We start from the raw sequence: 68,345 nt of genomic DNA, 5'->3' as shown, positions 1-68,345 counted from the left end.
CAGATGAATGAATAACGGATGTAAAATCAGACTGTAATTCTGTCTCTGCTGTTACTTCTACTGAAGGAGAAACATGAGGTCATTTTTATCTTCATGCATCATTTTAGCAAGAACACCAAGTGCACCTGCATCTGTTTATTCTCCTTAAAGATGCCTGTGCTCAGACATGTGTCGCTGTCAACGTGAGTTGTTTATCTCTCATATAATCATGCAGCACTTTGGTTTAGACTTTATACACATATTACAGCATTATCAGTGGGGATCTCTTTATTATTAAAATGTCTAGCGGTGCCCTCTAAACTCTTCTGTCACATCATGTGAAACGCCGTGAATACTCCTCATTAGAAGTACTAATGCACCGCTCGCTCTCTCTCTCTCTCTCTCTCTCTCTCTCTGTCTCTGTCTCTGTCTCTCAACCTCTCTCTCTCTGTCTCTCTCTTTCTCTCTCTCTCTCGCTCACCAGTCAGAGTGGATATGCTGCAGCCTTTGTGGTGCTGTTGTTGTGCTAAAAGCTCACTGACAGGCATTAATTCAATCCAAGGGACCAGTGCCCACTTCACACCTGTTGGCTTGTGATGCGCTGCCTTAATTATGTCTAGATCTGATGTAAGTGATGTAAAAATCTAATTTGTGCCATAATTTAATACTTCCGTGTTTTCTAAGCTCTGAATGCCCTTCCTTGCGGCTTCCTTTGTTTTTGCAGAGTACTCATCTGTTTTCATTTGCTCGTATAAGTGCTTTGTTTATTCAGGTTCTGCCCCAAAACACTTGACAGGTTAGATGAAGAGTTGCACATGACAGGTACTTGTTGTCCTTCATCTTTTAGCCAGAAACAGAACAGGGATGATTAAACTAACAAAAACATTGCGTGTTCAAAGCTATCACGCTTTTGTATAGAATATTAGTGTAGCTTAGCTGTTTGTATCCCAGCAACCAAAACTTTACTGTAACTACGACTGAATTGATTGCATTAACGCCAACTTACTAGACGTTAAACGTGATTTAGTTATTTATTTTCAACTGAATGATGAAAGCGTCGCTTTCAGGTCCGCGGTAGAGTTTCCAGGAAATAAATCATTCCCATAAAACACAAATGCACATGTCATGTTCCCTGTATCAAGACATTTCAGAAACACGCGGCTTCGTTCGCATTCATCATCTCCAGCGGAACCTGGGGCGCTTTGTCGTGGCTCTGGGTTTCTGCTGGCTCTTGCACCAGCCTTCTTCTCACACCCCTTTTAGCAAATTAGACCGTTTAATTAGGAAAAGCTCATTTGTATCAAGTCATTTACATGGAGCACTCAGCCTTTGCCAGGATATTCTAATTGATTATAGTGGCCTGAGGTAGTGTTGCTATGTATCAATGTGCTTGTGTGTGCATGAGTATACATGTAAATAAGTAAACGACTTTGTGGTAATGATACGAGAAAAAACGCTGTATCGGTGCGATGATTGCTACGATCATGTACTACAACACTACATCTGATATGCATATTCAAAGGACTCTCTTCATACATTCAGCCAAATATTTTCAGTACATATAATAGGAGCTGCTCCCGCTGTGATTAATTTTTCCTTTAGTTTTTTTTTGAAGTTAAGGAAAACGTTTTGTTTCTTTCTTTGCTCTGAAGCACCTCTTACTCATTACACTCACTCACCTACACATGCACCACCCACCATTCGGAAACAAAGTTTCTTGATTTCATAGTTCTTTCTGATAAAGCTCCATTTAGGAATAAAAGCTTTACTACAGTCTTTCCAAAGCTTTCTGTTGAGTCGAGCCACATTACGGAAAAGGGGCGAGCCTACTTCCCCATTGAGACTCACAAATGACCCTTTGATGAGGCTGTTCTTTGACCCTTTTTACAAGGCTGAATGAACAAGAGAGAGCCAAATGTGCGGGGGTTTGATGGATACAGGGTGAAGAATAGAGGAAAAGAGATGACAGATTATTAGAATTCATCCAGCGGTGCAATGAACGGCCTTTCAGCGGTGAGTTCCTCTTTCTTTTCAACAGCTGCACAACAAAGAGACATTAAATTACAACCAAATGGTTGCCATGGCGCCCGGTGTGAGTAAATGTTTCAAATCTCTCTTCTCTTTCTTTGCATCTCTAAGGCTTTTTATAGGCGCGTCCCAATAATTATAGCCAGAGAGGGGGAGAGCAGTTCAAAGGTGGCGGCGCCGGTGCTTTTCCTGCAGATGAGCAGCGACGGGGTTGGAGACGTGGCCACAGCTGCAATATTCTGCACAGGTAAAAAAATACCCCTTTTTTTAAATTACGAACTGTGCCACCTTTTAATACATCATCACAAGCTGCTATTTGCTAAGTGAAACTCTTTTCTACAAACATTCTACCTTGTTGCTCTTTACTTTTTTCATTTAGGACATTTTTTCCAGCTTGACAGGTACTGTATGTTAGTAAAGTGTGAGTATATGAATCTTGTGCTGGACAGATGGACAGTCACTCTTGGACACAGAAGCAAACAGAAAATACACAGATGTACAAATATGGCCTGGGCAAATTTGATCTTTCACAGATGCTTTGTGTGTCAGTCACATGGACTAATGTTAGGATTGTGTTTGAAGGAAGTATGAAAGTAAAATTTGACCTTGGAACCTTTTAATATGTCAGTTTGTGTGTTATGCTTCTTTTTTTCAGCGGACGCTTTGCACTCTTACCTCCACTGCTCTGCACATTTACTTTAACTTTCTGAACCCCTGCTGTGAATTAAATTTAGCCTATGACAGAACCAACAGGCCCCTTTTCTGTTGTGCACTTTTGATCAGATTATTCGGACCAGAGACGGATGGAACAAAGCGCTACTTCCCGTCTCTGATGTGCCTTTGTCTCTTGTTGTCTCAAAATGCCAGAGCCACTGTGTCGACAAATCCAGTTTCTCTTCCTCTGTGATCCAACCCAGATACATCTGTAGAGAGATCAGTGAGACGAGGACTGTGGGTAGAGAGAGAGAGGTGTTTGAGGTTCCTTCCTCAGTTGGTAATGAAATGAACGAAGATGAAGGGAGAGTGGACAGAGATAAGGGAGCTGTTGTTGAGGGTTTATAAAGACAGATGTGAGGAAATACTGGGTTCAAACAGTCAAACATTGGTAATGAAAGCATGTTGACTTCTGATGCAAGTACAAAGTTTATTAGCCTTAATATCAAAGGCGTCACAAGTTCCCAGTTAAATACATCTTCACTAATTGAATTCCGCTTAAGTGAAGCAAACTTCTAAAGTAATAAAAATGTAACCCAGAAAGAAATTACAAATCCCAATTTCAGAAAAGAACTTTAACTTTGTACTTTATTCTTCAATGCAGCATAAACTGCAAATCAGTGATATGTCAATTTGCTTAAGACTTTATTATCTAACAGACGTAGCATAAAAGACTGTCACAGTCTTTACTGACCTACTTAATTATATTTTCTTTTTAGGATCAAATGTAGCCTTTAGTTGCCTTCAGCCCATTTAAAGAAGGTGGGAAAGATCAGCTGACTTGTAAATTTAGGGGGATCATTACCAGCTGTTATATGGTTCACTACCAGGGACCATATAACAGCAGAGGAAAATGACTGTAAAGCTGTATAAGCACTAGATGCGGGAGCAACACCTTAGCATGACGTTTATCACCACAGTCACGTCACAGGTTGCAAGCAAAAAAGTCAGGCCTCCTCAAATCATTTTTAAAATTCCCAACTTCCCAGAAATTACAGCTGTAATCTGGCGCTCATTAGCAGGAGCTACCGCTATACAGCACAGCTAGCTAGAGGTACAGGAAACGCATCAACAGTGAAACGCTAATTGATCGAAGACAAAGCAGGTGTTAGAATATTTCATAAATTTGCTATTAATAAGGGCTCCTATTGATTTTTAATACACTTGTGTCAAGGGAGGTTCATTGGGTTAATTTGTCTTTTGGGCGGAGTAAATCCTCTGCTCTGATCGTAACCACTGCTCCCAGTATCAATCATCCGTCAAGTGGTCAGACCGGACTTATTGAACTATTAGCCGTCCTCTATAATCAGGCTGCTGGTTGCAGAGCACCTGGTGAAAAGCATTTCCAATATCTCCTGCTGAAACAGCGGCGGCGTGACTCGCACGCCCCGGCTGCCGCCGGTGATTAGACGAGTGGGGAGACGAGAGGAGCAAACTGAGCAGAAAATCAGGACTTAGTTTTGCGCCTCTCCCCTCCCACTCCGGCTCGGCTGCCCTTTGGTGCGCAGTGGAGCGGACAACCCGGGCTCACGGCTGGGAAGAAGAGAGTGGAGAAAGTCAATACCTCCGACTGCAGTGGGACGCCTCACAGACGTGGAACAGCATAAAAGGGTGGCGAGAAACCTGCCACTGCACCACATACAGGTACATCAGCCCATCCATCAGTCACTATGCCTTCACATTAATATGCTCTGAGGCATCAAAATAAGATCCTGAGGCGTGTGTGTGATTATTTCTTGCCTGTTCTGATTGCCTGCAGTTGATTCTATAGCCGTCTATAGCAAGTCTTCCATGAGTTGAGGTTTCTTTGTCTTTAAGAGGGAAGGATGGGAAGAGTGTCTAAAGAAAAATCCATAAGGCCCACCTCTGTTTCTGATCCCCAGTCTCAGCTAAAGCTTTTTATTTTTTTCCTATTTGGACAAGGGCAGGCTTGCGGCGCCTCCTGAGCCTTGACGGCACCCTGCTCATACATGCAACAGGTGGGCCTTTCTTCACACCCCTTCCCTCTCATCTTCCTCTGACAGCAGCACAGGCCATTGTCATTTCACTGTCATCCCGCAGTCGGCTGTGTATGAAGGTCAGTACCTTGAAGCAGGGCAGGAGAGGAAGAAGCCAATCAGAGCAGAGCGATGAGACTACTAAAGTGTGATTGACTGGCTTGGTTTGGGGGGGGGGGGTCGAGGAGGGGACGGAGGCACCAAATGGAATATGCATACTCAATGAGGAATCATAGATGAAAAGGGCCTTGTTGCTATGGCAACGCACCTGCCGTGGTGCAGTGTACGGCGTAGCTTCATTGATATGAGGGCTACGGGGTTTTAGGCCATGGGGGTCTGAGCGAGCATGGGGGAAGATCTCATGTGTGTGTGTGTGGTAATCACATACTTACACACAGCAAACAACCTGCCCCACGCTGACTTCAAATCCATCTGTGCAAACACAACCTTCGTCAATTCGACACAAAACAAACTCATAAAAGATTTTGAGTTATGCCGGTTTTTATCCCCCTCTCGCTTTGTTCAGCCCATCTGCCTCCATTCTGCCTGGCAGTAGAATATTTGTCTTGTTTATTGCTACAATGTCACAAATCTCATTATAAGGTGCAGTACATTTACGAAAACCTCATAAAACCATCGCACATGCTTATAGAGTCTCATAAGTTTATCAGTCTGCTCCGTAGACTGACCTAGGGGCTGAGGAGATCCTTGTCTCGTAGTCTTGACTCTGCTAAATAATTGGCGAGATTATCAAAATTGAGTTGTCATTTCCTTGATGCTCCAGGGGTCACAGCCTTTTAGCTGATAAAAAAACGAGACTGATAGCATTGATCTGGGATTTATAATCCGACGTATCGTACTGTAAATCTTGCATGGTTTCCAGCTGACATTACAGTGATATTTGTTAGATTTTGACCAGTCCGTTTCAATTTCCCAGCCCCGTTAATGCTCACTGACAATAAAAATCCTCTACAGTAGAAACGTGTCACATTGACTGGTTTGTGTACGATGTGGGAAACAGATTCTAAATGTCTTTTGCATCAGTGGAACATTAATTACTTTTATTGTACTATTACAGTTTTGTGTCTCGCGACTCAAAAGTGTCCATCTGTAGAAGAACAAGTGATAACAAAGAAACAGGTCATTGCTAAATAGATGAATGAGAGGGGTTTTTGAATACCACGAGGCATTAGAGTTTCAGAAAATACATGACTTTTATTCCTTCGAGGCCATATGGAGAAAAGGCCTCGTTCTCCTCCTCCTCCACCGCGACTCTCCTCCTCTCTCCCGCTCTCATTTATTTCAATTTGTCATGCTTTACTTTTCCCTTAAGAGAGCACGCTTTCTGGTGAGCGGCCCCATATAGGCCGCGAAATTGTGTCTGCGCCTTGGCTGTAATGAAACATTTAGATGCAGGGGAGAGTGATGGTTGCACATTAATACAAGTGGTGGTGTTGCCAATGTAAGCCCCGGCTCCGGCAGGCGGTTGGGCCTCCACCCCCCGAACGGAACGTCTCGTCTTTCAAGTCGGGCTTCTGTTTTTTTTTTTTTTTTGTTTGTTTCTCCTAAGGAGGGGTCAAGGGCTTTGCAGTGATGCATGAAGATGGGGAAGAGATGATGTTGGTTGACATCTAATAACACATTGGACTGAGGGTCCTGGACTTGCATCAATATGTGTTATAGATGTTGATAGTAATTGCTGACAGTGGGACGCAAAGATGATGAAGATGCTGATGGGAGCTGATTGAAATGATTGATTGAACTGAATATATACATTGGTTAGTTATCACTATTGTTTAGGCTGTTTCTGCATCAAAGCAGCTCTACTTAGATCCACTGTGACACCAACATTGTGGAACATTAAGTACTATATAGGTGTGATGTTTGGATCAGCGGTTACATCGCTGTGTTGACGTGTTAATTAGAAATGTTTAACGTGCCGTTCACATTAAGAGAAATGCAATACACTTTATATTTTGAGCAGTAGCTGTTTTGGCTCGACTTAAATGTGCTGGTCTCAGACGCCTCTGAGCCCGTTTTCCTTCATTTCCTTGATGACCTTAAACCGTTATTGCCACCTTGTAGTTTACCCCCCGAGCGCGCGACAGCAGCAACAACAAAACTAATTCACAGAATTTAAATGCAGATGTTCTTGTCTACGTAGTACGTAGAGCGTTTCCTTTTGATATGATGCCAGGCTTTAATGCCATTCAGCATATCTGAAATAAAGCAAAACCAGAGGAGGATCGAGTGAAGTCTGCTGCTCCTTTTTATTTTGCTGCAGGCCCACGCTCTCTTTATTACAAGAGTAGCTCCAATGAGACTCCCGGATGATGGATATTTTGCCTATGTGTGTTTTTTTTTCAAAGTCTGGCTAAGGGTCTGACATTGTGCACTTGTGTTATTGAGAGATCAAAGGAAGGCGAGCTATTGTAAATTCTCACATCTTTTTTTGCTATTGGAGTCAATAGGCAGACAGAAAATGTGGTGTGTTGATTGTTACTGTGAGCTTGGCAAGAGTTTCCGTCCCTGGGGCAAATCCACTAGTGCTGAGCTCAGAACCACGTACTTCTGAGAGAACAGCACGGACAAGCGATGTGTTAGATGTCATACGGGTTAGTAATAAACAGCATGCAGGCACAACGCGCAATTTGTGATTCCTAGACACGGGAGTGAGTCACAATGAAACAATAGCAAAGAGCAAAAGAGGAAAGAGAGCGAGAGGCAGCGGTTGAATTAGCATTTGATGAAATGCAGCAGGAATGAGCCTGTGTGAATATCTGTGCCGTGGAATGGCCTGGATGATCACTTGATGTGTCAAAAGCACAACCTCGAGCCGCAGCGCTAAGTTATAGGCTTATACCTACATCTGCCTTATAGGTTCCCAGAACCAATTTAAAAATGGCTCATATCTTCCCCAGGAAGTCCATTCATTTGCGCTATGCAAGCAGCAGGACAGACTTACGACACAGCTATCACAGCTAATGTAATTAGTCTATAGTTATAAAAAGAAAGGCGGTAATGAATTGTTTCATTCTGGGGCGAGAGTAATCCGTTTTCCTGCTCAGGACTCCTATTATCTCACTGTAACACGTCCGCTCACAGAGGAGATGTTAGAACCACGCGTTTAACATTTCACGTGCAAGCAGTTACACCATGCGGCGGCCCAATCTCGCACGGACACCTGAACGCACCACGCTAATAACAGTCGCACGGGCAAAGAGCGGCGTGACCCCCCCCCCCCCCCCCCCCCCCCACCGTCGGCCACGTCAGGCGGATTTCCCCCACAGCCGAGGGGCGAGAGCTCCTCAGGCCTCTCACCGAGGGCCCGTATGTGCTCCTCTGTCCGCTGGAGGGTGAAATGAGCCCAGGTAGAGCATACTGAGCAGTGTCTGCTGTAGCGAGACCAGATAGAGGGCTCCTCCACCTTTAGCCCTCCCGCATGTTTTCCAGCTGATAAATTGCATATCTGGTCTGGGAGTGTGGAGCTGGGACGGTCTGTCAGCTTTTTGACTTGAGAGGCACTTAGCTCGCGCCGGTGAGCCGGCTGCCGGCGAATGGGCCGGCGGCGGCTGCCGGCGCCGTCTGCTCGGAATCCGCTCGCAGCCGGAGTTTGCTCGGCTGTCCGTGACTGGCTCAAAATCAATCAATCAATCAATGAGACCCCGGAACCGGGAACCAAACAGTGAGCCGGGCCTATTTATGACAGCGTGGATGCACTGAATGGTGCCGTTCTGTTGAGAACTGCGATCTAAACGTGAATGTGGTTCTTTCAGCAAACGTGGAGGCTACTCCGTACAACACAACAAACTGTAAAGCCTGTTTAATAACCCAATGCATCACTTCTCCCCAAGAGCGAAAACCAACAACTTTCATCACATTGATTTAGATGCAAATGGTGTAACTCACACATGGTGGAAAATGACACTTGTTTCCTATTTTCTTATTTTTCTTCCCTCTGTGCATTGCTTTGCAAATTAAATGGAGTGTTTGTGACAGCTTGATGCTGGCGGAAGCAACAGCAAGCAGAGCTTTGGATTGCAAATGTTCCCTGAGGGGGCCGGCCCTGGTTTGATATACTTAATAAACTTCAAATCCGACAGGCTGGCAGAGGCAGCGCTCCCTATTTCTTCCCCTTCCTGCGGTGAGATATGGGGCCCTCTGGAAATGGGAATGAGGAAAGTTTAGGCACTTTTCTAGAAACGATCAGCAAATAAAGGCATTAGTGAGTTTGTGCGTGTGCATGAGTGTGTGTGTGCGCATCCTTGCGTCTGCTTGTTATGAAAGATTGAACAGTATACGGAAGGTGGGGCCTAGTGCGTGTCTGTGTTCTATTAAATCAAGACAAATCTGCAGGGGTTGGACACAATAATATCTAAACGTGTAATATAATGGAACGCAGCACAACAGCCCTGCACCAATAACAACACACCTGCTGTATCTTGGTAGGTTTATTAGCCTGTTTATCGCAAGCCGCGTTTTGATTTACTCAAATCGAGTGGTGACCACTTGTGCTTCTGTTATTGCACCCGCCCGTTTAAACTAATGTTATAAATAATACGGAAGCGTTTGAGATAAACCAATTACTGCTGTTTATTACGTGGCGGCTCCAATAACGACACACACAGGGGAACGTACTTACAGTATGGAGCGCTGCTCCGTCTTGCCTCACACTGTGCTTCACAGTCTGCCTTTCGTTCACACACAGAGGAGGCACTGCTGCCTTTTACACTGGAACGACTGGGGCTCCAGGTTTGAGCCCAAGGACCGTTTAACGAATGTGGGAGGAGCTTGGAATTGAACCATTTAGTGGATTGGTGTGTGGGTGATGGTTTTTCTGTTCACTTTGTGCATTAGAGCTTGTATCTAATCTACAGATGAAAAACACTGCACTGGACATAATCATGCTGCACAAAGGACAAAGGTCAAAATGTCAGCAGGAAAGAATGCAATACATTATATAACACCTATAACTTTAAATTAATCAGCAGACAGATGTGATGTGTTAATTATTGAAGCCTAAATATGTTCTTCTTGGAATTCTTGCTTTATTTATTGTCCTAGTTTGGAATAAAAGCTCTGTCTGTTATAACAACCCATTCCTAAAACAAGTGAAAAACGATCAGCGGGAAGTGCTATAGCCTAATCCGGCCGCATCTCTCAGGAGTTCCTTTTAATCCTACCCTGGTAAATTAAAGTGAGAAATTGAATTAGAAGCTTTTCTTGTCCAATAATACAGATTTAGAACAAAGTACCCGATAGAGAGCAAATACAGTCGTCTCCTCCGTTCTGACATATCCTCAGAAGTCTAATCTCTCACGTACACGCGGCGTTTGATGTCCAGTTAACCAGAATGCACACACACGAGTCTCCCATTTAAACCAATTATCCAGACAGGGGAAATGCTTACAGCCTGCTCCAGAGTCTCCTGTCAAAATGCCCATGATCTGCATTTTCAATGACGCCAGCTTCTTCCCAGCTTTAATTAGAAATAAACCGGAGAAGAATCATTCTTGCATTTACACACATACACACACACACACACACACACACACACACACAAATAGTCCATATACACAAATGAGAAAAAAACCTCAATGCATTATTTAGATGATACTATTAATGCAGCATACGTTAGGCATAAACAGCTTGGTTTCCAACAGACATCTTGGACCAAATGTTGACTGAGGCAAAACACTGATGGCTAATTCTGTACCAGAGAAGAAGCTTCCTCATTGTCTTCATAATCATACTTGTGGTTTACCTCACACACCAAAATCACAAATCACCCGGGTGATGACTTGACTGGCAGTGATGATGTGCTACAGGAAATGTGAAAACGCCCTTCAGCGGGCGAATCTGTGTACAGCCTTTGCTTTCATTTGCTATTTTTGAGTGCTTTCCGGCTGAAAGGCTTCAACTCCCCACAATAAAGGTACAGAGGCAGCCTTAACTCATTCTCTTCATCACCCATGACAGATGTCTGCAGATTTCAGCATCAGTTAAGGCTAACGGCACGCTGACAGGCTGCTCCCTCTCCTGCAGGAGCCTTCACTGTAAAACCATGACGCAATAACCGCGGATGACACCATAAACTACTGTATATGATTACAGCCTTCCAGAAACGCATTTTCAAACAAGCGCGTGACCTTTCGGCGCCGCTGCAGCGACGACGCGCGCGTGAGACGTCCGTGCGACGTGAGCCCGGTAATTGTGAACCTCTGCTTCCTTTTCCCCCACTGACTGGTGTGAAGGCGGCGCGCGCCGGGGTTGTCGTTCCCTCTAATAAGCCCCCGTGGGACCCGCGCCGGCGCCAGGCTACGTTTGCGGGGAGCGCTTAACAAGTGTGAACACTCGCGCTTATAGAATAATGACCTAATGCCGCGCCGCGCTCCGTGACAGGTTATTGCCGAACCCGGCTGGGTTACAATAAGATGTCAGACTCAATAAAGGTGCAGTCCGCGGTCCAGCAGAACGTCTCCTCGCTCCGGGAGCTGGACTGTGAAGACTCCCGTTGATGTGCGTGATGTGAGGCTATTGACGAAGATGCTGCTACACAGGTTCCGTCGGCAGCTGAAGCGTCTGAGGCTGCGCCGTTAAACTGCGGGGAAGCTTTGCGGAGTCTTTATATACTGTACGACGCGACCTGCTTTTTATGTCACGCCCTGCGGCGCCAGTGTTACTGTCAAAACATTCTGTGCCACCAGTGCCGTGGATGCGCTGCTGCTCCTCCACCTTCGCAGAGGCGCCGCGTGAGGCTGAACGCACCTGCTCGGAGGTGGAGTTGTAGCTGCAGCTCGCAATCCGCAAAAAAGTGTTGTTTCAATATCTAATAAAGGTGTACTCGAATTCTATCACTCGGGAGAGAAACCGAAACGCCACCTTTTCCTCTTCAGCGAGATTTCTGTCCGACCCCGATTGTTGAGGCCTGGACCCTCTGATCAGCTTGTTGTGGTCTCCAGCCGGAGGATGTCACCAGGGGCTGAAGACGGGAGTGGGTGTAATTAATTTTCTGGGAGCCTCGGTCCCAGAGCTTCGGAGCCTCTTCCGTTGGTTTTCTATCGGGTTCAAGGATCTGGCGCCTCGCAGCTCGTGGTTCTGCTGCAGGGGTGTCCGGCCTTTATCTGCGGCCCGTCTTATCTCCGGCTCGCTCCTTGCAACCTGACTGCAGGAAGATTAGCTCTGCACCTCTTGTCCTCTTGATTTTTTTCCTTCAGTGAGGACGGCCTTAAGCTAAGATCAAGTTGGGATGAACACGTTTTCCTGGAGGTCTTCCTGCGCTGTGGAGACAAGGTGGAGGTCGAAGCTGTTTGATTAAAGCCTTTACAATTTACTTGGAAGAGCCCGTGTGCGTTCTGGTACAGCGCGGTTGCTGTGTGTCCAGTCGTGCTGCAGGTTCGGGTCCATCGTGGGCTCTGAGCTGTCATAAGAATGGGCCTAAAAGCAGGGAGCTGAAGGCTCCGAGGACCTTTTGAGAGAGATCACAAGCTGAGCCAATTAGCTGCTGAAAGGCTGCTGTTGAACTCCGACTCTGCCGGCTGCACTCCGTCTCTGCAGAGAGGTCTCATTTTGTTCATTAAGCCCGTTGTGGTATATTCTCTTCTGTCTACAGTTTACAATTACGCATGCATCACAGCCGGGCCACGGCTACAAATGGTCCAATTACAGCTTTACTTCAAGAATTTGACATTTAGAAGGAAGACTTTCACAGATGTTCCGTCAAACAACTGGTTAGAGGTGCAAACGTAGCCCTCTGTGCTTCCTGTGCACCTAAATTACGTCGTCGGGATACGTGACCATCTGCAGGCCCCCTCCTCACCCTCAGAGGGGCTCCGACAGCTTGGCAGCGGCCGACAGTCAGCCTGCGGTGTTTGCACAAGAGCACAGTCTGAAACCTGTCAAGGCCTCTGTTTGTGCGTAGGCGCTGCACTCTGGTTGCCCCCCCGCTGATCGGTGTGTGAGGAAATAGTAGAACGGTGTCTTCGTGGAGTCGTGGTGCAGTTCACAGATTATTTATTTTCGGTTGCGTCAGCTGAGAAACAGGAAGAAGGAAGCCACCTGACCAAAAATAAGCACCTAAGCTCTGCTTCCTTCACAAAAAAAGAGGAGGATGTGGTGAGATTGGTGTTTGCTCTGTATTTATACGTTCCGCATGTTAATTTGTACTTAGCACACCACTTCCACTGAAAGACTTTCAGGCAGCAGAGTGAAGGGAAGGAGGTGCACACTGGACCAAAGGAGCCGCCGTGGGAACAGAAGGCGCAGTCACCAAACGTCTCACCACGCTGTGTGTCATTCTGCCCACACGTCAAGTGGAGGAATCGGGCGCAGTAACAGTTCAAGCGAAGCAGAGATGTATAAAACGCTAGAATATAGATTTATGGAAAAAATGGTTTCTTCCTTATTCTATGCAGTTATTATATGATTTAGGACTTATATCTGCAATTAATATCTCATGTTTTGTCTTACTTCTGTTTTATGTATCTGACATTTCACCCAGAATGGTCAATGGTTGTGGCCTGATAGACTCTGGACTCCCAAAATCCAAGGCCAGGGACTCGATGTGCACCATTTATAATAAATCACACAAAAGACAACTCTCATCTGCCTCTTTATGGGAAATTTCCACCACACTTGCACCAATATTTATTCCGCATAAAGAGGAAACTTTAGTTCCCTGAACGGTCACACGTCGTATTCCTTTTGCAGCAAAGCCTAAAAATAGCGAAGGAAATCAAACATTTATCCTCTGCTTCTTCCAGGAGCCACCAAACAGCAGCGACGACGTGCCACATGTGGTTCTATTTCCGGCGCTGGAGAAGAGAGACGGCGTTCGGATGATTGACAAGCAACAGCTGGGAAGGAGGATAATACAGGCGTGGAGGACTGTGTCAGAGGAACACAGGTGTCAGTCACAGAGACTAATTAAAACAAAGCCAGCAGTGTTAATGAGGAGCGATGAGCGAACGCGCTCCGGCTCGTTCACGTCAGCGAGCCTTTGACGAAGTCATCAGCAGATTAAGATCGAAGGAAAGTCAAAAAGTAGGAGGTGGAGACGGGTTCAGAGGAGTGTTGTGTGGTGGAAGTTATGTTAGTTGGTCACATTTGCTGCATCGTGCTTATTTTTCTCCCCAATAGTTCATATTCGTGTTCAAAGCCTGGACAATCGCAACAATTATTCCAGACAGAATCCTCTGACGCACGCGCTCTCCGCCGCGTGGCCGCGTGGCGCTGCACCGGGGATTCAGGCGGACTTTGATGTAGCGAGAGGGGAAAACAAACCCTGGGTTTCTCATTTAAATCAAGCAATTAAGGTTGCCTCAATAAGAGAATCGCTCCCGTGTGCAGGCGGGGGCGCGTGCGATCTAAAGGAGCTCCGTCACCAGAGGAGGCGCGACACAGACGGGAAAGGTTACGATGCACCGTGTTTGGTAACGGTTGCAAATTGGAAACCACAGAAGAAGAAGAGGCAAGAATGTACAGCTTTTATTCACAGAAGAACCGTACGCGGTGTTGAAATCTGGACACAATTATTTGAGATCACACAACTAATAATGCTGATCGTGAACGTCATCTAATGATCATGACTTGGTGAAGCCTTTATCAGTGTTGTGTGTTATTGTGGTGGGTTGGTGACTGGCACCACAGTCAGAAGCTTTGTGCTGAAATGCTCTGACTGCACCGGAACCCTGCTAAACAGCTGTTTAAGATGACTGCGGTCTGTGGGTTTAGTTAGCAGTTACGGCAAATGCTGTGAATGCACAAAAATATATCTTAGCCAAGATTTTCACTTCTCCTTGCTGTAGTTACACCTTTGCAATGGATCGGACTGACCCGAAACAGTACAGTTGATAGTGTTAAAGCCAAAATAATGAGGTACTGCCTGACTTTGTTGAGCTGAGGGAAACTCTTCCACACACACACACACACACACACACACACACACACGCTTTTGGTTTTGGTGTGTGGTGTGAGTGAAATAGGGCAAACCAACTGTTGATCGCATGTTTAGCAGACAGACATACAGTATATAAAGTATCTCCTAATACCTGGACCCAAACTCCAGTTTCACTCTTGATCATACATTCCATCCAGCGAGTCGAATCCAGAGCCTGATCCAAAGTCTCCGGAAGTGACCCAGTCCGGAGGCAGTGTGGTGGTCTCCTGCGTTCCCTGTAGTCCACTGTAGCAGGAACATGGGCAGCGGTAGCTCGCGTTCCGTCGACCCTCCTCACTCTGGCAAAAGTCTGCCATAGCGGTGGAGCTCAAAGGAAACGGAGCTGCAGCTTCTTGTGAATGCACTGAAAAACAAACACTGCACATCGAAAAACACGCACTGGGGGAAATAAGAAAATTTGCCGGAACCCAGAGCAGAACTTACGGGCAAAGCGCAGGGAGACGTTAAGAGCCGCTTGCGTGACGCACAGCACCGCTAACGTCAGGACGCCGACTCTGAGCAGCCGTCTCTCTGCCACGGGGCCAGAACACGAGCGGTCCGTCAAACGAAGCCGGCCGTTACAGCAAATGTAGCTTCAGTGATGAGAGGAGGCCGTTCTTACCTGACCGCTCGGCGTCACCGCCGTTCATGTGGGTTCCCTCAGGCTGATGCGGAGCGTTGAGCTCCGCGAGCTCCAGCTCCTGTGTCATGATGACCTTCTAAATGCAAGTTTGGCACCATAGATGATCGTATTCATTATCGCCGCTGTCATCTCCCGTTGTGGCTTTAAACACGCATTTCAAAAAGGAGGAAGTTTTTTTTTTCTCTCATTTGAGGAAACTACTTACCACATATGTGTGTGTGTGTGTGTGTGTGTGTGTGTGTGTGTGTGTGTGTGTGTGTGTGTGTGTGTGTGTGTGTGTGTGTGTGTGTGGCAGAATTGCCACATATGCCACTGTAAAGAGCCAAGTTCTGAAAACTTATTCAATCAATCTAATCTAGATTTTAAAGGTTTGACATAGTGCTAATGGTGGGCGGTGTAATGGGAAAAATTGCGCCTTTGTGCTGTTTCTTATCCAACCCAGTCGTCATGTGCTGGTAAGGTGCAACACTGGACATTATTACACAAACAACTAATCTTTTGTGCCCTGTCGTACATCAAGTTTAACATCCGAGGTTCCATTTGACTGACTAATAGTTTATATTATGTGTTTGTCACTGGCTCCATCCTATCTGATTCCTCACCAGACCCAAAGCTATAAAACCTGGTGCATCTTGTCTTCAAAGCTTGGTGTTCCTTCCTTTGGATAACAACACATGATGATGCAGAAGTTCCACGGCAATAAGGTGGCAGAGAGACATTCCACCAGAGCCAGAGAAAGGGGTTAAAAGGCAGAGACAACGTGAGGATCGTGGGCTCTTTGCATCACCTTCGTGGTGTGTGCACTGATCTCCCCAGCTGGTTTTTGGTTTGTTGATCATGAACATCCATGCTTTTGATTTGCGTTCCCCATTATTGGTATTTTCCTTTATTTTTATAACAAACCACACAAAAGACAACTCTCTCATCTGCTTCTTTATAGGAAACTCCCACCACAACGGCAGTTTGTCTTCATTTTGATCTGTCAATATGTTCAAGTCGGCTCAAAAGTATCAACAGTTGCATCAAACTAAATTTTGGTGTGAGGAGGCTTTATATGTATGGTAGGTATTTAATGAGAGCAAACATGCTGCATATTTCTCTATGTATTAATGGCGTCCTGGAGTTCTGGTCCGGCCCACGTCACAGGCAGCGCTGTATTTGACCACGCAGCAGGGAAACGATCGAACCCAGCCCCGACATGCTTCAGCAGCCGCATCGCCACATGCTTCTGGAGAAGGGAGCTCCGGGCGCGTGGGGATTTCATTTCTATACGTACCTCACCGGGGGGGAAAGTGAGACGGAATCGTCTTGATTGCTAATTGAAAAGCAGCAGGTGTTTACCTGCGCGCGGCGTAGACGCTGTAATTGGCAGGATCCTGAACGACAGCGATTTGCACGCGAGCGAACGTTTTTCAGCTTTTGAGACAGAGATTTAAAGGAGGGGGAGGTCATCATGTGTGAAATAGTGTCCAATTAATGCAACCTTTAGAAACCGGCTCTCGCCTCGTGGAAAAGGAAAATCCAGGAAGTGTAAGAACTGCTCTAAGGACGTGCTCCGGTATCACAACAAGCCTGGACTCGTCATTTACCGATATGGTTCAAATAAATTGGATGATTAAATTTGTCCAGTGTTACAACACAGCGCGGCGCATTGAAATCCAATTTGCGATCTATTACTCGTGCACACATCTTTCCCGTGCATTTTAACGAGATCAGGAAGTCACGTGGAAAATTGACAGCCGTTTGAGCCGGCCGCCGAGCGTTCGCCGACGGGCATCAGCCGGCGCGCGCGGGAGGTGATGAAAGGTGAAAGTGCACGCATGTAAATGAATGTCGGCGGCGCAGCGGAGATGAGAGCGTGAAAATGGGAATTACGGCTCCGGCGCGCACTGTTCATCCTGCATTTATGTATGAACTCTCATCCGTTCAATTTAATTTTCCCCAGAGGTGAAATCCAGTGGATGAAGATATTAATATCTGCCACCTGAGCCACGTTTAGCACCAAACTTCACGCGCTCAAACGAAAGCGTCGGTGGTACAAATGATGCCAATGATGATGATGCTGTGGCGTCACCGCATCCGATCGACCACGGGGGGGCGGGGGGGGGGGGGGGGGGGTACTGGACATGATAGAGTTGTGGAGATCGGGGAAATAAATGGGTGTGATCGACTGCAGAGGCGCTGAGGAGGATTGTGGGGTGCAACAGTGCAATCTAGTGGCCGACGGAGAGACACGAGGAACTTGTGGAAAATGTGCCCTGCTTGAGATGATCTGGAGCTTGATATCGGTAAAAGGTGTATGTCCACAGTATATACTATGTATAACTGCGTCTACCCAGGCAGAACAAACCCCAATTCAGCAGCAGTAGCACAATCATACCTGCACACATTCACTAGAGAACCCTCAGCCGTCCATCTCTCTCTCTCTCTCTCTCTCTCTCCCTCTCTCTCTCTCTCTCTCTCTCTCTCTCTCTCACTTTTCTATATCATGCACCTGTGCACACGCATTCACATTCAATTACATGGATTCAGATGCAGTCGGGCAGGAGGGCAAACACAAACAGGCTGCATGCGTGCAGGTACTCTATGGCAGAAAAGCAATCCGTTACTCAAAACAACACGGACGCCATGGAAACCATAGGGGCAGCAGCGCATGGCGCGTGTGTGTGTGTGTGTGTGTGTGTGTGTGTGTGTGTGTGTGTGTGTGTGTGTGTGTGTGTGTGTGTGTGTGTGTGTGTACTGGTGCGCCCACTAGTTAGTGCTCTGACAAATAGGCTGTGATGGCAGCAAAGCTGTCACCAAAGATGTTTGCTAGCTGGGTGCATTAATACCAGCTCACCTTCTTCTCACCTTCTGCGTGTTGGGAATGTTGCGCTCATATCGATGCTTAACTAGTGCTCGCAGAGCTGCCGGCTGCTGATTCAAGCTACTGCTTTAATCATGAGTTCTAGATTAACTTTCCCACACACATTTATCAGAATTAGAGAACTTTCACACGTGTTTTATTATTCTGAACTTCTGGGGATTGGTGACAACCAGCATTTTTTTAACCCATTACGTCACACGTGGTCTCAGCGAGTAGTGTTGAATCTAACTGCAGAGGCCTTAAATATTGTGCGCAGTCTCTTTTTTATGACGAGCTTGTGCAAATGACCCCAGAAGATTCATCTTATGAACAAAAAATGAGCCAGATGTGGCTTGTTGTTTCTCATTAGCGGAATGACGCTCACTCTTCTTATTTTCTTCTGTTAAAACAAATACTTTGCCTTGAACTGTGCGTGACAGCTGGGGATGAGTATTTAGTTAAGTGGGAGAAAATAAATCAAAACACTTGCCATCTTTTCGCAGTGATTTGTCTAATTCCTGTCTGGTACGTCCGCGGAGGGAGGGAGGATGAGGGGACGTGTGAGTGTGTGTGTGTGTGTGTGTGTGTGTGTGTGTGTGTGTGTGTGTGTGTGTGTGTGTGTGTGTGTGTGTGTGTGTGTGTGTGTGTGTGTGTGTGTGTGTAAGAGCGGTGGAAAAGGGGAGATGGAGAGCAAGTCAGAGAGAAAGTGTGTGTTTAGACCAGCTGCACAGCAAATCTGTTTATTCTGCACAATTTGGCATCAAACACAACAGACTGCTGAGTGCCTGCTACTGCTTGTGGTGCCCCATTAAAATGGAATTTATTGCTGCTTTAAGAGAAAAGCTCGAATTACACATTCTCCCCTCGCTGCTCCATCCTCGCCCTCGCTGTCTTTTCCCCTGGCTGTGGTGATGGTGGTGGTAGGTGGTGTACGGTCGGCCCCCGCCCCCTCCACACACACACGCACACACACACACACACACACACACACACACACACACACACACACACACACACACACACACACACACACACACACACACACACACACACACGTCTAGCGTAGCTGTCAGAGCAGCTCATTACAGAACCAAATGGACAGGTATACTGTAGCAGGGCTGCCCACCTACCTGTCAGCCACCGCTGCCACCTCCAGCTGAGTGAAGGAAAGACCATGGATGTGGTGGCACCTCATCTCTCCACCAGTCACTCAGTCAGTATTTACCATAACCCACACAATCTCACCAACATTAACGGTTTAATCATCGCTCACTGACCCTTCAGAAGCCCCTCCTTCGCTTGAAAGGTGTGTCCTCTCCCAAACTTGTCAATTCCACGCCGTCTGTCACGGGGCTGCATTGAGCAGACAGTTTAGGCTTGCGTCTCTGTTTCATTTGGATCCAGCCTGACGACCTGTTACCCATTCAGTTCATGCTTGTAAGCAGACTTTGAACCCGCGGCCCCTCCATCTCGCTCCATAAATCTCCTCGGCCAATGATAAATTCATATTTAATGACCGTGACCATCGTCTGGGAAGGAGGAGCATTCTTTCATTATCGCCGCTTTCCCCGGCTTCGTGGTCGAGGTAATTGATTTCTCTGTGGTAACAAGGTATCGACCACGCACGGTAGCTGGCTAAGACGGCGCTTCGATTCAAAGGACGGGTGGAGAGGGAGCAGGGGCAGGAGCGAGGGATGAAAATGAGGTAGAGACGGAGCACGAGAGCAAGAGGAGGCCCGAGCAGCTAGACAATTACTTACAGTTTTCAGAAACTCCCAGCTGTGGGTGGGTGTGGATCGGACAATGACTCTGGGCCTGTTTGGCAGGGTTTTAAAAGCAAGACGTGCTTTGGTATATGCTAAGTACACCAAATGGAAAGCATATTGATCACACAATCTGCCACATAACTCACTGAAAACAGAGTCGGAAACAAATCTGGAAGATGGCTCTCAAGCACATGCTTTGCCTGCTAAGGAAGCAGCCTGTCGGGCCTCAGGTTCCTACATGGCGAGCGTTGCCCTTTCCTTCCCCCGGCCTCATGTTATGCGGAGACTCTCTATCTGCATGATGTCTGCTCTAATCCACACAGCCGATTCTGCAGCGGAGCAACGATTAGACACGCGATCAGAGCCACGGAGTCGGCCGGCGGTTATTGAGCCGACACCTGCCAGGCGCTGACATTGACGGCCCTGACCCGGAGCAGGCGGCGCCGCGGACGCCTGCTGCTCGTTGCAAAGGTAAAGCTTGACACGTAAGGGCTTCGGTTTCAGTCGATAGCGGCGATGGCTGAAGCTGCGGAGTCAAGTATCGACGGCTCTCGTCTTCCAGTGATGGAGGCAGTGCTGCTCCTTCCTTTTGGCAGGACTGTTTGCAGTTCGCCGTATAAATAGAGGAATTAAATAGTGCTGTTGCTGTTGTGTGTTTACCAGCTTACATTGTAATTTATTTAAGAGCTCTTAATTGGACTAGTTACTCATTTGGCCCTCGCTGGTCCCACAGCAGAGCCGAGCTCTGTCGGAGCACACTGGGGCACGCCGGAATATGGAGCTACTGAGACGCACTGTACACAGCCAGCTGTTTGATGTCTGCAGCTGCCGAGCGTATGCCGCGCCGTGCAGCATAAGTAAACACAGCATCCCCCTGATGAGAGGACAGAGCGACGCGCCAGAGACCTTATTTCAGGCTAATGAACTATTAATGGTGATTTGAAATTCAAACATTTTTTTTGAGGGGGGGGGGGTCTTTACAGAAACAAAGAACAGCAGAGAAACCAATCTCTGCTCACCAAAGACTAATGTGTTGTCGTTGCTGTGTCCATGTATTGAAAGAAGCTGTATGAAATGAATGTCGATAGGTTCATGACAAGCTTAGCGTTCTCCACCGTAGCCCTTAATGGAATAACTATAAGATGTATAAATGATCCCTGCTTTAATTCATAATAATGTTGGACCTCATTGCCTGCCCACTCAGTCCAATAGATTATGGAAATAGCTGTAATGACTATTGGACCAATGAGCCAAATTGCATTATCATTCAGTGCCACATTGGCTTTGCAATAAGTGCTGCTGTGTTTTTGCTCTTTCACCGAAGATCTTGAATAACAAGGGCCGAAATTCAATTTACACCACGAAAATGAAGACGAAGCATGTTGAAAATGAATTAACGCTATGGACTATGTGAATAGAGCATTAATAATATGCATTTAATAGGGTGACACTAATCATGGTGTTTGAGAAGCCTTTTTTCTCCACTTAGGTTGAGTTTGTGGTAACGAAACCCACAGATTCCATGTAAGAGTCCCTCACTCTGCCTCATCGTCTCATGTGTGAACAACACCCACAACAACAAAAGAACACTTTGAGGTTTTATTTTTAGCCTAATCATGGACTTCAGTGTGATCTTATGTGCGCTGAGAAAATATAATCAGTCCACAGGAGCTAAAGCAGTTACACAGTATTTCTTTACAGAACGCGATAGAATAAATGTTTAGAATGGAATATTAGTATAAGTACAAACCAGAAGGTGTGACTTAACAACCTAACATAATGCACATTTAAGATAGATTTGGCTTTAATAAAATACTGTCCATCAGCAGCAACTACATCACAATAAAAGCTAGAGTTTGACAAAGTGTCAGTGAGCAGCAGGAAAAAAAAATGGCACATTAGAGGTACACTACAGTGCAGACAGATGCTTAAAACAATGACTGTGCATGAAAAAACAGCTTTCACATACAAAAATAAAGAAGCTTCAGGTTTTCTTTGGTAATGGCCACACAGATAGGTCCCAGATATCTGGCTTGATGAAGTAAGGTAGAAAAATAGCTTACAGTATATCTAACTATTGATTAACTATGTGATATGAGGAGTGTCAGTAACAGTGAGTGGTTATGAGCACAATGTACAGTAGATTAGTTCAGCTCACATATCTAGAGTGGTGCAGCAGCGTCCTCTGGTGGTGCATAGTGGCAGGAGGAAAACGCGTTCCTGGGTTCCTTAGATACAGTGCAAAATGCAGCATGACTCCCATTCAGTATCAGTGTTTACCATGCAGTATTGATAAAGTATAAAGTCACGATTGTCTTACAACACAATCAACATAAATACAAAACAAGATGTGTGTTACCACGACAATGACAAAGCAACCAAAGCCAAAAGACAGACACTGGCCAATAATACATTTTCTTTTCTGTGCATCACTGTTGCTGTGGTTACAACCACAGGTTTAAAGGATGACCAAACACCAATCTCAATGCAGCTTATATCACTATGTCAATGCCAAGTGTTAATAGAAAATAATGATCTGGTTTACAATCGGCTGGTTGTCACATCAAACTGAGGAGACCACCGCTTTAGGTTCATAATATTAGTAATCAAAGATATAAAACCAACTTCAACACGAAACATGTGCTAGATTTTTTTTTCTTCAAATTAAAAATTATGGTTAAATATAGTTATGCATCACTAAAAATGCTATAATAAAATTGTGCTAAAATTGCACAGTAGTTTTCCCACAGGATTATGAAAATATGTATTTAGTTACTGCTGCTCTTCTCCTCCATCACTACTTCAGCTGTGGAGAAGCAAAGAAGTTGCCCTGGCGATGAGAGGCGGCTGAAGCTTTGCTCTTGCTCCCAAATCTAGAGAAAGAATGGGGCAGACAGAATTGAGCTTTAGTAAATATAGGCACAAATGAAGATCCATGTTTGAGATATAAACAGAAGTCTTAACATAGAAATGGTGTTTAATGATGCATTACACCATACAGTTGGCTTCTCTACTGACTTACTATAAACATTTGACATTAGGAAACCACCTACCAGAACCTGGTACAGTCTAAATGTGAATGCATTTACATAATGTAAATATAAATCTGATGAAAGGCTTCATAACATGCTTTCAATTTGGCTAATGGCATTATCTTAGATTAGATCTATCGATAATGATAGATTTTGACCGCAACTTTGTTTGGTTTAGAGAGTGAGAGCTTACATGGTGGAGTTGGACAGGCTCTGCATCATACGCTGGGACAGTGAGCTGGAGGAAGGTGTTTTAGCCATCATCTGGTGCTCTGGTGTCGTTACTGGTCCCAGCAGGCTTACTGTAAAATAAAGGTAAGTGCAACATCAGTATCACTTAACTGCTTGTAGCTGGGTTTGTTCAAAATAGAGTAAACTGAGCAGACACTCAAATAGTTTTTTTTACTGTAAAGTTAAAAATGTTGATTTACTAAACTGACCATTCAGTTCTTTACCTTTGCGGTCTGGAGTTACAATGAGGTGACTACTGTCCATGGCTATAATGTCTGGAAAGGCATACTGGCTCCAATGGCTTGCTGGGATACTGAGCAAGCGCTCTATAATCTAAAGGGCAAAACAGTTTATGATATAGTTAAAGCTATTAGGATTAGATAAATAACAATACACTGATCTTAAGTATATAGAAACAAGCATCCCTATAAAAGTGAGAGCAAATCAATAGTACCACACTAGTTCAACACTGAAAAAGGCCTCTGCATCGTTATAAACCTAATCACCCTTGGCTGTCTGTTGGTGTCATGAAGAATTGTCATTGGGTCTGGGTCAGGAACAGCATGACCAACTAGGGTTGGGCCAAAAACCCTGGCCAGGTTGTTCACATCCATCTTGGTATCCACACTCTGAGACACTCTGTGAAAAGAAAGGTGAGGACAGTGAATGTTAAAACATGCTTTGCACCAGTGTTCCTAATAGGTGGAAGGTGACAAAAGCAAAAACAAAAATAACACTCCCAAGATGCCTTAAGAAAAATATACTTCTGCAGATGAATCATCAGGCAGGCTAGAGTGTCTCTGTTGGGTTCAGGCAGCTCAGCGACAGTCTTGTACAACATAGCCAGACTGTTGTCATCATCTTGAATTTCTGAAAAACATGAACCAGTCATTCATTTTAGCTGTATACGGCTTCCACAGAACAAGAGCTCAGAGTGTGTCTTTAAAATGCTGCCAAAAGATTCAGACAGAAGGAAAATTGTCAATCTAGTGAGCCTCAGAAACATACCAGCTGCTTCCATAAAAGCCTTGTTGAGGTGGAAGGTGAGCAGTGGCTCTGGCAGGTTTCTGAGGAAGTCCTTGAGGACACCTGTAATCACATTGATATCTTCCACTTTGTTAAGTGGAGGCAGGGTCTTTCCTCTGACCAATTTCTCCTTAAGTTCTTTCACCATGCGCTCCTGGCCAGAGACCCTGTACAGACCAACCTGGGCCGAGATACAGATGAAAGAAAGAAGGAGTCAGTGCCTGACTTCCATAACATTGTAATAGTATTAAACAACAACAAATTAGAGAATGAATTATTCATGATATTGCAATTGCTTCAGGGAAAGAAAAACATAGATAATCCTAAAGGAGTATAATAACTCACCTCATGTAGGCCCCTTTGCTCGATCTCTTTAATGCAGTAGATAACCAGAGCTGGGATCTTGGGGGAAGTTGCTGGGGCAAAGTCCGCCAGGGTGGCCTATACACAATAACCAAACAGTTACATGTAGTTAGGAATGAAAAAACTGAAAAGGAAAGCTATGGAATAAAAGCATTTAGTGCACCTCTGTGTTCTTCATTGGAGTGCTAAGGACCGTGGGGCTACAGGGCAGAGGACAGCGCTCACGACACTCTGGATGAGCCACAACCCTGCAATCCTGGCAGCGAAGGTACAGCTTGCCAAACTTTGTTCTTCTTCCACATGGCAAACAGAATTCAGACTTGATCACCTTGGGTGGTAAATGAAACACAGTACTTGTGGTAAAGGGAATGTGTTAAAAAAATGGTTTAAACCTATAGAAACCCCCACACTCTTACAGTTTTTGAGACAAAGCGGTGCTTCTTTCCCCCTTTAGGTTTGGGAGTTTGTGGCTGGGCTGAGAAATCTGCAACTGGTGTGCTGGGAGCTTCAATGACAGCCTCAGATTGGTCAGTACTGGTTGTATCAGCCCAAGCTGAAGTGCCTGTAGACACAATCAGATGGTAATATAATCTCAAAATCCATTTTTTAGCACTGATAGTCGAGATAAAACAAGATAAGACTTTAGTTATCCCATGATGAGGAAATTCTTTTGTTTTACAGCAGCAAAGAGACATAGACGACAAAGCAGGAGAGAACAGAATAGACAGCAGTAATGACCGTGAAAAATAAAATGATTAATTTAAATAAAACCTTTAAATAAAATTAAAGTAAACTTTAAGTTTTGAAAACTATTGTACATATCTACAGCATTGCATATAGCATATTAATGGGTGGCAGATGGATGGTACAGTAGATGAGATTATTGTACATCACTCAGTGTAAAACCAGAGATATTGTACATATATTGCACATTGATATGATGATTTTGATGATGTGGATGATATTGTGAATTACACAACACTGAATGAGTACAACATGTAGGTGTTTGTGTGTCACTGCAGTGATATATTGTAAAGTCTTATTGTTGTGGGAGGAATGACCTGCCTGTACTGCCCCCCCACCCAGCACACAACTCCATATAGGACTTCTGAGGCCACCACAGTGTCTTCTTACCACTTCGCTTTCTGCTCCGCGTCCAGTAAGGAACCGTTTCAATGGTGGAGACAGCTTCAACAGCACCACCATTCACAGGCATTGTGATTGTAGTTTTAGCCACGATTGACTCGTTCATCTGAAAATCAGAAATTGGGATATTTAAAACAAAGTATGCGGTTTATCAGAAAAATATAAAATAAATTGTTCCTCGTGATTATTTTTTTTTTTAAGAATTTTACAGGCACAGACTGTTTTAGAAATGACACCTATAGTAAATTCAGCAGCAGAGGTCAGCATTACCCTTTCTGATGTGCGCCCAGTGGAGCGAGGTTTCTTCATGACTTGTGGAGGAACTTCAGAGAGTTTTCTGGAGGAACGCTGTGAAATAACGAATATCAAATTTATAGAATAAAGACCAAGATATTCCGCCTGTGCAGGTTATTGTAAAACATGACTGAGGCCAATTACTGCGCTAGACTGAAGCAATACAAGCAAAGTTAATTTTAGACATTACTCACTCGTTTTTGGCGTTTTCGCAGCCTTACTGTCTTCATTGCAGAATTATCCCAGTCCTAGGAGAGGGTTATTTATTATAACAACCCTTCTTCAAACAAATGAATATATTTAAAGTGAAGTAATTTCAGAAATGGGTTACTATACCAGAGAGTCGTCTGTTTGGTCAAAGCTGATGTCTGACAGCAATGAAGTTGATTCATCGATAGTGGTTAGCCTAAAATAAATTCAAACTCTAAATTACTGAACCATCTTTAGAGACCATTTGAAAAAGAACACAGTCATGGTGAAATATAACACACACACACACACACAAAAATTGTACACATTGTACACAAAAGATAAAACATCATCATCATTATTACTACGGTTACAAATTACTAATGCACCCCAGCATCAGATACAGATGTCTGACCTTCGACTGGAGTTTAAGTTGCCTTTAGCAGCCTGTGCTGTCTGGGAGTGGGCACTAAGGAAAGCCAGGGCAGAACGCTGCTCCTCACTAAGGTGTACACTGTGACCATTGCTCTCTGAAATCAGCAGCTCCCGGATCAGCTCTAACTGACGTTCCTAATACATTGAAAAAAAAAAAGAGAGAATATGGTGAGAAACATAAATACACAGAAAAAAACACCACTATTTGTGGATATAGATTAGATGCAAACACTGAGCACTGACCAGTTTCTCATAGACTGCCTCTGCCTTCTGTCGCCGGCGGATCTCCACATCCACCTGGTTACGAGCATGCTTTAGTTTGACCTCCAGGGCTCCTCTCTCCGTCTCTGCTTTAGCCAGCATCTCTTTACAGGAAACCAGATCATCGCCTGCCTTTAACCACTTCTTACGGCACTCCTCGAAGTTCACTGCCATCTGGAGAAACTCTGTATAACAACAAACTTGTTTGTTGTACAATTGTTTGCTTTGTGTGAATTAGGCGATTTTCACTCCAACTCCGAAAACTACTTCAAACTAATTTGCGTCAGTGAGAGTGCCATAAGAGCCCAAGGCTGTGGGTCGTGTTAGCCCTTTCTTATTTACTCATACAGACGCTCTGGACTGAGTGCTGTGTTTGCTTTTGTCAAATACCACAAGGAAATGTGGAAATAACTCACGTGGTTCAGTGCCCTCACTCAGACCGTCCACTTGAGCTCGGAGACTCTGAAACTGGTTGTACAGGTCCACAACAGACGACTCCATTGTGTCTTTCTGCAGCTGGGTTAATCAAACTTGGCATCAGCGTAATCAGTATCAGTAGACTTTTCATGCTAAATGTTTTAAATGACTTCTGATGACGTTTCACTTTACGTTAGTACTAAGCAGTAGCTATTAACCTACATTTAAGTCACTACGTGAAAATATGGTTTAAAACTAACCTAACAAGTAATTCTATTTGAATGTTCGTGTGTACGCTATAACGTTATGGCTGTTGCATTGAGATCAGCTTTGGTTTATTAAATACATAATTGTACAGCCACAGTTAATGTTATTGTGTCTAACGTTGTTATAAAGCTAGCACCATGCTAACAGTAATGTTAGCAAGCTCCGTCTGAGGTGGCTAAAGCTTAGCTAGCTAATTACGTATTAGGTTAATGAAAATAAGAAATTAATTACTTACTTTGATAAAAACGTCTTCTACAAAACTGTAGGGGGCATATGCTGTAACAACAGCCGACGGTAAATCCAGAGATCCAGCGGTCACGTTCTTCTTGCAAGTGGAGCGGCTGAGCCACACCTGATAAAGTTGGTTTACTCTTCTTCAAAGTTCAAAATCAGCGCCGGTTTTCTTCTTCGTCGAGGGGTGACGTTACGGAAGGCAGCGCACTCTACTGCCCCCACACAGCCACAGGTGTAACTGCAGGGTAAGCTGAAGGTAAGTTTCCTCTAGTTTTAACGCAGCGCACTCAAAACGCTTACGCTCAATGTAAATTTACCCCTGGGTTCAAATTAAGTTAATTCTAAATCCGTACAGCCATTTCACTAACTAACTAACTAACTAACTAACTAACTAACATATAGGGAAGGATTGTTTTTAAAATCGTATATTATCTAATTTATTTCAAAGCTCCGGAAGGTCTGGAAATACGTCATTTGCGATAATACCTTCAATATGATGAAATGAAATTTGTCTTTAAATTGATAGTGGGTGCACATATACTACTTACATTACCATTAATCTTTAATATTTAGGTCAGATTTTTGCACATAAATGTCAGTTCATTGTTATATTGTTCATATATATATATATATATATATATATATATATATATATATATATATATATATATATATATATATATATATATATACATATACATGAGAAACTAGAGAAATACCAAGGGCTCAGAGAAGAATTGGAGAAGGCTTGGAAGGTGAAGGCCACAGTGGTGCCTGTGGTGATCGGAGCACTAGGGGCTGTGACCCCCAAACTGGAGGAGTGGCTACGACAGATCCCTGGAAAAACATCCGAAATCTCAGTCCAGAAAAGTGCAGTCCTAGGAACAGCAAGGATACTGCGCAGAACCCTCAAGCTTCCTGGCCTCTGGTAGAGGACCCGAGCTTGGAAAGTGGATGAGATATATATATATATATATATATATATATATCTGCAGGTTTCCTTATTGTGTTTTCCAAAAAGCTACAATATGTTCAAATTATATGTGAAATAATAAAATCCTTTGGAACCGTCTGCAACTGTGTCCTGTTGTTACAGGTCTGGCACACAGGATACAGGCAACAGCATCATTAATCAGCCATGGATGGCATATCTGGGTGCAGCAGCAGCTCTACTGAGCAACATTTAATGAAAGTAACACTCACAATGGATCAACCCCGAATAATTTACATTTATGTATGTATATCTGTGGCCCACTAGAAAACTTGAAACTATTTTATTGATTTGTGTGTGTGCCTGTATGGGTATTTAATCACACTGGCTGTGTGATTTTGCATACCCCAGAACTCCATTTCTATGTTCTATGAACACTGCAGGTCCATTAGTTGATTTCAGATAATAGGGTCTGTCAGTCAATGTATTCTCTCTGTCTATATCTATTATTTATCTCTGTATGTACATTTCCCCCTATCAAGGGTCATTTGACGGCTGGAATGTTTTTTATGCCAATCATGGCCTGCGATTTCCTAAACAGAGTGGACTGTTATATATGCAGGTATAATCAAACAAGCATTTTAGCAGTAAGATAGGAAATAATTAAACCTGCATCTCATGGCAGCTCTGTGAAGGAGACATTTCTTCATTTGCCATAATATTGTAAACGTACTGTTTTATAGTGCAGTCATAGTATTCATTAATTATTTACCAGACCGGATAACATACTGTAAAAGGCACATTACAACTTTACCACGTTTATTAATGTGGGTAATATAAGTTCACGTACACCCCCATCATCTAGAAAGCGTTTCACATCAGCAACTTTACGATGATACCTGTATGTTTTCTTTCATTTACGAGCAGTTTTAAGACAGAGTTTTACCTGAATAGCAAGTTCACAGGGGTTTTAGCTGTGAGCTTGAAAAGTGCATGAATATTGCAACAAGGTCCAGGTTCCATATGTCTTATCTCAGCAGTGAAGTGTTAGGAGGCTCTCATGCACAACGGTTTCAGAGGAAGCACCCGCAGATTGTGCTGACTAAAGGGTTAGTCATAGGCACCGCTGGAAAGGTAATGGGTCCACAAGCAGCCTCACGGGGAACACTTGGCAAATATGCATCTACTTAGGAGGATGCATTGAAAAAAAAAACACATCCTCTACACATCCCTTTGCATATCTGTGTACACAGGGGAAAGTGATGTTTAAAGGTCTGGTGAAAACAAAACAAGCATTTTGATACAGCTTTCCTGCTGATGTGCATAGTTTCTCTGCCCTTTGGCAAAAATCCCATAAATAAAGTGCAGAAACCAAATCATCTACAGTTGATATAGCAATATACAATTCGCCACAGGAAGCAGCACGATAACGTCCACACCTACAAAATGCAATTGTTGCATTAGTCCCTCCAAATACGAGTGTTGTGAAGTTACAATCTTATCGTGGTTTCTGATGGTGCCAGGCATTTAATTTAATTACGTTGTCATTTTGAGGCTGTGGTTACATTAGTGTGTTGCATTAGCTACACAGTACTGTTGGGTTTTTTTCTTTTACAATACATTATAGCCCTGCCAAAGTCAACACTTGTGTGGCAACACAATAGAACTGGAGTCTATTACATTTTAGAGGTGTGTTGATAATATGTATTTCACAGTCTGGCACCAAATGTCAATCAAATAATATTGTTTCCTGTGTTATCAGATTGTTTGTTTTATCAAAATAAAATGTTGCAACATTGTCAAATCTGCTTTCATCGTATGTGAAAGGACGGCAGATGAATTTGTTGGCGCTGAGTGAGCATGTCGGTACGTGGAAAAGCGCCGGCCAAATGAGTATAGTGAAAAGATAATGTGCACTGCAAACATCCCATCAATTGAATTACAGGCGGTATCCCCCACTTAGCGAGTGTTTACTGGAATAGGCTCCCTCTTTCCTTCACTGCTTCAGTGCCAAAACATCAACAACAACAGTTTTATCTTCCATTTCCATCTTTCCATTTTTGAAACGGGACCCTGAGTCAACACTCTGCCCTGTAACCTAAACACATTCATGGGTTGATTAAGCAGGTCAGATTTCTCAGCTTGAAAAACTGAACTTTATAAAAAAATACTACTTTATTGATTGAAATGTATTTGATCAGTATATCTTGTTACTTTGAGAAAGTACAAGACCATTCAACCTAAAAGAAAATGCTCCATTACCATTAGTAAACGGCAGCTGCAAAACCTTTTTCTACCAATGAATAAATAGGCCCTGTGGTTAACTCAGGGGAACAGCACTAAGGACTTGGGCAGTGATCAAGGCAGACGCTGATTCACAATGTATCTGTAATAGAGATATTCTCAAAACAAGTGAAAAAACAAATGAAATAAGAAACTGACACATTTACATTGGCTCAGTATTGGCTGTTTGAACAAATGGTCTGAGAGTTAGTTTAGCTATACAAAATGTTCATCCCTAACTGATTCTGCAGCCACCTGATATTAATCAGATCACACATCACATCAAAAAATGGCTGTAAATGGAGGAAAAGGGCTTCACACTCTGCATGATGAAGAATCTGTATGATTTCAAATAGGCTACAGTTGCAGTCGTGCTGTATGTCCTATGTCTGCATGCAGATAAATGTAAGGCGCCACTGAATATTACGTGATCACTAATCCATGTTTAGATTCTTGGAGTAACAGTCTTTCATCTGCTTGTCTCCATGAGAATGGGGTGCAGGTTCCTGGGTGCACACTCAAAAAATGAATCCGAAACGACAGGTTGCATGTAAAAGAAAAATATCTTCATTAAGTTGATCTAAAGTAAAAGTTAGAAGATTTCTATTTTGAATCTGTATGGTCGAAAGTTACAGTCAACTTACGAAAGAGTTACAGGCAACCTGTTGTTTAGTTAGATTTTTTCCGGATGCACAGCAGCAGCTAACGACAATTACTGTAAATAATTTGAATCAAAATTGGCAAACGTGATTGTTGCTGGTCAAGGTCCTCACGAGCCCACGGTGCAGATGGGGATGACAATGATGAGAATGATAGTCACTGCAGTGGCAATGAGCCCAATGAGCTTGCAGACCTTGGCCCGGCGTAGCCCAGCTTCTTTACGCCTCAGTAGAGCGTCGTAGCCGGGTGTGTAAATGTCGTCCATCCAGAACTCCATGTTGTTGGGGTTTAGAGACTCCTGGCCCTGGAGAATATTATTAGCTTCACTTTTCCATGTAATGCAAGTACGCTAGCTTAATTGGCCCAGTAGACAATATAGCTTACAAAATATGTGACAAAAGTCATCAGTGCCTACCTGTAAGTCTAAAGAGGAGATGCGAGCCTCCCTGTCGTCCACAGTCCAGACGGGCCTCCCCCTCCCCTCGGCCAGTCTTGGGTCCAAGAGCTTCCCGGAGGTTAGCCCACCTGTCAGACTGCTGTCTTTGTGGCGGAACAGTGACGAATTAAACACTTGTTCTACCAGAGTGGAGGGCTTTTGGGGGAGCAGGTTAGTTGTGCTGCCAGACTGATCTGTCTAGAAGGAAAGTAGCGCCAAACATATAGTAGACCTTATATACAATGCATTTACATTTTCAGCTTTTCAGTTTTTCAAAATGTAAAAATTAAGGAAAACTTACCTTATTATTTTACACAATGCTGCTAATATACCGTACATGCAAACTGACATTAAGATATTAAATTCTTTTTGATATAATATATAATGCAGCTCAAACATACACCATAAACTCACGTTTTAAGGAACAAGTCACTTCCAATTACTTGTTAAAAACATAATCATCAGAATTACTCTACCTGTCCAACTTTTCCTTGTGAAAGTTCTTTGTTCTTTGAGAACGACACTGTCCAGTCTCTTGCAGAGTTGGAAGCATTCAGTGGTTTGGACTCGGGGGCACTCTTCTCTTCAAGATGACTTTTGGAGGCACGTCGAGATGATGCGTCCTTCTTCCCTTCTTTCCCGACTTTTGAATCCGCCTGAGCCTTGCTGCTTTCTCTTTGCTCCCCAGGAGTGTTCCATCGGCTCCAGTCCAGACTACTAGTGCTGGTCCCGGGAAAAAGATGTCCAGATGCAGACAGAGGCTGGGGCTCTGAGGAGTCTGAGGGAGTTACGGGGTGGCTCATAAAGGAGGACACGCCGCTAAGAGGCTCCAGCCATCGCCCGCCAGAGCCTTGTCCACCACCGCTAATAGGTTGTTGGATCTTTTCATCCAGTCGCTGGAGAGCAGACAGCACTTGGGAAATCTCAGCCTTTACATCATTCAGTGATTCCAATTGTCTTTCTATCTGGCTCATACGGAGCAGCAGTTTACAGACACTAGCCTTTAGCCCATCGTCACTGCTTTCCAGAGAGTGAAAAAGCCTTTGGAGCTGACCAAGGCGGCCACGTCTGGCCTCTGGAGTGTCTTGGTTACCGGCTCCTGAGCCATCGCTGGGGTGCAGGACTCCAGTGGAACCACACATGCTTATGTCGTCTAAGAAACGAAAGATGGCACTGATGTCATCCTCCCCAAACTCAGGGTCGTCCAGTGAGGTCATGAAGGAGAGTCGATCAGCGTGGACCAGGCTACGGAGGCGCCGGGGGTCTGGTGGGTCTGTTTGGGTTGCCTGAGCCTTAACTCCATCAACTACAACTGGCAAACCACTATCCACACTCTCACCTCCCGAGGAGCCCAAAGTGCTTATAGCAGGGGTTGATCTTCTTGGAAGTTTTCCTCCCGGAGTTTCTATCTCCATCCCAACACTGCTGGAGCTTATCCGGTCCTCTAGACTGTGGCTCTTGTTGTTCCAGATAGATCTCTGGTTCCTGGGTGGCTGAAGGTGACGCGGGGACCATTCTGAGCCAGGTCCGAAATAAGTAGAGTCCTGCAAGTCATCGAGGCTCTCGTGTTTAGTCCTCTGCTCCGGTGACTGGTGGACCGCCGTTGGTGAGGGGTACGGATTTGGAATAATTTCAAAATTTGGATTTTCAAACACTTTCTGCCCCTTATTGGGACTCGGAGACTCACTGCTAACAGTCACCTGCGGTATTAGAGGCGGCTGATTGTGAAAGTCCTTCCTGAAGACGTTTCTCTTCTGGTCGACGGTCGATTCCTGCTCGGCGTCAAACACCTCCATGGGTGCAGAGTCTCCGCTGGATTCGCTGTCTGTTTCCAAAGGCAGGTAGATATTCTTCATGACCTCGTTGGGAATTTGGCCACTAGGATACAAGAGTGTAGTGTGAGGCAGGTCGAAAGACACAGCCCTAGCCCTGATTGGAGGGGAGAACACAAGTGAGAGTGGATCGGGGGGTAGACTTGATCGCTTGCGCATCGAGTAATTCGATTTTGGAGGTAGCAAGTGCTGGTCAATTGGTCCGCCACCAGAATCGGAGTGGGCACGTCCTCTCTCTCGGACAGGAATATTGAGCTGATGGATTCCAGGCAGACTGGGGCCTGGGGACTGGTCCACAGGAAGGACCGTCTGGGCTCTCATTGGCTGACTGTCATCAGCAGCCCCACCTGTCATCTGAATAAGATTGAATATAGTTACAATGTCAGCGGCAACGCCTATTGGTGATAGCCCCTGGCCTCTGGTGGAAACCCGGTCTCTGAACAGAGTAGCTGGGAAGCAGGGATCTCGGCTGGCAGCAGCAAAGAGCAAGCTCCTGAGCTCAATGAGGTGCTCTAGGTCGAAGCGACTGCTGACCATACGACACAGGTCCTGGAACGTTAGCCACTGCCGCATATTGGCCAGTTCCTCCAGGATCCCCAGGAGGACCCCAGGATATTCCTGCTGCAGGTTAGCCATGGCTGCTCACCTGCGATGGCAAACAAGTGAAAAGCCAGAGCAAAGAAATTAAAAATTTGTAGAGCAACAATAAGAAAATTTATTGCTTCATGGGAAAAAGAAAAAAGAAAAGCATGTACATTTAAATCCCCGATTACAATTATAATCATGTCCTTTTTCCTTTTACTTCACCACAAAAAAATCAAGACTTTCTACAAATAACAACAAAATATTAATAATACTTATAATAATGAATATAGTGCAACAACAATAAGAGCAGTTTCTTGTCCTGACCCATTAATTTATTTATCTATGTATTTTATCGTGAAAACATGTTCATAGGTTAAAATTGGAGATCTTAAATAGTCTCGGTTACATCAATAGTGTTTCAGAATTCAACATTACACTATCAGCGTAGTCCAGCTGGTAAAAATGTAGAGTCCAATAAAGCAGACAAAGTCGGTTTAGAAGGAAAAGGCTCCTTGTCTGGAAAGCGACCTTATTCCTGGGCCCTAAAATAACTGATCATCTGATCTGATGACGCCGTCACACTGCACACATCTTTAGCTAATTGGACATTTGAATCTAGTGATTTCTATTAACAGCTTCAGGACATATTGCACTTCACAGGATAAATTAAAGATGGGCGTACTATCATGCATTCAGTATGTTCGTTGGTATTTAACCTAAAATTAGAGCGGGACAGATGCTTTGCTTTTACCTTAAGCTTTTGACTTCAAGGGTATTATGGATAAAATGGTGCAACAATTTGTAATAGGTCACTCTGATGTTGGTATGTCGTGTGGACTGGACTAATACCAACGACATGGGTGGCAGTGTGGTACTGTACAAATTGGGTTAGAAATGTTTTCCCAGCTTATGCCAGTATGAATGCAGGAGGGTTCTCACTTACCTTAATCTACTGAAAAACACCTGCAGGCACGCCTACGTCCATCAGCACTGACAAATAAAATCCAGTTTCACGCCCGAAGCCGATTCCATTTTCCGAGCAGATACTGGTCGGATCATGTTGTCACAGTCCTGGGCTCCTCTGTTTGTAGCAGCTGAGCCGAGGCAGGAGAGGAGAAAGCGAGAAATCAGGTCATCTTCCCACAAGTCCCTGCAGTCCTCGACGGGACCTCAAAATACATCCGAGCGGTTTCCCCTCATCACGCATTAGCGGCGACACGTGCAAATGCAACAGTGCATCCACGTTTCTAATAGATGCACAGGAGAGACACGCACTTGGCAGGTCACTCCTGAGTGGATGAGTGGGTCAGCACCAAGAGCATATTTTCTCAGGTGCAATAACAGTAATTTTTTATGTGTGGACGTTGAGCAGGCTAATAAAGCACAGATTAAAAATTGATGTTTGCTAATTGACACTTCCAAAGCTCACAACTGTCAGTAGCCCATAAGGTCCAGGGTAAATTGCCTGCTAGATTGCTGCCTACATGCAGCTGTCTGCCAGACTTCAGCCCTCCCAGACAATTTCACCATTACTCCACATTATCATCCATAAAGGCTTGTACTTAAAACCCCATTAGAGCAACACAAGGGCAAGGCTTTCATCTCTGAGTAGCAGCACTCTGCTACAATGAGAACAGACATGTCTAATTCATCTAACAACTAACTGAGGAGCACATCCATCAGAGCGTGGACTCTGGAATCAATGCAGTGAATGAGCCACTGCACAAATAGGAGAGGGTTTAGATGTTCAGTGTGAAAAAAAAAATAGAATAACAATATTACATTCATTTTATTAGAGTTATATGATTTTATGAACCATTGAAACAAACTGAAAAAAGTGGCAATGACCGTGAAAAGTTGTATAAATATATAAAATTTGAATAAAGAGTACAAACCTGCAGTCAAATATTAGCATTAATAAATAAGTCAGGTGTAAAATCAACAGTTGTTTTATCTTGTAAAATGTCACCACAGTCCCAGTATGTGTGAGGACTTCAGCTTGGACGAGACTCTTCCTTTTTCGTCTTTGGTTTGGATTTCACCACCGGAGTTACAATAGTTGGAGTCAGTGAGGGATTTAAGGCAGGATCTAAAGCTGGGTTCAGTTTGAGCAGGTCCAATATTTTGGTGCTCTGAATACCTGCAGAAATACAGTGTACATAGTGTATTAAGGGGGACAGAAAGGGTTGAACAAGTGAACATGTTTCATTCTCCAGGGTTTCTTACATGTGCTGTCCTCTTCGCCACTGGGTTCAGCATCTGGACTGTGTAGAGAAACCCGTGCTAAAGCTGCCAGCTCCGTTATGAAGCTTTCTTCTGCCTCCTAATGGACACACCAACACAGTGCTTACAGGAAATTCAACATGCCTGCTGTTACGTAGTGAAGTATACTCAGCATGAGGCCTACTAACCAGTAGCTGTCCTTTTAGTTTTTCCATTAGCACATCTAGGACGACTGTCTTATGTTTGAGTTCCTCATATGTCATCTCCTGCTCCAGATCATTTTGTTCCAGCACTTTTCTTTTGTGGAGTTCAACTCTAACATATAGGAAAACAAAGGGGCCCGCTACATAATGTTGTTTTAATATAAGGATTACATTAGCCATTTCCAACAATACTCAACCTACCTCTGTTGAAACTCAGCAGACGTTGGCTTCTTCCCCCAGTTCACCAGCTCCCTGTGCAAGGCCCTGTTAAGCTGAGTGGTGTTCTCCTGGTTATCACTCGCCTCTGAAGATAAGGTCAAAAACTGAAGTTAACTCACACACACACATACACATGTTCACCTTTAGGTTTTGCTAAAGTATGGTAATAGAAATTATTATCAGGGCATCTAAGTGGGTCACGAAAGGAGAAAGTGTGGAGTCAGAGCAGTACTAAGTTTGGAAGGTGACAAAGATGTTGTCAAAATGTAATAATGACCTTCGTTGGGCCAGAATGGAGGTTAATGTGTGTTCTGGCTGTAGTCTTACCGTTGTTTAACTGTGACTGATCCTGTTGTAGCTTTCTGCTGATGTCCTGCAGGTGTGAATAGTAGCTTTGGACCAGTTCAATGAGTGAATCTTTGGTCACGTACACGCTCTCTGACACAGCCTCTATCAGGTGACGCTGACGACAAAAAATAAAATAAAAAATTGGGTTGAGGCTGCATTTAACCAGACAGACGAGGATCATACTGTATAAGAGAGGTGGACATGAGGCTCATTATCTCAGCTAACTTTACCTTCATGCTATCATCTTGTTTCAGTGAGGTCTGTGACTCCGAATCCTTGGCCTCCATCATCTGCTGGACAGCGTGGCTGAGGGCATTGCCCAGCACCAGCTGTGCATGGCCCTGAAGCAGCTCCGTCCCCGTTTCTAGTTCAGAAAGGAACTCCTGTTGCAAACTGTGGCCCACCAGCTGACTCTCTGGGCCCAGATGCCTCTCTGCTAGGCTGGCACTGCTGCTCTGTGGTCAGCATAAAAGGTTCAGTCTTCCGTGTGTATGAGCTGTTTGGCAGTGGTTTGCGTTTTTTGTTTTGTCTGGAGGCACTTAAAGGACGTATTAATAAAAGAATACACTTCCTCACCTTGAGAGCTGAATTGACACAAGGCTGGCTTTTACTGGGATCCTCCATTAGCAGACCTCTGAAATCAGTCTGCGAGAGTGCCTTCAGCTTCGACAGCCTCATCTCTTTCAGCATGTGGAGGCAGAAGTGCCTGACCGCAAAGTGTCTCTGCATTGCCACCAACAGGTGCTCGTGTTTCCTCTCCATCAGTCTTCCCACTTGGCTGAGAGAGAGATTATATTGCATTTGTCTAGTAACTCATAAACATTGATTTGATGCTGGGTAACTGGAGATGGACACATGGAAGAAGACCGTCTTGTAAACTTTTTTTTTTTTATTAATGTCAAATATTGTTCCACACACAATTCTGACAGGCCGCCCCATCTCACCTGTTGAGTGTGTAGCTCTGTCTGGCCACCATGGTTCGGAGGATTTTCATCTGTTGTGCGCTCAGATGTTGGAGACAGGCTTGCACCAGAGCCATCTCCTCTCTCCACACCTGCAGAAAAGGAGGCTTGATTAAAAACAATAGTGGACAAGTAGAATCATCCCAAATAAACCATAAGCTCTGGTTTAAAGTGTATAAAATAATAGCTTCAATGAATATGAATCAATGACTTCCGCTACCAAACACCATGGTGGTCCCTACCTGTCCGTCTTTATCCAGGTGAGCCGTTATGTCCTCAAGTTGCATCTTGATAGTGCACTCTGCCTGCTGCATCTGTAGAAACAACATCTTCTCCAGATCCAACCAAAGCTTGTCACAATGCTCAGTGGAGAGCTTTGACTGGGCAGGGACACAGGCCAGAAAGACATCCTTGGCTCTCACACCGAGCCTCCGTGACCAAGAGGCGCAAAGTTTCTAAGGGTATTGAAAAAATATTTCAGTTAAACACGAAGGGGGTTATAGCCCCATTTCGTTTGATCACTTATTACCATGTAAATCAAAGCCACCACGCAGCAGCTCATATAATTTTGCCTCAAAACCACAATGAAGCAGCGTAGCTCTTACCCTCCAAAGATCACAGAGGGCCCCAACCACCCTGTTTTCCTGCTCCAGCTCCAGGTCAGACATTTGCTGTCTGTGGTTACTCAGCACATCCTGGTACATCTGGACTCAGGTTTAGCACACAGTGAATTGACATGCACCTTCATTTCCCACTCCCCATTCATCTAAAGTGCAACTATAATTTCTGATCAACATAACGAGATATGACCTTGGTAAGTTGTTGTACATCACTGTGGGTGTGTCTGATTTCCAAGGTACGGTTCATTTCCTTCGTCTGGATCCTGTGAAGCCTCTTCCTCTTGGACTCCATTTTGCTGCACTCCTCATTCACCAGGTCCTTTGCCTTCCTCATGCAGTCTGGAACATACGCCGTCAGATGAGCAGGGCTGGGTGCAGATGAAACCCTAAATAGTGCAACGCATTCCATTTTCATTTTAAGCCCATTACCCTCGGTGCACTGTTGGAGGCCTTCTGTCAGAGTGGCCTGAACTTCCGAAAGGATCTTTTCCATGTAGCTAAAGTTCAAGACGTCGTCACTTGTCAGCTGCTCCAGCGTTGTTGCTATCAAACTCTGTCTTAGAGACACTTCCCGTATTAGCAAGGCATGCTGGGATTGAAAAAGCCCCATCAGCTCCTCCCACCACAACAGCTTCTGTTGGCACCTCTATGGGAAATTAAACGAGCACACACATTTCACTGATCACATCCAGCTTCTCATATGATAACTCACAGTCAACAAATCATCAGCATTGCATTACCTGTAGATCTGCTTGTTGCACGGTCACCAGGTGCTTCTCTATTGAAAGACAAGCGTGGATGAGAGAGAGAATCACATCCTGGGCGTCATCTGGAGAGAAAACGCTGCTCTTCTTTAGCAGATGCTGACACAAGTCCTCCACCTGCATGCTGAAACCTTTGGACTATGATGACACACAGGCATTAGGCCTACATTTAGTATTCTAACGTCATTTGTTTTCTGGGGCTCTCATTTTTACCATTTGAAGTCCACATTCAAGCAGATCTTTCTGAGCTCTCTCAATCTCCTCCAGTGTACAAGGGGTATCCTCATTCTTCTCACCTATATGGTGGCCTATTGGAAACTGCTTCTTCAAGTCACTCAGTCCCTAAAATAAGTGACAAGGGAACAATTTCACATAGGAGCTGCAAAAAGAAAAGCTTTAAGGATGCACATTTGTCAGTAACAGAACTTGCTTTACCTTTTCTTGCATTTGTAGAATATTCTTGTAGAAGTCAGCTTGACTTTTATCTTTTGGAAACCGGCAGTTGAAAAGCATTTTCACCGTTTGTAGATAAATCTATAACACAAATAACCACATAAAAAACTGTAAAACAAAGGTTTGTCTTGCTGTAAAAATAACTTAGTCTGTACATGTGTTTTATTTATTTCTATTTTTTTTTAAATGTTAAAGTTAAAAATGGAATACATTTACAGACAAATACTGACCAGATGTTTTTCTTCTTGAAACTGAGAGCAATGCTGCTGTATGTCCTGCAAAGCCAAACAGTAGAGGCCGATCCTCCCTTCGAACCTGCGGAAACAACAGTAACCACCCAGTTTGCACATTTTCCGGTCAAAGTGTACAGTTCTGAACTACCGCAGGTTTATACCCTGGTTGTGTGAGAGTGTGCGGGTAGTGGGCGACCCTGGTGAAGCTCTGGTTTTGCAGGCTCTTGGGGACCAGTGAGGACGAGATAAACTGGCTGCTGCCATCGTTGTCTTGCTCCTGACTTAGAGACTCTCCGTCGGTGGTGGAGGAGGACGACTCTTCGTTAGCCACTTCTGGCGACTTTGAGTGCTCGTGCAGCGACGGGTTGGACGCTCCGTCCGCTAAAGGCTGCCAGGTACGGGGAGTTTGAGGAATAAGTGGTTAAATGTGCTTTTTTAAGACCAGATCTTTGCTCCGGGTTATTTTGCAAGAACGCTCTTAACCAGTGTGTTTGGACTCACCCTATACTTTTGGTTGATGGGATACACCACCTTCGCTCTGGAGGCAAACGCAGCCACATCGCTGTTCATGGGCGGCTGCTTCTTCTCCTGGTCAGTTAGTAAATGGTAAGCTACAGGTTACTTAAGGATTTGTAAAACAGTGAATGGCGCATAACTGCAGCAGGACAGTGAACTTGACAGGCATCGAGTAGAGCAGTGGAGACTTGTACTTTGCCATTAGTGGTGCCACTGGGAGCCTCCTTCCTGCTGTTGCTGACACAGTCGCTTTGGTTGTTGTCGAACTCCCCATCATCAGGTTCGAGCAGCCTCCTCGCGCTGTGGCCCTGACGGGACGAAAAGCTGCTCGATCAAAGACTGCGCGCACGCGGTAGAGTGTGAAGTATGTGTTATGCGTTGCGTTTGCTCACTTGTCTCGTCAGCAGCAACGGCTTCAGGCAGAAGACGTAGAGAAGAGCGGCCGCTAAAACGCCCGACAGACCTCCGCACGCGGTGGCCACCGTCAACAGCCCCGTGTAGACGTGCAGCGACTCGGGAAAGCTGACCGACACGTCCGCGGCGCACCCCGCGAGCAGCTCCCTGTCTGCCATTACTCAGCTGTGTACGTGTAGTCGCGCCGCGAGTGTGGGCATTGTGTAGCGCAGCACCGACAGTTGAGGCCAACACAAAACGTATCTCCTCGCGCCTCCAGCTGAACGCGTTCGCGTGCTCGGTGTCTCCAACTGGGGTTATTGTGTCAAACTTTTGGCTGCAAGCTGTAACACTTCACCGCGCATCTTAGTAAAAACTTTTTTTTTCTCGAAAACAGCGAACTCGGAGACAGTTCAGCCAATGGCTGAAAGCAGATTTCAGACGAGGACCAAGCTAAGTTAAGAGGCGCGAGCACGAATTGTCCGGAAACCAAAGTGGACGTGCCTTCAACTTTAAGGGCAGTAATATTGTGTGGTAAAAAATACTGCAACCCATAATAGTAATATCACGAACTTAGTCAATAAAATATAAACCAAACTCCAGAAAATATAATACTTTTTAAGCATTTCTATATGCATTATGGTCCCAAATTTCCAACAACTTCCAGGTTCACACACTTATCTCTTTTAGTTTGAAAGTTATGACCGGAAACAAATATCCACATTCTGTTTCTTGTCACTTGTAGAGGAGACTCCCGTTCCTCAAGTTTTGGAAATGTTTTCCGAAGTTGTTCATCAACGGTATGTTCGTTTATAAGCCTTTGAAACGGCGCCGTTAGTTCTTCTTAAAGTAACGCTGGTTATTATAGAAGTAACATGTTTCTGTGCGCCAGAAACGTTTCTGCGATAGATGTTTGCTGTAAAAAAGCCGCTGGGACGTTTTCGTTGCGGACCGTAACGGCGGCACCGTCATGAAACCAGGCGCGCCGTTAGCTAGCGGTTCCCCTCGGTGAGAGCGGGACGACACCACGAATGCTGCCCGCACCCTCCGTCGCGTTATGGTCATTCCTCTTAGATACGTAGACGTCTTAAACGTCCTAGTGTGGTGCTGTTTTCCACCGTCGCTTTGTTCCCGTTGCTGTAACGATGTGAGCGGTCGTGAGACTCGACGTGCCGGTGAGACGGTGCGCGGTGCTGGACGTCAGCATGAAGACGGCACTTCTCGGGATTCAACATTACTACAGCATCATTTGTCTGAGAAAACGCAGGTGAGTAGTCTTTATGTCCACAAACACACTTTCACTTTTGTGTTTATCTTCTTATAACTGTGTGTGAGCATACTTGTGTTTTGTTTTCTCAGAGCCTCTCGAGTGCAATGCAACACAACCGAGGTGGGAGATCAGCGAAAGTGAGAAACATTAGGAAGGATGGTCTGCTCCTTTTTGTATTTTTAAACATCACTAATATAAAAATACATTACATTACACATATACAAAACCATTGTCTGTTTTGTACATGTAACTATCTAACAAACAAACGTAAAAGATAATTTTTCTTACTAAATAATTATTACAGTTTTGGTGTCCATCTTTTCTTCAGCTCATGCTCCTCCATGGAGACCCTCCTTCTACACATTATTTACCCATGTGTCCCGGCGTGGCCCCAGAAGCACACTAACCAGATACAACCTGGGCCACACTCTGCCTCAGGTACGTTGTTACATTAGCTTTGAACCAGTATTATTGTTTCCTTTTATTAACAGTTAGTCATTATGAAATGTATTGAATCTTTCTACAGGTTCAGAGTGTGGCCCATCCATCTGCATTTGGAGTCAGATTCCGCAAATGTGCAGTTGTACGTCAACCTATTGTTGAATTCATTATTTTATGTATATGTGCAACATATGTTGGTATTTTAAATCGACCGTGATGATGATCAACCTCATTCTCTCATACTTTTGCTTAATCACACGTCTCCAGGTGAAGCTTGATGTTGATCCTCCACAGCTGATGTTTTTCCTGCTGATTCACACCAATGGCAGCAATTTGTCTCAGGTTGCTATCCGGGACTCAATTTCTGGAATAATACCCCTTAAAACTGAAGGCAGGGTGGTAGAAAAAGGCTACCAGACATTTGCCATTGATTCACTGTCCGGTATGTATGGTAGTTAAAAATTCATGTTTACATGTGTGCTGTCATATTAAATAGCGCAGTATTTTAATTAACTTTACAGCTGGGTCTCAGGTTGCTGTCAACTATACTGCTCAAGTAAGGAGTCACAAGAGTGAACTTATGGACCTTCCAGCTTTTCTCACCTTTTCCAATGCCTCACAGGTAGTGCCTGCAATTCTAGTTATAACCAAAATACTATATTTTCTAATTTTACTTTGATATTAGAGTTTTATTTGTCTTAACTTCACAGAATGATGTCAGCATGTTTGGTCCACTAACAGCTAATCTAACACTAAGGGTGAATTCTACTGACAGGGTAAGTGGACAGTTTCAGTTTTAGTAGACACATGTTGAATGATATTTTCAGTTCTGTGATTAATTGTGTTAACAAATCTTATTCCAGTTTAAGTAAAATTCTGTTTCTCTATCTCTTCATCTCAGATATATCCTAACCATGGAGTTCATTTTGCTGGATTTGTTGCTGGATTCTGTGTCACTTTGGTGCTGCTGCTGTTTGGGTTTATTGCAATGAACCTAATAACATCCAGAACCAGGCTGAACCTTCTTCACCAAAGGGTATCACAAGTTGTGCTATGTAAATCAAGGTCAACTGTAATGCAACCGTTACAGGGTCAGATTAATGTTAATGTGTTCGCAGGTTTAATGTTAATAGGCTAAGACTATAAAGACGTCGCATGAGCTGTCTGCTGAATGTGTGCTTGTTGTTCAGGGTCAGTAGTTTGTAGGTCAAAGTGTTTTCACTGAACAGCTTTGTTTCTTGTAAATGTAACTTTCCTAGAAAACGTCACAGTTTACTTGACCATACAGTAGGTGTAAATATTTTATTGTATGTCAAATAGTTATGTTAATTTTATCGCTTCAGAGAAACAGAGGTGACTCAGACCCAGAGTATGCAGACTGCAACATAAGTGAGACCGTTAAAGAGGAGGCAGCATTTGAAGACAAGATGGTTGACATCATGGTACTGGAAGACCCCCAAAACATGTATCAGGCTTTGGAGAAGTGAGTGACCCAGTGATTTCTGTTTACATGATCATTTACATGATTTATGTTTACTTTCCCTATAAGGTTTAAAATAATTTTATGGGACAGTGACTTGCAACAAATTAGATTAGCTGCAACTAACATGAGTGTGTTTATATGTGCAATAACTGAAAGTATTGCAATAGATTAATGGGTTCATTAATTAGTTTGAGTTCATTTCAATAATTATTTTAACTGTTGATAAAGTACAAAAACATTTATTATTATAATTTCTATCTCTACAAGTCTTGAGATGTCTACGCTGCTGCGAGCCACTAGTAACCTGGAAACCACCCGAATTCAGATCTACAAGGACGTGATGTCCTCGCTCCTGGCCGGCCTGAAGAACCAGGGCCAGGCCAGCTCCCAGGCGCAGCAGAGGCTGCTCAGTGTGCTCCACGGACAGCTTCAGGGGATGGAAGGTCGGCTGAAGGAAGAGAGAGGGGCCCGCATGGCTGCTCTGGCTGCTCGTTGTAACCTGGAAACACGGGAAGAAATGGAAGCAGAGCACTGCCGGGAAACCGCTGAAAAAGCTCAGGCTGAGTTGCTGTGTAAACATGCAGACCAACAGGTACTTTGTTCTTACATATTTGCTTGAAAAGTATGTTTGGAATATCAAAAATATCACATTTCAAATAGAGAAGAAAATGGAACGGATGATTTCCTTGTAATTTATCTTTACAATAATATTAAGAAATGAACATTCTTATGGATGTGAACATTTCCCCTGTAATCAGTTCTATCATCTTCTGTAGCTAAGCTGTAAACCCTTTGTAATGTAGGCGCTCCTCCAGTGCAGTGTCCTCCTGGAGAAGCTGCACAAGTTGAGTCAGAGTCGGCTCCAGCGCATACTGTTAGTTCGACATGAAGAAGCCTCAGCAAAGGTCCAAAGACAGATCATTGAGTGGCGCCGGGTGGAACTCCACAAGATCTTTGCAGAGGAACTAGAGGAGGCCACAAGGATGGGCGAATTGGAGAAGAGCACAGCCAAAAGTCTTCAGCATGATTACTTTACATGTCAAGTGAGCAAACACAATTTACTTTTTAATTCATTTTAAATTATGTCATGTCAAATTTTGACACAAGATTTCTAGTGATGAACAAGAAAGCATATGATTATTATTTTTGTGGTAGGCAAATCATTAAACATTTAGACATTTAACAAAATAAATCCACTTTAAAACACACAAAATACCTTTTTTATATAATGTCTTGTTTCCAGGATCAGCTAGAAGAAGTTCTGGATGTGATCCTTGCCAATCAGCGTTGTGTGCTGTCTGAACGGCAAGCACAGAGGAAGTTCCTGCTGCACAGTCTCCACAGTCTCAATAGCCTAATTACAGACATCTTTTCCAGTACCTCTAGAAATCTGGACAGCTGGTTTATTCACATTAGGAGGTTAGTGCTAAGTGCAGGTACAACCTCACACCTAACTTTATTCTTACATTAAATACAACTTTAAATGCTTTTAAGGTTTGTCAGTAAACATACTGAACTCTGAAGTACAGGTTGGATCTTGATGCTTTTAATAACATGAAACTGTAGCAAAAATATACTGATGCTACCGACTTAGAGACAAAAAATTCTTACCTATATGCTTACTTATGACCACTATTGAACAGACTTGCATTACAGCATTTTAGTGCTAATTTTCTATATTGACTAAATGTTTCTAGCTATTCATTGGAAAGGTGTCTTGAGCAGCTTAATTGTAAGGTGTGTATGCAGTTCTAAACAAATGAGGATACAGGGTTACAGGATACAGATTCTGTTTTCTTTCCACTAGAGGGAGCACTCTTCCCACCGAGCAAATAGACCAGCTACAGGAAAAGGCTCAGAAAGACCTGGTGATGGCGAGGCAGAGACTTGATGAGACTCTGGGTCAAGAGAGAAGAGCTATGCGCTGTAGCCTCATCAAGAGGAGAAGAGAGCTCATCTCTGAAATGGTAAAATAAGCACACACTGGAGTTTTAGTCCATCTACTCCTACTTGTTATTTACCATTTCTTATGAAAAAGCCATTTGTTAAACTTACTTGTCATCATTATTCAATCCTGCTTCCACCCCTCTGTAGCTGTGCCGCCACAAGCAGAGACAAAAGGATCTGTCGGGTCTGTCCAAAGGTCTGGAGGGAAAGATAGAAGTAGCCCAGCACCTCAGGTGTTGGCAGGACATACTCACAGCTCACAGCCTGGAGGTAGCTGAGCTCATAAACAATCTGGACGAGGAGGCTACAGCTGACATACGCAAGGTGCTGCTGTCACAGTATACATAATTTTTATCACCATTCATGTCAAATTCAAACTGGAAATGGTCTATAAATACGGCACCTAGTTAAATTAAACTCACTAGTTTAATTTTCCTGCTTTAATATGCCGCAGGTGACCATGCGTGTCATCCAAGGTGCCATAGCAGAAGTCAAAGCCATCCAGCCTTCTGCAACACAAGCTGTGCTGTCACTTTTGCCTCCTGGGTCACAATGCTCCCTAATGCAAGTGGAACCAGAATCAGGTCCTGGAGCAAACTCTCTCCTGCAGGGCCAGGAGAGGCTGCACCAGGAAGGCAAGGCAGCTTTACACACACTTAGCTGCACTAGAGAGGCTCTCCAGGATGCCATGGAGAGAGAGATGCAGGAGCAGAGGGAGCTCAGGGAATGCTGCAGATCTTTCTTCAGGTGAGTGATGCCACATTCACAGCAGACATCACAATTCAGGGGGTTTATGCCAACACACCATTTAAATTCTTCTTTTTGTTTCACCTCTTTTTGTCCCAGGTATTTGTGCTCTTCCCAGCTCACCCTGTCCGAAGACGACAGGCTGAGAATGAAACTGGAATTTCAGAAGTGTCTGTCTGTGATGGACCTTTGCCTGGTTCTTCCTTACGCTGTTTCCAGAATGAAACTTCATACTGCCCTAGCCGCTTGGAGAAAGGACAATGAAAAACAGATGGTGAGCCTGTGATCACATCTTGAATTCTGGAATTTGCTCTAAAATCTCCCAATACAGAAAATTGGATACTTTCTGATTCTGGTAACAACTACGTGTCCTCGCTCCAACTCTGAAACCAGTATGTGGTCAACAGTTGTTTTGGCTCTAGTCTAGAGGGATGTTTTTATTGTATTTTTTTTATTATTCTGTTGGCTTTGATCATGTAAAAATGTTTATATGTCCTCACAATACAATAGACAATGATGTTGGTGATAATTTTGCCTTCATTGCTCTCTAGTAACCACCAGTGCAAACCACACTGTAATCACCTTCAATTGAGTGGTAGATGATTGTGCATTGTTAATCAGAACGGAAGGCTCCGCACAGTGGGTTTTATTGCTGATAACACCATTCTCCATTGCAGTGCACTTGAAGTCTGCCTGCAGATATATATATGTGTGTGTGTGTGTGTGTGTGTGTGTGTGTGTGTGTGTGTGTGTGTGTGTGTGTATGTATGTATGTATGTATGTATAAAAATATATAAATTTTCTCTTTACATTTTTGCAGATAAATTCACAATTCAAGAGCGAGAGCAAACAGAAAATGGACACATCTGATGTGATGCATTTCCAAAAAAAGCTCAAGGACAGAATCCAGCTGTTTGAGAGGGAAAAGGAGATGGAGAGTGGTTTCATGAACAAGGTTAGAAAGTGAAGTGTAAAGTGACCATCAAAGTATTTTAATTATATGTTATTTGTAAGCGCAGCAAGTGCTAGACTTTCACAGTAGCCATGCGTTCTACAGGTGTTAGAGGAGATGCGTAAGGAAAGAGAGGACGACCTCCGCTCTCAAGCCAACAACGTGGCGATGCAGATGGCTGCCATTCACTACCAGAAGGCTGAGAGAAGGTGTAAAGTCCTGGAGACCTCCAGAGCTATGGTCACCCTGCACAGCATGCTGATTCAGCTCCTCAGAGAGAAAAAGAACCTGGAGACACAAGACATGGCTCAGAGTATACAGAGTTACTGCTCGGTAGGCACAGATTAAAAACTTTATTACTTTACTTTTATTAAAAGGTAGCTAATGGGCTGTGAGTTGTATAGGACTATGTAGTTTTCAGAAACAAATAATATGTAATTTTACGTTTACCTCATTTTGTGTTGATTTTTAGTAATTAAATGTGTATCTCACAACAGGGCCTAGAGGAAGCAGAGCAGGAGCTTCAGAATGAGAAGACAGAACTAGACAACCTGGAGATGTGCAAGACCAAAGTTGGGTCAAATGAAACACTTGGAGAGGATTCAGATGAGGGGGAGAATGCCACTGAGGAAGATAAAGTGTTTCAGCTGCAGGAGGACTGCAGAATGGGGTCCATCCTCCAAGAGGCACTCTACAAGTGTGGCCAGCTCATCACACTGTTGGCTGAGAGGTGAGCTGTCATGTCAGCATTATCCCTGCAGTTCTAAGGAGTTTTGTGGGTTTGACACAGGCCATAAACTTTAACAGTGTTGAAACCTTCTGGAATTTTCAGGTTACTAGAAATGACTGCCAACAATCAAGCCACAGAAGATTTAAAGGAACAAATGGAGCTCAAGAGACTTTATGCAAACTGTGACCAGGTCATGCATCATTCAAAAGTGTTTTACCAGATATGTGTTGATAACAAACCTATTACTGCCATAGGAAAAGGAAAAACCTGCGCTCAGGTGGCACTGTGCCCTGCTTTTCATTCCAGGATCTGGCGTTTGCATCTCAGCTAGTGAAACAGAACCAAATGTCGACAGAGTTTCTGGTGGAGGCACTTCGCCTCCTCCTCCCCACCCTGCCCGAAAGCGAACTTCTATCTATCATAGATGCTCTCTGCCGCAAACAGCAATCAGTCCCAGCGTCTGCAGAGCTGAATCACGCAGGGTAAGCATGAGGTTAATCTCTCTGCTGGGGAGAATTCCTTCTCTGGAAGATCCATGTTTAGACAGCACAAACAGCAAGGGACACAAATAAATCAGGATACTGAGCAAGTTATCTGCAGGTCCAAGTTCTTCGAATTAAAGACAAAATAATCCCTCTGCAGTAGTTCAAAGGTTGGTTTCAGGTCAGGGTTTTAAGTTCCACCATGAGTAACTAATGGTCAGTTGTAGGTTTTAAGTTCCACCATGAGTAACTAATGGTCAGTTGTAGTTTTACTTATTAATATAATGCTTATTGATCTGAATAGTGTTAATTTTAAATGTATAATCGGGAAAAATACTCAGACTAACTCCACTGACAGAGAAAAACAAAATTAACAAAGGGTATTATATACAGGATTCTCTTGTGTTCATGTTATTCAAGTCAAAGCCTCCTAACTACAACATCACACAGGTCCCTGCAATTCAACCTCTGTGGTTTAGGGTAATATTTTTCAACGATTTAAATAAAAGCAGCATTTGCAAAGCAGCCTGCTGAAGCTCTACCATCTCTAGGCATTGTCTTCAATTTAAAAATGTTTCCAAAAGAGAAATTTCCCCCAAGCCAAAATGGTGAGATAAATAATTGTACTTATCATTTAATTTCCCTGTTTTTCTTGATAAAATGGAACATGTTTGGATTGCTCTGCTGGTGACTAATGTATCATGCATGACCTCTTTTTGGCATCTGATCTTTTTCTTAGTTTTTGCTAAAAGAAAGATATCTTTTGTTTTGTTTTTACATACCATGTTGGATATTTTAATGGAAAATCTGGAAAGGCAGGCTCAATGATCTAAAAAGTATCTGTTTAGAAAACACTGCGACTGGCCCTGCATATCTAGTCATTGTTTGTCAGGTTTGTGTTTATAAGCATCAATACTTGGTAGCACTCAGACCCACAGGCAGAAAGTTCAAAACTTTTTAGACTAACTTGTGTTTATAAGAGAAACAATTCTAGTGTTCTTTAGAGTAGCTGAGTAACTGGGGGCTGGAAAACATAACTCGGAAGAGAAGCAACTATAAACCTACTGTAGTTAGACTCTTTAAGGCAAAGGTCACATCAAATTGCTAGGGATCGTTTAGTATCATGTTTACACTCTCAGGCTCATGGTTTGTCTTTGAGCAGGTGTGCTGAGGGATCGAATCGCCTTCTTGCCGTCAAGCTGAGGGATGATGTGGTTCATAAAAATATGCCGAGCTGTTCTGTGGACAGAGAGAGGTGAGTTCAACATATTTCTGCCTTTTGCTGCAGCTGCCTCACGAAGGGTGTGAAGACTAATTAGTAGCACAGTTCCCACAAACATCACAAACAAATGTTTCATTAGAAGTGACATACGCCATTCATATGGGGAATTGCATGGCTGGTTTCCACTGACCATATGTATGAGGTAAGCAGCTTCGCTCTCCAGTCCCACTTAACAATGGTCCCTTTGTCTTCCAAATCACACAGCCTCCGTGGAAAAATGAAGACTCTGATGGAAAAACTGCTCCCCAGGTCCTTTCTCCCGGCTCCAAGAGATGAAGCGCCAGTGCTGGTTGGGGAGAATAGTTTTACCAGAGTACAAAAGTCTGATTCTAAACCAGCCATGACTGAAAGCAGAGGTGTTGATCGTCAGCAGAGTGACACCGCGAAAGTAGGGACCACAGACACAGTGAATGAACGATTACAGAGCTCAGCAGAGGAGCCCCTGGCTTCAGTCTGTGTCAGCACTGTACCGAGCAGCCCCGCTACTGGGGGAAGGTTGTTTGTCTTTCGAGATGCACATGAATTGCCTGACAGCGTGGACGTCCCCAAGAGGAAAAAGAAAAGGAATTTTCTCAATCTGAAGTCAGGTTCAGTGGCTCCAACAAACCTACCTTGAGATGTGCAGACGTTGTTGCACATGGTTTTATACATGTTTGTATATATACTGTGCAAGAATGAACTCCATAGCTCTGCTATAAAGAAAAGAGCTAGTTTTCTGTCAAACATGTACAGTGTTGTTTTTAAACTAAGGCAGCTCAACTTGTTTCTTGTTTATTTCTGCTCTGTTACTTCATAATAGTAAAATGTTTGAAACAAAAAACAGAAAAATAATAGCAAATAGCAAAATCTCCAAAGCTGCAGATGCTGGTTTACTGTTGAGTTTTCCTCTATAAATAAAGGGACGATTTAACCAGTACCAGTAAGACTCAATCTCCCACTGCACTGAATAAAACTAATTAATCCTGCATTAATATGGATGGGATGTGATGCAGGCCGTGTCGCTCCTGCCTCCTGGCAGCACTGACTTGTTTTCTGAAACGCGTTAGTCCCCAAATATTTTCCTCGCTCTTGCTGCGCGTCCACGTCATCGCTCGTCGTTTCTATTTTTTTTAACCACTCCGTCCATAAAACCGCAGCAAGCCAGCGTCGGTACTGCTTCATAGCGCGTTGACTGTACAAGCTGTCTGACATGAGGCTGGAATTCGCCGCTCTTCTGTGCGCCTTCTGCTTCGTGCGCCTGTCGCACTGCGCGCCTCCGACCTGCTACTCCAGAGCGCTGAAACTGGGCAAAGAAGTCATGGTCCTGCTGGACACGATACACACCTCCAGCCGCACGGTAAGCGCGCACATGCGCGACTGTATCATGGGGCTTTGCTGGCTGTAAGTCCGTGTGAGTCCAGTTGGAGGTTCTCTAATAAATGTCTGTTGCGTTGCAGAAGACGTGCGCTGAAATGCTGCCTAGGATCTTCATTGATGTGCACGTGAGTTTAAACTAATGGTGTGATGCTTATTTCTAACTAACACGTTTGTGATTCCTGTTATTTTTATTTCCATTGAAATCATCTGACTTTTGGCTTTTGACACTTTACAAGTTCATTGATTGATTGATTGATTGATTGATTGATTGACTGTTACCCATGTGTGTTTTTTATGTCTACAGAACTCGTGCATCACAGCCAAACTTCGTGACTTCCTTTATGTGATACTGAACCAGAATCCAGTCTGCAAAGAACGTCGCAGGATGATGATGCTGAGACAAAAAGTCCAAATCTTGTACAGAATCATCACCATGTTTTGTTACCGGGTGAGAACGTGTGAAGTCTGTAGTGTTTGTTTTTTCAATCTGACGTTGCTGGTTGCTGACGTGTCCTCAGTCCTCGCAGGACCTGGTGTTCTTATCCGACGACTGTGAGGCAATCGACACAGGACGCAGCCACCCGTACAATGGAGAGGACAGGCTTCAGCTGCTGCAGGAGGACAGATGAGCCACGGGCGTGCTCCGTTCAGAGTACGACACATGGGCAGTATGTAGAGGACACACACTAACTCACTGTGGCAGGACACAGCGCGCTCTCACCGCCTCACCCAGCTCCGACAGCCGCAGACTCATGTCAGCGTGTACATGTGCGCGCACATTCCACACACAACTTTCCACAGGAAATTAGCCAAATGCCAGTCATGCCAAAGAAAACCTTGTGATAACAAACGAATAAACGATGCTTCTGGGCCAGGCTTTAACCGCTGTTTACCTACTGGGCCAGTCAAAAGTCTGCGGGTCATTAAGAGAAAAATGTTTTGTCGCTATAACCCCTGGTGTGAATAACAGAACGTCAAGCAGAGATTTCAAGCCTTTTTCGCAGTGGTCGAAGGTGTCACGTGAGAAATGTCTATACATTATTCACTTTCTTAGATTAGTGCTTCTCCTTAAGGTAAAGGCACTGAAACGTTAGTGAGACTACACTGTTTATTATTTGCCAGTTTAAGTCTCAAGTTGTATAATAAACATTCTCGTCATATATCTATTGACTGTTCATGCTTCTTTATTCTCTGCACTAATAGCCAGACTTTCAGTTGCCTCCTGAAAGCATTTCCACTGAGGCAGCACCAGACCATGTCCACTCTGTGTGGACCGGCTCAGAGTGGACATCAACAGCCTTGTGTCTGGAAAATGTGAGCAATGAGCTGCTGGTGCCCAGTGTCTTTTTACTCGCGTCCACACACTTTTTGCATTCAGCAAACGTAAATGTTGACCTTTCTAATAAGGAAGTGTGGCTTTACGCTTTTGAATGAGACACAAATTAATGTTTCTGTCTGTTATTTTGGAGTCCAGCCACATCTGATGCTATCCGTGGCCTCTGCTGCTCTCTGCTGGTAGTACAGAGTGTTTCTACCATTATCATACAGTAATAGGTCAAATAATGGCCGCTAACATTTTAGCTTACAAAATACTGTAGTGTTTTTTTCCTGCCATTTAGCAATCCATCAAGAGTCCTCTTAAGGAGCACAGGGCGGATATAACACAGTGTGTTATACACGTCCCAGCAGGCACACAACTGACCTTCAATGTTAAAATATGGTTGAAATAATGTCAGTTATGATGCTGTGATGTTGATGCAATATTAAAACAACGTTGAATGCTGATTAAGGTTGACTCAACGCTGAATCACTGTTTCCCCATAAACGTTGATTCACCTTTCAAAATCAACACATAATCCAATGGTCATTCAACCATAATATGACGTTGATTAAACTACTGTATTATTCACAATGAAATGCCTGCTGGGTTGATCCAGTGTGATGTAACGGCTTTGTGTTTTACAAATCTGAAAGTGTGTTTGTTAAAAAGGTTGAGATTTTTATAGTTTCTACGTGATCCAGACTGGTGAGGTGTAAGGCGAGAACCAGAAGCAAACATTAGGGTTAGTCATTCATCAGCACTGAGTACTTATAGTTACAGTATATTTGATGACGTGCTGACGGGCAAAACTTGGTTTAACCTCAGACTTACAGCAGGATTCTATCAGGGCTGGATGGACGCTGAAGGACCAGACAGACGCACTTCATCACAGTGTGTGAAACGTCTAAATAGAGGGTTTAAGTCACTTAAAGTCTCCACCCACGTTTTATATTGGGACATTGTCTTCAACCTTTTTTACACTACAGTAAATTACCTGTTTTCGATAGATCACTCTAAAGCTATGATGTGCGTTTTCTCTGGCAGCCACGTCCTGTTTGGGTTGTGCAGGATTCCCAACGTTACTGTGTTTACTTTTACAACTTGCAACTGTTTGTGTCAACCTAGTTACAAAAATACCTTGACATTTTATGAAGTTTTTATAACTTTGACACAAATAACTCTTTTATACAGCTCACTGGAAGGGAAGTTACAAAGTTTTGGTAAATATTTTTTTTAATGTCAGTAATGTTTAAGTGAAGACCTGATCATGTCCTAATGACTCAATAGTACACTGTATCACTGACACCTACTTTACTAGGTGAAGTGAAATAAAGACCTGGTACTGGAGGTACTAGAGCTGTCCTGTGCTTAGATTAGGGATGGATGAAGATGGATAAATGGATGAAGATCCAGCTTCTGATTTTAGCTTTCCATAAGCATTAGGTCTGTTATGAATATCGTTATCCCTTGTGTCCAACAGTGTCCCGATCGGCCACAGGATGGCGGCAGAACATCTCTTTTACAAGCTCACTATCGGCCACTCACCTTTTCTGCAAAGGTTCTGCCGTGAGAATGAACGGGAAAAAAAAAACAAACAACGTGGCGGACTCATCAGCTTCATCAAACTTGGCACAATGCTGTTAAACCGTAATTACGGTAATTAGGGTGTTTTCCCTAAACGTGCGTAATAGCAGGATATTGGATTGTGGTAACGAAACAATCTAGTGTGTGGATTGTAACAATCAAACTAATCATTCACTAATAACTTTCCAGTCTGTACTTTATTCTAGGTGGCAGTGGGTGTTAAGTTGTCGCAGTCCTGAACCATGAGGCCTGGACGTCTCGGCGTTAGTTCACTGACCTCTGTGCGGCTCCAATGCTTAATGCCTGCGCCTGTGGATTATCATCCGTGAGCCGCAGAAAGCGCGTCATTTTCTATCATTAAGGCAAAAGGAGAACAGAACATTGTCAGGTAATTAAACCACTTTGTGTTTGGTCACACTGGCAACCGAAACCAAGGCCCAGTAAAACGCAGCTCATTCGCTGTGGGGGCACGGTCATCATTCTCTGCTTTGTTAAAATAAATGACCTTGTAAAGGACAGATCAGAACCTATTTACAATAAAGGCCCCGTTCGCCATCCAGTTTGGTTTATGGAGGCTTCAGGCCATTTTCCATCACATCTCGCTCTTTTATTGCGTCTATAAACAAACGTTGCCTCATTAGTCCTCGTAAGAAAACGTTTCTCCTTAATTTCCAATAGATGCCTGGCCCAGTCTCTGCTGTTGTTGTAATTTCGCTGCTGAGTTAATGTGATTGTGGATGGATGCGTTATAGGAGCTCGAGCCGTCTGTTTAGCTGATCCTAAACAGACTGACGCGTGGGACAGAGGAGGAGGGCGTCCGCGACTCAACGTCTGAATCTAGACAGTTTATCGGGTTCAAGGTACGGATGGTTAATTAGCAATTCTTTGAATAGTGATAATAATCTTGTTGACGTTAATGCAATAAAACGACACCACTGCCCTCTCGTGGACGCCACAGGTCAATTGTTCATTAATTAAAACATAGTGAATGAATCAAAGTGTTTGAACGCGTTTTTGAGGTTCTATTCAGAGAAATAGCTCGATCGGATTAAATTATTGTGGAAAAAATATCTTTAGAAGCTCGTTGGTGAACAGCTGTGTTTTGTTTAGTATATTTACCAAGCGCTTTCATATGACTCCACATGTAAAGGCCTGCTGGGTCTCTGCTACATTAAACATAATGTATTTATATACTTCCTTTAAAATGGGCTTTCACTGTATGATGGTCTCCACATTGACTCCGTGTTGCTATTTCATTTTAAACATTGCTGCCATATTTCTATAAATTTCTATGAGAACATCTGGTTTTCTGCAGGAGACTTTTATGGATCTTTTTTAGTAAAGTCAGCCACAAGATATTGGTGATGATGGCTATCTCTGCTGTGATTTACAACATGCATGCTGCGTTATTAATAGTCTACTATATATTTAGCCTAGCGTGTAGGTGGGAAAGGTTATTAAGGTTTTATATAAAAAAATATTTTTTGTTGGGGCCATTTGACATCCTGGTCTTCTCGCCTTCTATAACAGCTCAGGGTTAACACGTTATTAAAAAAACACACACACACTTAAAGTTCAACTTTTGCCTTTTTAAAATAATCTATAATAATCCATTTCCATAATCAGCTCTGTGCATGCTTAATAAAAGACCTAATCCTAATGAGAAGAGAAAGTATGATGATGATATTTCAGAGGAATCATAAGTTATTTCTGGAGTTATTATTGCTCAGCCTTTGGTTGGTTGAGGCTCATTCAGGCATAACTCAAATAAAATATTAAGTATTAATTTAATATATCAATATATGTTTTAATATTTTGAGTTATGCCTAAAATATAATTATCTTAAGCTTTGTGCATGAAGTATGAATGTTTTAACTTATAAATAAGACTAATATATATTTGCTTTTGAGACTTGAGTCTCAGAATGAATTTCCCCTGACAGCACATTGTCTGGGAGAAATTTGAGGAAAAGCCCTATAAAATCTATAAATATTTACCAAAACAAATTTAAAGTAAGGCAAAAAAAATTTTGGAACATAAAAAAGGAACAAAAGGCAAAACACATGAATTCATATCTCATCATCTGCTGAGCTGAGCTCTATGTTCTCAGGCCTGATATTTTTTAACGTCGACTTAACAAATAAGCATTAGTTTTGTTGTTTGCTCCATTAACCATCTCCAATAATCTGCAATAATTAACAAAAGCCTACCTGAGGAGCAGAGGCTAAAAGCCCCTTAAAATCCACTGACTCCTCTTCTCAAACAGCCATTTATCCGAGCTTCTCACCCATCTTCTTTTCTTGGGGATCAAGGGGTTTGACCACGGAGTCAAACGCTCCTCTGTGATCTTTTTGGCTGATATAAACAAGTGAGTTTTGTTTTCTGTTTGGCTCCTGGCGAGATAGAAAGCGGGCGACAAAAGAATGAAAGACTTTAAAGAATGGACGGATCCCCTCTGGCTCTTTTGTGTCAAGTTTCTCTTCTTTTCAGACGGAGCGCTGATCCGTGTGATTTCAACTTATTGTCGGGGATTATGTATTAAGTCATGCCTCAAAATGCCGCTGCGATTGCCAGAAAAAAATACACGGAATAAATAAATAAAAAAACATTCAAATAAAGACTAGCGAGCACCCGATAACACCTTAAAACATGTCAGACACATATAAAATATTCTCTTGCAAAAAATAAGCGTTGACAGTGGAAAAAAAAAGTGTGTGTCTAAAATAAATCACAGCTCTTGGAGCCTCGTTCGGGACAGCAGCTTGTCAGGAAATCACAGAGCAGTGAGGAGCAGCGGTGCCCGTCCCAGTCCCCCGTTGACATTTCAGGAATGATAAAAGTTCCGCCTTGCCTGGAGCTACAGCCTCGCTGGAGCCGGCCTCCGTCTGCGGCAGATTGCCTTTGCTCATTACAGCAATTATTTTACTCTGATTTAACCCCTGCCTGAATAGCAGGGCGCTTCAGAGGCCGCCTGCATTTCTGCCGCCTTCTATCTGATCCCTGTTTTGTCATTGAACGCTTCCTGTTGCCAGAATCCTCCCAATACTTTCTTATTGTGTTTAAGCAGAAAAGGGTGTAAATGTCGAGTGGACCCTGACACCGGCTCCTCTCCGTCACAGGGTGTCGACTGGCTCATTTTACACACTAAACGCCCCGTAATGACACTCTGGTGGATTGTTTACAAGCAGTTTAGCCCAGAGAGGCAGCCTCCGATATTTATCGCTGTGTTTTTGAAGGCAGCACAACTGGTTGTCCTCCCCATCCCCGCCCCCTCCATGCACCTCTGGCGCCAGCGAAATTTAGGTTACTGCAATGGGCAACAGCTGTAGCCCCGCGTCCAAATAACAAGAAAGGAGTTCGGATTCTCAGCCGCCACGCGGGGCTGAAGTAACCAGAGGGTGGGCTTTGCGCGACCGAGCATGGGCATGAGCGGAAATTACAATAATAAGTGCACAGTCTATTTTAATCATGCCATGTTTTATATCCTCGCTCACTGCAGCCTAAAATACTGGAGTTAAAAAAAACCTCGCCGTTTTTCCTCCCGTATCCTGCTAAAAAACCTCACAATTCAACTCCGCGCACCACGCAAGTGTCAATCAAAACGAACAACGTCTCAATGAAAAAAGAATAAACAATTTATTAAGTTATGTCACAAATATATTCATAATATAAATGAGGATATTCTTCAAATGTACATTATTTTACAGTACACGTATCCCTTGCGAAGGGAATCATTTCAACAACAGACAGTGCTGTTATAAAAACAAATGCTGTGGTTCTCCGAGTTCACAAAGAGCATTTAGTAACCCGCTGGAAGTCCGCATCGAGAGGAATGCGGACAACATTAGGGGTAAAGTACGGTCATCGCCGTGTGACGGCCCAGAGGTGGAATCCGAGCCTAAGACTGTTGGTGCAAACTGTGAAGCTGCGCATTCGTCTCTTTATTGCTGTCATAAAACCTGGTCAGACGAGTTTCTACCTGGCTGAGAGCAGCGCAGTGGGCGACTCGTCCACGCTCCACTGTCCAGTTGTGACGTCACCAGGTCCCCCCCCCCCCTGCACCGCAACAATGTCAGTCTCAGTCGCTTAGTCCGACGCTCACTCCTGAAATTACATTTCTACGTTCAACGCGTTGTTGATCGGTGAGTGTCAAAGTCCACTGGAAGAAAGTACTGGAGGTTAAATGACTTATGCAGCCGGGTGATTTCGTGTGAGGTCCTCATTAGGGGGTCTGTGCTACGACAGGACGCCTCTGCGTTACAGCATCACCTCACCTGTCCACGCCGCTTTTTTTCCCCCGCAGAAAGCGGCCCGAAACCCCCCCCCCTCCCTGCGTGTCCCACGCGAGCCCGTCACCCACGCCTTCCCTGTCAGGCCAGGTGGTACATGCTGTATCCGACGTGCGCGGCGTACAGTCCCACGGGGGAAACCGGCAGGGAGTGCCTCTGGAACGGGTGCGACCCCGCGTAGGACGCGGGCACGTGCGCGCCCAGAGGGAAGGAGATGCCGAACGCCGGAGGCAGCATGGGCTTCGCTGCCATTTTCAGTTTCTCCAGTTCTGCCTCCTGCAGCCGCTTGGCTTTCGCCCTCCTGTTCTGAAACCAGATTTTGACCTGCGTCTCCGTCAGGTTGAGGGAGCTGGAGAACTCCGCGCGCTCGGCGATGGAGAGGTACTGCTTCTGGCGGAACTTCCTCTCCAGGGCCAGCAGCTGGGACGTGGTGAAGGGGGTCCGGGGCTTTCTGTTAGTCTTGTGTTTCCTCAGGGGACACGCAGGAGGACTCAGCCTTCCTGCAGGAGGACAAAACATCTCAGTTAGAACCCCGGATTTCCATTCACGGCACTAAATCCAGGCGTCACGTTTATACGTGCAAAACAACGAGACGAGCAGTTGAATACATTAGTTTTTCTTTATTCGTGGCGTCACAAATCGCACTTACTTGGAGGCGTGGGGGAAAATCGCGGACTCTGGATCCACGAGGTCCTGTCTTTACTGTCCGGACTCTCGGGTTTAATCAGCGCGTCTTCTGGCACGCTCATAATCTCGCCCACGGAATAAGCGGAGCTCATGGGCAACGCGGGGACGGACGTATCCAGACTGGCGAACGAGCCGATGCGCGCGCCCTTCCCCAGCGCCTGGGACGTGCCGGCCACGGACGCGTTGTTCGGGGACGGCACGTCTCGAGTGGGCTTCCTGTCCGCCATCAGCGCCTCCACGCTGAAGGGCAGGATCGCGACTTTGGGCTTCCCCGGCTCCTCGGCGGGACTCAGGCTGGTCTGCATGTCTCCTCTGTGGACGAGGACCGAGCGGGGGGCGAGGTCTTCGCTTTTCAGGGCCGCGGTCAAAGCTGACATGGCGGTCGATGGGGCCATACAGGTCCGGCGGGCACTCGTGGGGAACGTGAGCGGACTCTTGCGTGCGTCGCGGAAAAAGCTTGGGAAAAAGTTGCTGCGCCCTAAGGTGACGGTATCCTCATGTTTATGTGACCAAATTGACGTGCGGGCTATAATAAGGCAGGCGTGGGGCGCGAGGCGGCCAATCGGAGGGCGCGGTGGGCTGGACCTTGTGTGACAGAAAGAGAAAAAAACACACACACACACACACAGGGAAAGTTAACAATACTTTGTTACAACCAACTTCAGATAAACATAAACACAGCGAACGCTTAATGAGCCATGGTTTCATCAAGACTAAACCCCAAATAACGTTCTAGCCCAAAGCACTCAAAGTAATTATTATCAGTGAGTGATTGACGTATCGCTTCCATTATTATTATCCCCCGTCTTTAACGTTTAAAACTTTTAAATAACCCTCCTGCGCAAACATTTGGACAAGGTTTACTCAAATCGACCCACAAGACGACTTCGGCCGCACAACAGCTCACTGCTCCTCTTGATGTCGTGAACCTCTCGCAGCGCGATGTTTATTGATGGCTGCGGGGCTCTAATCAGATTGCAACACACAGGCCCTCGAAGTCATTTAGGGGTAATTATCGGGCTTGAGGGGAGGGATCGCTGGGATTGTCCCCCTTTGACTGCGTCCATTAAAGTAAAGAAGTGATGTGGCGTTGGGGGCGAAGGCGGCCAGCAACTGTCACTGATTTACCTGCATGCGCTCGCGCTGCAAACAGGGGCTGCTGCGTCTTCCTGTCCCTCTGGATACGGAGACGCATTCAGTGCGTGCGTAAAGTTCCAATCCGAGTTAAAATGCTGTTGCAATAAACACAAATCTTCACAAATCTTAAAGATAAAAAAAAAATGATTACCTTTTGCGGTGTAGTCAGTTCTCAGGCGAGCGTCTGCGTCGCTAATTGCCAAGCATAAACAATCTGTCACGATTTGTCAGTCTCCTTAATGGGCAGACAAGTTATGTTGTCTTTAGGCGCCAGCAGCGGCTGGATCAAAGCGCTCGACTTTTAGGGAGACTATTGAAAAGGTTGAACCCGCACCGAGGGCGCAGCACCGCCTCCTCCTCTATACCCGCCCTAGCCCAGGGACACTGAGCCATTCAGCCTGAAAAATTAGCTTTTTCTCAGCCGATCGCACGCCATTTCCATCTATTCAAATGAGCGTCAGTGTCGGTGATAGCAGGCTCCTCGGAAGAAAAGGTCAGCGCCCACTGGTTACTTTCACAGCCGCTGCAGCTGAAAAGGATTCCTTGGTGCGAGTGTTTCCCCAGATACACGGCGGAGAACAGGCCAGATCTGTGCGAAGGTGTTTGTAGAAGTGACCGCTGTTTAATCCACGTCCTCACGGCTACTGTACGAGCTCAGGAAGGGAAACAGAAACACCGCCGGGATCACAGGGAAAGCCATGACGCATGACGCTGAGTGTTCCTGTGACAGAATGTTGAATATATTCATAACAACCAATTAACATTCATTAAGTATTACCTTACAGCTGATAAGGTGAATGGTTTGTTTTTTTGCTTAGTGTGGCTGTTAAATGTAGACAGAGATCTTCTAAGTTCACTACATAACTCAGGTGATTTCCGGCTGGCGCGCACAGGTGTTTCCTAACTGCCGCCTTGCATCGCAGATAACCTGGTTCTTAGTTTATGGGCTTTAAGGATACAAGCCTTAATTTATCATTTCCTCAGTGTGTGTGCGCGCGCAGGTAGCGCGCATGCTCCACGTGCAGCCGTAACGTGTTTGGAAACACTTAAACTCTCCAAACTGGAACGAGTGGAATTGCTCGCAAAGCTTTGAAGTCACCGGAGTCTCCGGGCTCGTGCGTTCATCTGAAGTCCCCTCTGCTCGGGGCCCAAACGCTCAACCCGTCCTCCAACACCAACTCGTTGAACAAGTCCGCGTTAACGCAAATATGCACAGATGTGACGCGTTAGCGCGCGCCGTTTAAGTGCGACGACGGCGCGCGGCCTGCTGATTTTTTTTTTTCGGTGACGTGAGCGTGAGACTCGTCCATCAAAACACCGCAGGTCTGTGGTTCATGCCAGTGCGTTTCTTTCATGTTGCACATCAGCGTTTCCTAATTTCAGGGAGATAATAAATTTGTCAGTTGTGAGAAAAATGACAAAACACTTTGTAGAGTGCCGAGAAGCTCCCCGTTGGTTCCACGCTCCACTTTCTCACTTCTCATTGACATTTGGTTGCTTTCGATCTACATCTACAACTTGAGTGCGCGCATGGATCCATTTGCCTTGGGAGCAGAAAGACAGTGGTGACGGAAAACAATGTTGCTGGCAATTAGCATCCCAAACACTGGCCCCTGAGAAGACTGATATGCTTTGGAGAAGACGATTACCATACCGTTTTATTTAAATCCCGAGGCAACAAATGAGGGCTGAACGGAGATACAAAACAACTGTAAAGCTCATCGGGCCTTTATTTAACTTTATAAACTACCTTTGATTCGCAGTCAGGAGGCAGGGACTCCGCACAAAGGCCCATTGTTGCCTCCTCTGAAAGTTGTCTTAACCCTTTTCATGCGGGGGCTGTCAATTTGGACTGTAGAGACATAAAAGGCAGCGTGAATGTCAAAAGGCATTCTCAGGCTAAATATTTGCACTTGGTGCAAGTTTAGCCCACTTTCGTCTGGGGACAGTGACTCCGCATGCGTGAGTATAACTCGCTCAAAAAGAGATAGATATATATTTTTTAAAGTTAGCTGGAGTTTCTATGTCATCACTGAGGTGATTTAAAATTCATTTGATAGTGACTTTATGATGCACCTCATAGAGATGAAAGAAACAGCCGCAGTCCAACCCAAGGTCTCCATAATTATACATAATGTATCCTATTTCAAAGCAATTAGCGCAGTCAGGCGGATCGGGCCACTTTGCTGCCAGTAAGTAACAATGCCTCACGGTCATTTAAGCTTCAAGATGCCATTCACACTCTGGCTCACAGGTCCGCCGGCAGTTCGGCGGTCGCAGGCCGTTTGGCAGGTGGATGTGTCCAACGCCTCGACGTCTGAAGCCTGCAAGCATCCGGTAAAACCGTCACAGACAGAATGCCTGCAGTTTTTATTGCATGGGATTGGGATGCTTCAATCCTAAAATGTCATGGTCATAAAATAGTGGAGGTGGAAAAAATACGGAAGTGAATAAAACATGATATACATTTGAAAAAATACTCATTGTGATATAACTCCTGTCATAAATAAATTGTTTATTCATAAAATTGTTGTTCAAAATAAGTATCGACTTGTTTTTATTTTTAGCGCACAAGCATTGGGTCAATACGAAAAAGAATTCCGCTAAAATATAAGTGATTCCTTGCTTTTATTGGTAGCCTCGATATATTTAGAGACCCAGTAATAGTTCAGTGTGAGGCAGCAGCTCAACAGTCTGAGCCTCCCTGAGTTGCAGCAAAGAGCAGCTCGGAGAGAAAGACTCCAAACATGAACGAGCCAGTGTTCAAACATCTCGTGGGAAGAAGAAGGAAATGTAAGTAGTATTAAGACTCCTCTACGTCGATCGGGTCCTCCGCTTGGTGAACTTTATTCCCCATTCATCTCTCTCACCTTTACCCGGCTGACAGCAGCATGAATGTGTCCCACGGTGACGACAAAACCCCTCTTGCCGTCCAGAAAAACCCCTACTTTTAGGTTGGTTGTCGCCAGCTCAGCGGGGGGCGCACATTGTTTAAGGAGGGTCTTCAGAAGCCACGTTTGCCAGTCATTGTTACAAAATCACTCGGAAATGATGCATGATGATTTAAGGGTGTCTGGTAAACTTCGTTCTCCCAGCCCTCCTTTGCCGCTGACGCGAAGCAGACGACGGTGGAGGGTCGGAGTAACGTTGTCTAACGAGTCCGACAGCGCGATTCACCTTCCGACAGATCGATGGATAACGCGACGGCCCCGGTGCTCCGCTCTGATTGGCTGAGGCGCGTTAAACCCGCGGCAGTGGACGCACCTGTGAGCGCGTCACAGTTTATTTCAATATTTATGTGCCGAATAAAAAAAAGCGCTGGGTCTACGCGAGGCCCCGTTCGTGTGGCGAGAAAAATCATTCGCAGAAACAAACTTAAACTGAAAAAAATAAAATACACGTAGGGACTTTTGGATGGGCTACTAATTTTTAGTATGTCTGAGTCGTCATCATTGTGCTATTCTGCTACTTATTTAAAATCAAAGCAATATTTTTTAGTATAAACGAGCACATGTATTATTATTATTATTATTATTATTATTATTATTATTATTATTATTATTATTATTATTATTATTATTATTATTATTATTATTATTATTATTATTATTATTTTCCAGGTTTATATCACAATTTTTTTTATGCTGCATTTGTATAAAACATTTATACTTTGATACAATTTCTTATTTAAATGTATTTACTGTGATTCATGACCTCCAGCACGCACACACGCGGAGACCCAGCCAGATAGCATCGCTATTCTTCACACCCTGACCTCTGCATGACTTTAGAGTCAAAATAATTTCATCGTGAGCGGCGCTATCAGTTTTTTCTGCCCGCTGCCCATTCCTCTGTAAAACTTAGATAAAACTGCAGCTTTTAAAATTTACAACCGTCAGTCGTTCAATCAAAGACATCTCAATTACCCGAGCTATTGGTGTGAAATTGAATTATCGTCCGTTGATTCTTTTCACGCCATTAAACCGGAAGCATACTAAAATCATTTGCAAATCGCTGGCCTGGCTAATATGATACAGGCCATCCAAATGGATTGATTAACTAATGACAAATCATGGGATTCATTCAGATAAGTGCATCATTTAGGCTTCTGTCAGACGCTTAGCGCGTTTGTTGATTAGAAACTAAATGAAATGCCTAATAAGCGCGTAACAAGCGGTAGATTTAGCATCAAATCGTTATGTGGGAATTAAAAAGATGCCTAATGATGAAGTAAATGATGTGGCGCCTCACAACGCTCTCCCATATTCCCATCTGTCAAAACAAATTGCAGGAATAATGAAAACATGCTCAGTATTATTAAAAACAAGTTATTTTTCTGACACTAAATCAGAAAAAACTAAAAACTAAAAACGAAATAATAATAATAATAATAATAATAATAATAATAATAATAATAATAATACAATTATAACAATAACCATATTGAAAAATGCTTCCGATATTTATTTATAAATTTTAAGTGTGAATTAAATACTTTTTATTTTTATTTTTTCTAAAAAATTCAACATGTCATTATATGCTACTTTATATAATATACTTTTTCCTGTGGCAAACCATAATCCTTTTCCCATGTTTATGAAGTTTAGTCAAAATTTGACTGTATTGGAAATTAATTCTGTGAAAACTTATATCCATTTCAAATAGATTTTGAAAAACAACCATAAAGGTTCAGACAGCAGTGTGTGGTTTGGCCATTTTAAAAAATTGCTGCAAATCTCTGCCGTGCCCTCGCAGTGACACCATGTACATAAACCTTGCTCCACAAAACCTTAAAGCCGTCATTGTGGCCTGGTCGCTCCTGCTTTAGATCTGGTCAAAGAAAAGCGAACCAAAACAACAAAGGGGGGCAGAGCTGGGGGGCTCGTCTGGTCTGGGAAGCTGGACCGTGGATGGGAGCCGCTGCGAGCCCCGTCCTCCAGATCGCAGTGCAGCAGACCTGGCTCCATCCTAATCTCACAAGCCTCAACAGTCTGCAACTCAAGTTTATCCAGAGGGGGTTGAGCCTCTCACCCCCCCCCACTCCATTACCATCCCATCTAACCCGCCCCTATGCTCAGCCTGCCTCCACCCACGAACCCACTAACCAGTGACCCTGTGCTGACTCTGACTGCCTAATCCTTTAAATGTGGGCAAAGCCTGAAATGATGAGGCTTTTTTTCACGCAGGTGATGTCCTCTGCCTCTCCGTGCACCCCTGTGGCCAACGGGATCAGCCTGAACGCACTGCATCCTCTGCTTGTAATGGGGCTGGCCAGCTCAGCTGCGCTCCGACCCAGCAGGCTGCAGCAGGAACGCATTCGCATTCACACAGGTAAATGAATTAACAGCCACCAATCAATTTAATAGAGTCACACTAATTCAGTGGAATGAAAGAATGTAGTGTAATGAGCCACTGTATTTTATTCAGGTATAAGATAAATTTCTCACCGTTTTTGAAATGAAGTTTTCCCCAATCAGCTGCAGCCCAGGGGCATCGTAAGACCGTGCAGCTCACGCATTCACCGCCGATGGTGTTGAGCAGATGTCTATGATCTTTTCATAAACGCTGCGTTCATCCCCTGGAATCTTTCGGTCTTAGGTTCTCTCCTCGACAACTGAGCAGCAGAGTCTCTTCTACTCGCGACTATCTGTCGTAGCAGCCAGCTCAGAAGCAGCGAGGGGCACACTTGTGAATACAGATGTGTGCACAGGCCTTCATCTGCATCGTCTGTCCTGGATGGAGGCAGCTGCAGCCTGCCTCTGTCTGGAGACGCAATTCACTTCATTTCACAACAAAGGTCATCTCAAGGCACTTAGCAATGTACGAGCCGAGACATCACAGACGAGCACGCTCCGTCCACACACTCACGAGTGGATGTTGATGTTGTAGCTAGTTTAACTTGTGATGTAATTGTTACACGTGAAGGAGGAGCATGTTTGTTTGTTGTTATTCAGTCATTCCACTAGTCCCACGACCAACTCAGTTTAGTTAGTTCCCTGTAAACTACAATTTAAAAATCATGTTGATAAATATATGTTTGTATTGTGTGGTCAACTGACGAAAATCCAAAGACCTTGATTTACCGCCGCCTGCTTAATGATGTCACTGCGTGTCGGGTTATAACAAAATCATTAGGGTGTTGTCTCATACACATAATGAGTACACACCAAAGATGCCCTAAACAGTGAGCTCACTCAGCAGCAGCACTTCCTCATCCCCACCCCTCTCTTACGGGTGACATATTTAATTTAATTAAGGCCTGTCAGCGCTATTGATTTTGGCACTTTCAATTATGGCCCAGCTGTTTATGGGCTCCATGGACCGTGGATCTACGGATCTGTGATGAGGGGCCCTATCAGTGCAGGACCACATGGACGAGGAGCCTCTTTGTCTTCCTTATAGCCCTGCGCTGTCTGCGGCAGACACTGACGTATGGCTGTTGCCTCAGCCCTACTACCCTCCTGCTACCCATAATTAATCCCTCATTAGACAGGTCTTTATTGTTTAATTTGTGCCGTTCATAATCAAATTGGGCAGATTAATTGTTACAGAATTTACAAACCGGGGTGAGAAATGGCCATATTTAATTGCCTTCAGGTTTTATGACGCCCAGAGCTTTTTTACTGAGCCATCTCTGAGCACAGGGTAATATCTCACACTCCCAAGAGTCTTCTCTACACCCAGTTTCGGAGTGATGAACCGTTATTGGGGTGTTCTTTTTAGAAAGCGCGGCTGCTTAGCAGAAGCTCGTTAAAATGTTTCTCCGAGATATATATTTGCTGTCGCTGTCCTAATTGCAAAAGTCAGCCTTACAAATTCTGCTGTTTATTTATGGCCGTGGCCTTTTGCTTGTATTTAGTTTGTCAGCGCCGGGTGGATTTGTGTGGAGGAAAGTGAAGCGAGTGGAGGGATCTGCGCTGTGCGCGAGAGGGAAGACGTGGTTTGGTTCTGGTTCAGGTTCTGAGCTTAAAGGCCGCGCGGCTGCCGCCGCTGCTGCCTCTCGTGCAGTGGTTTCCTCACTTTGGTTCAGATGAATAGCGTTAGGTGTGACAGTAAAAGCGTAACAAGCCATTTGCTTGGCACGTTTTTACAGTGCACCTTTAAGTGGTGCCTAAAACACCAGTAGCTTCTAACACTTCATAAAGACGTGCTTTTGTACGCTTTGCACCAGC

General features: G+C 44.3%; 6 protein-coding genes and 1 long non-coding RNA gene across 12 annotated transcripts; 2 read left to right on the top strand and 5 right to left on the bottom strand.

Annotated features, from left to right (window-relative positions):
- Positions 1–21,494: 21,494 nt before the first annotated feature.
- Positions 21,495–27,967, bottom strand: LOC114855530 (rac GTPase-activating protein 1-like). Of its 2 annotated transcripts, none has more exons than XM_029150752.3 (17): positions 27,806–27,967; positions 27,303–27,402; positions 26,869–27,071; positions 26,606–26,760; positions 26,338–26,407; positions 26,196–26,249; positions 25,978–26,055; positions 25,696–25,813; positions 24,978–25,123; positions 24,725–24,889; positions 24,544–24,639; positions 24,181–24,379; positions 23,937–24,042; positions 23,679–23,811; positions 23,382–23,505; positions 23,135–23,243; positions 21,495–22,782 (listed from the first exon to the last, which is right to left on the bottom strand). In XM_029150752.3, exons 2-17 carry the CDS (start codon positions 27,385–27,387, stop codon positions 22,707–22,709), a joined length of 1,917 nt encoding a protein of 638 aa, XP_029006585.1. In that variant the 5' UTR covers positions 27,388–27,402; positions 27,806–27,967; the 3' UTR covers positions 21,495–22,706. The 2 variants fall into 2 exon arrangements, with proteins under 2 accessions (XP_029006585.1, XP_029006586.1); XM_029150753.3 differs by having other exon boundaries at positions 23,397–23,505; positions 27,806–27,965.
- Positions 27,968–31,105: 3,138 nt separating this feature from the next.
- minar1 (membrane integral NOTCH2 associated receptor 1) lies at positions 31,106–36,162 on the bottom strand. 2 transcript variants are annotated; one of them, XM_029150750.3, is made up of 4 exons: positions 35,475–36,162; positions 32,591–34,592; positions 32,094–32,312; positions 31,106–31,982 (listed from the first exon to the last, which is right to left on the bottom strand). In XM_029150750.3, the coding sequence occupies exons 2-4, from the start codon at positions 34,580–34,582 to the stop codon at positions 31,788–31,790; spliced, it is 2,406 nt and encodes an 801-aa protein (XP_029006583.1). In that variant the 5' UTR covers positions 34,583–34,592; positions 35,475–36,162; the 3' UTR covers positions 31,106–31,787. The 2 variants fall into 2 exon arrangements, with proteins under 2 accessions (XP_029006583.1, XP_040926809.1); XM_041070875.2 differs by lacking the exon at positions 31,106–31,982 and having other exon boundaries at positions 32,114–32,308.
- A 143-nt stretch (positions 36,163–36,305) lies between these two features.
- LOC114855528 (evC complex member EVC) lies at positions 36,306–41,895 on the bottom strand. The gene is made up of 20 exons (XM_029150749.3): positions 41,465–41,895; positions 41,267–41,380; positions 41,058–41,144; positions 40,718–40,944; positions 40,554–40,638; positions 40,306–40,404; positions 40,084–40,212; positions 39,847–40,008; positions 39,536–39,752; positions 39,297–39,445; positions 39,092–39,190; positions 38,729–38,941; positions 38,469–38,578; positions 38,101–38,302; positions 37,755–37,979; positions 37,504–37,639; positions 37,159–37,261; positions 36,943–37,069; positions 36,758–36,854; positions 36,306–36,671 (listed from the first exon to the last, which is right to left on the bottom strand). The coding sequence occupies exons 1-20, from the start codon at positions 41,642–41,644 to the stop codon at positions 36,526–36,528; spliced, it is 2,907 nt and encodes a 968-aa protein (XP_029006582.1). The 5' UTR covers positions 41,645–41,895; the 3' UTR covers positions 36,306–36,525.
- A 327-nt stretch (positions 41,896–42,222) lies between these two features.
- LOC114855527 (limbin-like) lies at positions 42,223–51,558 on the top strand. 2 transcript variants are annotated; one of them, XM_029150747.3, is made up of 23 exons: positions 42,223–42,732; positions 42,825–42,894; positions 43,040–43,173; positions 43,262–43,318; positions 43,444–43,618; positions 43,698–43,798; positions 43,887–43,952; positions 44,078–44,212; positions 44,520–44,659; positions 44,927–45,251; positions 45,463–45,702; positions 45,903–46,078; positions 46,467–46,626; positions 46,754–46,930; positions 47,061–47,353; positions 47,453–47,627; positions 48,174–48,308; positions 48,411–48,638; positions 48,803–49,035; positions 49,138–49,225; positions 49,342–49,517; positions 50,680–50,772; positions 51,004–51,558. In XM_029150747.3, exons 1-23 carry the CDS (start codon positions 42,523–42,525, stop codon positions 51,413–51,415), a joined length of 3,999 nt encoding a protein of 1,332 aa, XP_029006580.1. In that variant the 5' UTR covers positions 42,223–42,522; the 3' UTR covers positions 51,416–51,558. The 2 variants fall into 2 exon arrangements, with proteins under 2 accessions (XP_029006580.1, XP_029006581.1); XM_029150748.3 differs by having other exon boundaries at positions 42,224–42,732; positions 43,064–43,173.
- LOC129604123 (uncharacterized) lies at positions 44,464–46,852 on the bottom strand. The gene is made up of 3 exons (XR_008694778.1): positions 46,715–46,852; positions 45,876–46,618; positions 44,464–45,624 (listed from the first exon to the last, which is right to left on the bottom strand). It is a non-coding gene; the product is annotated as an uncharacterized LOC129604123 (long non-coding RNA).
- A 293-nt stretch (positions 51,559–51,851) lies between the features above and the next one.
- LOC114855532 (cytokine-like protein 1) lies at positions 51,852–53,321 on the top strand. 3 transcript variants are annotated; one of them, XM_055509059.1, is made up of 4 exons: positions 51,852–52,135; positions 52,239–52,280; positions 52,460–52,603; positions 52,674–53,321. In XM_055509059.1, the coding sequence occupies exons 1-4, from the start codon at positions 51,989–51,991 to the stop codon at positions 52,782–52,784; spliced, it is 444 nt and encodes a 147-aa protein (XP_055365034.1). In that variant the 5' UTR covers positions 51,852–51,988; the 3' UTR covers positions 52,785–53,321. The 3 variants fall into 3 exon arrangements, with proteins under 3 accessions (XP_055365034.1, XP_029006589.1, XP_029006588.1); XM_029150756.3 differs by having other exon boundaries at positions 52,236–52,280; positions 52,683–53,321; XM_029150755.3 differs by having other exon boundaries at positions 52,236–52,280.
- A 5,352-nt stretch (positions 53,322–58,673) lies between these two features.
- On the bottom strand, positions 58,674–60,563 carry msx1a (muscle segment homeobox 1a). The gene is made up of 2 exons (XM_029152234.3): positions 59,999–60,563; positions 58,674–59,849 (listed from the first exon to the last, which is right to left on the bottom strand). The coding sequence occupies exons 1-2, from the start codon at positions 60,429–60,431 to the stop codon at positions 59,431–59,433; spliced, it is 852 nt and encodes a 283-aa protein (XP_029008067.1). The 5' UTR covers positions 60,432–60,563; the 3' UTR covers positions 58,674–59,430.
- Between the last annotated feature and the right edge of the window lie 7,782 nt (positions 60,564–68,345).

Source organism: Betta splendens, chromosome 5 (assembly GCF_900634795.4).
Source record: "Betta splendens chromosome 5, fBetSpl5.4, whole genome shotgun sequence".
Taxonomy (NCBI): Eukaryota; Metazoa; Chordata; class Actinopteri; order Anabantiformes; family Osphronemidae; genus Betta; species Betta splendens.
The sequence above is the reverse complement of the archived record's forward strand: the minus strand, read 5'-3'. Positions and strand labels throughout refer to the sequence as shown.

What these genes read in the sequence shown, in the direction of transcription:
- LOC114855530 (XM_029150752.3), bottom strand. Translation starts at nt 27,387, where the DNA reads ATGGAGTCGTCTGTTGTGGACCTGTACAACCAGTTTCAGAGTCTCCGA. An exon ending in AACTTAAACTCCAGTCGAAG is followed by an intron (nt 26,408 to 26,605) that starts GTCAGACATCTG and finishes AATTTATTTTAG; the next exon opens with GCTAACCACTATCGATGAAT. An exon ending in CTGGGCGCACATCAGAAAGG is followed by an intron (nt 25,814 to 25,977) that starts GTAATGCTGACC and finishes TCTGATTTTCAG; the next exon opens with ATGAACGAGTCAATCGTGGC.
- minar1 (XM_029150750.3), bottom strand. Translation starts at nt 34,582, where the DNA reads ATGGCTAACCTGCAGCAGGAATATCCTGGGGTCCTCCTGGGGATCCTG. An exon ending in CACAAGGAAAAGTTGGACAG is followed by an intron (nt 32,313 to 32,590) that starts GTAGAGTAATTC and finishes CTTTCCTTCTAG; the next exon opens with ACAGATCAGTCTGGCAGCAC. An exon ending in TCTCCTCTTTAGACTTACAG is followed by an intron (nt 31,983 to 32,093) that starts GTAGGCACTGAT and finishes AATATTCTCCAG; the next exon opens with GGCCAGGAGTCTCTAAACCC.
- LOC114855528 (XM_029150749.3), bottom strand. Translation starts at nt 41,644, where the DNA reads ATGGCAGACAGGGAGCTGCTCGCGGGGTGCGCCGCGGACGTGTCGGTC. An exon ending in ATGTACAACAACTTACCAAG is followed by an intron (nt 39,191 to 39,296) that starts GTCATATCTCGT and finishes ACCTGAGTCCAG; the next exon opens with ATGTACCAGGATGTGCTGAG. An exon ending in CAGAGCTACACACTCAACAG is followed by an intron (nt 38,303 to 38,468) that starts GTGAGATGGGGC and finishes TCTCTCTCTCAG; the next exon opens with CCAAGTGGGAAGACTGATGG.
- LOC114855527 (XM_029150747.3), top strand. Translation starts at nt 42,523, where the DNA reads ATGGTCATTCCTCTTAGATACGTAGACGTCTTAAACGTCCTAGTGTGG. An exon ending in TGAACCTTCTTCACCAAAGG is followed by an intron (nt 44,213 to 44,519) that starts GTATCACAAGTT and finishes TTATCGCTTCAG; the next exon opens with AGAAACAGAGGTGACTCAGA. An exon ending in GCAGAGCTGAATCACGCAGG is followed by an intron (nt 49,518 to 50,679) that starts GTAAGCATGAGG and finishes GTCTTTGAGCAG; the next exon opens with GTGTGCTGAGGGATCGAATC.
- LOC114855532 (XM_029150755.3), top strand. Translation starts at nt 51,989, where the DNA reads ATGAGGCTGGAATTCGCCGCTCTTCTGTGCGCCTTCTGCTTCGTGCGC. An exon ending in TACACACCTCCAGCCGCACG is followed by an intron (nt 52,136 to 52,235) that starts GTAAGCGCGCAC and finishes GTTGCGTTGCAG; the next exon opens with AAGACGTGCGCTGAAATGCT. An exon ending in TCACCATGTTTTGTTACCGG is followed by an intron (nt 52,604 to 52,673) that starts GTGAGAACGTGT and finishes ACGTGTCCTCAG; the next exon opens with TCCTCGCAGGACCTGGTGTT.
- msx1a (XM_029152234.3), bottom strand. Translation starts at nt 60,431, where the DNA reads ATGGCCCCATCGACCGCCATGTCAGCTTTGACCGCGGCCCTGAAAAGC. An exon ending in ATTTTCCCCCACGCCTCCAA is followed by an intron (nt 59,850 to 59,998) that starts GTAAGTGCGATT and finishes GTCCTCCTGCAG; the next exon opens with GAAGGCTGAGTCCTCCTGCG.